The 62,421-nt window shown below is 46.2% G+C and overlaps 2 long non-coding RNA genes across 2 annotated transcripts; both read left to right on the top strand.

Moving 5' to 3' along the window:
• Nucleotides 1-39,028: 39,028 nt before the first annotated feature.
• LOC134986639 (uncharacterized) lies at nucleotides 39,029-47,676 on the top strand. Its single transcript, XR_010192495.1, has 5 exons — nucleotides 39,029-39,122; nucleotides 42,114-42,215; nucleotides 46,522-46,601; nucleotides 46,680-46,886; nucleotides 47,397-47,676. It is a non-coding gene; the product is annotated as an uncharacterized LOC134986639 (long non-coding RNA).
• A 5-nt stretch (nucleotides 47,677-47,681) lies between these two features.
• Nucleotides 47,682-51,153, top strand: LOC134986651 (uncharacterized). The gene is made up of 3 exons (XR_010192498.1): nucleotides 47,682-49,248; nucleotides 49,586-49,725; nucleotides 50,127-51,153. It is a non-coding gene; the product is annotated as an uncharacterized LOC134986651 (long non-coding RNA).
• Nucleotides 51,154-62,421: the final 11,268 nt, after the last annotated feature.

Below are 62,421 nucleotides of genomic sequence, written 5' to 3' on the forward strand. Positions count from 1 at the left end.
GGAAAAAAAAATCTGTTTTTGCAAAATATTGTGCAATTAAGTAATTTTACTATATGTTAAGACATAATGGCCCTCATTCCGAGTTGTTCGCTCGCAAGCTGCTTTTAGCAGCTTTGCACACCCTAAGCCGCCGCCTACTGGGAGTGAATCTTAGCTTCTTAAAATTGCGAACGAAAGATTCGCAATATTGCGAAAAGACTTCTCTGTGCAGTTTCTGAGTAGCTCGAGACTTACTCTGCCAGTGCGATCAGTTCAGTGCTTGTCGTTCCTGGTTTGACGTCACAAACACACCCAGCGTTCGCCCAGACACTCCTCCGTTTCTCCAGCCACTCCCGCGTTTTTCCCAGAAACGGTAGCGTTTTTTCACACACGCGCATAAAACGACCAGTTTCTGCCCAGAAACACCCACTTCCTGTCAATCACATTACGATCACCAGAACGAAGAAAAAACCTCGTAATGCCGTGAGTAATATTCCTAACTGCATAGCAAATTTACTTGGCGCAGTTGCAGTGCAAACATTGCGCATGCGCAATAAGCGGAAAATCGCTGCGATGCGAAAAAAAATACCGAGCTAACAACTCGGAATGACCACCAATGTTGTAACTATGGGGGTTATTCAGGTTTGTTAGCAAATCAAACAAGTTAACAATTGTGCAAAACCCTGTTGCACTGCAGCCAGATGGGACAGATGTAATGTGCAGAGATGTAGATTTGGGTGGGTCAGGTCTGGGTCCAATAGCCTTACATAGAATCTTGGCCCTTTACTTGTCTCCCACGGCAAGAGTATGGGTTAATGGTACTCTGTCAGATGCTTTCGCGATTAGCAATGGTACGCGACAAGGAAGCTCCCTTTTCCCCCTAATCTTTGTGTTATGTATAGAGGCGCTAGCCCTGGCTATACGATAAAATTCTCAACTTTTAGGGATTCAGATGGGGGCCTTGGACTACAAACTTGCATTGTTTGCTGATGACCTACTTGCTACAATATCCCATCCGGTGACCTCCCTACCCCATTTTATGTTGGAATTTGATAAATTTGGATTACTCTCTAACTTTAAGATTAACTTTTCTAAATCCTTTGCTTTGAATGTTTCATCTCCTCCCAAGATGATAGAAGGCCTGAAAATAGCTTTTCCATTTATCTGATCCCTCACACATAACATACCTTGGAGTTAAGATCACTAGAGCCCTTTCTCGCCTCTTTTCTGTGAACTTTTCTCCAATCCTTACTTCAACTAGAAATTATTTCTTGATGAGGAATCTGTAACAGCTCTCCTGGCTAGGAAGAATTAATACAATTAAGATTAACACTCTTCCTAATATTCTATATTTATTTCAAACCCTGCCAATTCAGATTCCTGAGGCCTGGTTCAAGTCTCTTGGATCTTTAATCTCACAATTTGTTTGAGCAAGGAAACATCCTCGAATCAAACTTTCACTTTTGACTTGTTCTCAATTGATGGGGGGCCCTCAACTTCCAGACTTTAGACTCTACTTCCATGCTATACATTTAAAAAGAGTTCTGGAATGGACCAGGGATAGAGTAAACAAGCAATGGGTGGCTTTGGAGAGTTGTTTCATGAGAACCCCTATAGAAATTCTGCCCTGGCTCCCTACTATACACAAATTTGCTCTCCCTCACCCTACGATTACCCCAACATTAGCAATTTGGAAATCTATTACATAGTAACATAGTATCTAAGGTTGAAAAAAGACAATTGTCCATCGAGTTCAACCTATTTGTGGTCTCCTATGCAGGATTATTTGGTATAAAATTTTGACTGCTGCTGATATCTGCCATTACGTTTTATCCCTCTTTTTTATAATAACTATAGTGCGTGACTATGCTGCATAACCCTGAATATCCTTATCTATTAGGAATTTATCTAATCCATTTTTAAAGGTCCACAAAGAAATATAAGCAGGCACTAGTGTACTGGCTATGAGACAATGATAATATTAATACTGACTGCAGCTTCACTTATTTGAGGTGCTGAGCCTCAAAAAACACCAAAATGATAATAAAAACCACAAAGAGAAGCGCTGTCACTAAAAGTATTAATATATTTTATTAAAATGACCTTAATCACATTATTAAGAATTATGAGAAAACCTAAACATCCTGTGACTTTAAGAAATATTTTGGAAGCAAAACATCAATCATTTAAAATTGGAACAATTCGTATTCCTCACTGAGGACCTCCTTTAGAACAATGTATCAATCTACCCTCTAAACGATATATAATTACTCTTATAGTTAAAAGGAATTCCTTAAGATAAGCTCCACACGTGGGCTAATTGGAACACTTGAGACCATATATTGGTTGAGGGTTTGAGAGTTCATCCGTGATGTATATAGAAATTATTCACATTGATGTTATCCGCTCAATTGTTTGAGAGATCCCTATTAGCCCTTAGTTCCCAGTGATGCCGTCCAGAATTGACAAGCTTTTCTTTAGGAAGCTTATAGTAGCACAATAACAGATTAAGCAGACACCGCTATTTGGAAGTCTGTTATTATGCTTAACCCAGTTTATGCAGTATGACAACAGTTACTTTATGTCCGTAGGGCGCCGGCTGCCCACTCTTGGACACTGCAATAAGATGAACTTGGCTTATAGGTGATAATAGATAAAGCGCTCACAAACTCATTCAGAGCGGCATGAACATTCAAAGGCTATAACGCTCTCTCCCCACTTTCCATACGGCTTCGTCAGGAGCGTGCTGTTGGCTGTCATGAGCTGAATCTCCGTTTGGTGCAGTCAGCCAAGTGCCGAGCAAGTGCCGGGTGAAACGCTGGGCGGCGGAGGCCGTCAGGGACGTGCTGCTGAAATCGGTCTCTGCTTGTAGTGATCAGCAGGATGCCGGGCAGAATGTCGGGCAGTATAACCGGACGGGATGCTTGACTCGTTTCTCAGCCTCAATCCTGGGGCTGTTTCCTCAGGTGTCTGCTTAATCTGTTATTGTGCTACTATAAGCTTCCTAAAGAAAAGCTTGTCAATTCTGGACGGCATCACTGGGAACTAAGGGCTAATAGGGATCTCTCAAACAATTGAGCGGATAACATCAATGTGAATAATTTCTATATACATCACGGATGAACTCTCAAACCCTCAACCAATATATGGTCTCAAGTGTTCCAATTAGCCCACGCGTGGAGCTCATCTTAAGGAATTCCTTTTAACTATAAGAGTTATTATATATCGTTTAGAGAGTAGATTGATACATTGTTCTAAAGGAGGTCCTCAGTGAGGAATACGAATTGTTACAATTTTAAATGATTGATGTTTTGCTGCCAAAATATTTCTTAAAGTCACAGGATGTTTAGGTTTTCTCATAATTCTTAATAATGTGATTAAGGTCATTTTAATAAAATATAGTAATACTTTTAGTGACAGCGCTTCATTTTTAAAGGTGTTGACTGAGTCCGCCATTACAACTCCCTCAGGCAGGGAATTCCAAACACGTATCGTCCTTACCGTAAAAAAGCCTTTACGCCGTGTTGTGCGGAATCTCCACTCCTCTAACCTGAGCGAGTGTCCACAAGTTCTCTGTGTTGATCTAACCAAAAACAGGTCCTGCGCAAGATCTGTGTATTGTCCCCTTATATATTTGTAGATGTTGATCATGTCCCCTCTTTGTATCCTCTTTTCCAGTGTAATCATGCCTAGTCTTGCAAGCCTTTCTCGTATTCCAGCGTCTCCATACCCTTAATTAGTTTGGTCGCCCGCCTCTGAACCTTTCTAGCTCCAGGATATCCTTTTTGAAGCATGGTGCACAGAATTGTACACAGTATTCAAAGTGTGGCCTCACTAGTGATTTATATAACGGGAGTATAACACTCTCGTCCTTAGCATCAATTCACCATTTTATGCATGCTAATATCTTATTAGCCTTCTTTGCTACAGTCCTACTTTGGGTACTACTGCTTAGTTTGCTATCTATGAGGACACCTAAGTCCTTTTCCAGTACAGAATCCCCTAATTTTACCCCATTTAGTATGTAGGTGTTATTTTTGTTCTTGTTACCACAGTGCATTACCTTACACTTGTCTGTATTGAAGCGCATTCTCCATTTCGCTGCCCAAGCTTCTAATTTAACTAAGCAACTCAGCATCCTCCTCCACATTTATAACTTTACATTGTCAACATGCTCTCTAGACCTTCTGTTAGGTCGTTAATGAAAATATTATGTTACTATGTTACAGCAGAATATAAGTCATACATGTGGAAGGACTAACCCTGTAATTGTGGCAATGCTACAACACATTGAAGATCTCTCCCATCTCCCCCTTCTCCATTGCCTTCTTTCACTCCTATTTTCTGTTCTGACCTTTTTCTTTTTCTCTTCCTCTTTTTTCTTTTTTGGATTGAATCTTATTCCATTCTCTGAGTTTTTAGTTGTTTCTCTTTTTTTTTTCTTCTTCCTTCTTCTGTTTGAAGAGCATTTGCTATACTGTTTATGGCATTTACACATGGGTTATATTGTTTCTGTGCAGGGTATATACTGGCTGCGTAATTTCTACACTGCAACTTAGATTTCATTTTGAATACACCTCACCCAAATGTAAATATCTCTTCACATGTTACATCTGCCCCACCTGCAGTGCAACATAGTTTTGCCAAATTGCTAACTTTTTTTGTTTGCTAACAAACCTAATAAAAGCCCTATAATAGGTATCTCTGGTGGTTTCAAAACTGGCTACCCCTATCCATATAGTTCTCTATGGGGGAAGTAATATAGGGCTATTTAACAAACTCTGAAAGTGTAGTTTTTCGGAGCTTGTGTCTCTTAGCTAACGCCCTATAGGAAAATGCCGACCAGAGAAGACTCTTCTGATCCCTCCGCCATGGACTGGGGCTCCTGCTGATCCTCTGTACATATTTTTTGCTGTGTTGGTTGCGCATGTGCAGGTGCACGGCCAGGTATCAATCCATCAGTATAGTGACAGCAATAAGACATTAAAATGAATGGGTACATTTCGCAAAACGTTAGAAATAGGCCTCTTATCCATTTATGGAAGGTACAGTTTCCCAGTGCGTATGATGCCAATCTGCTCATTACTCCAGTATTAATGTTTTAAGGAATTAAGGAGGTGATTCAACTAAGCGTGAGATCCTTACTAGCCGTATACACTGTGCTGCAGTCTAATGGTTAGCCACCGGTGCGGCATGTTTGTTTATCTCAGTCATTTTAAATAATCATTATGAACTTTATTTTTTGGTAATTAATTTATATTCTTCTTCTACTTATAGAAAGTGTCCCGGAATGAACAGTACCCATCCTTGTATTACATGATGTTACATACAATGGCACCCAAAGCATACAGTCTGCTGCTGGACATGAAGGTAATGAGTGATGGCCTTGTGGGGGATAAACTGATACAGGTTGAGTCTCCCATTGCCAAAATGTCGAAATACGGAATGATCCAAAGTACGGAACTTTTTGAGCACAATTGAGATAGTGGAATGTTTGATTTCTGATGGTTTCATATATACACAAACTTTAGCGCACAGAATCATTAAAAATATTGTATAAAATGGCCTTCAGGCTATGTGTACAAGGTGTATGTGACGCATTAATGCATTCTTTGTTTAGACTTAGATTCCATTCCTAAGATATCTCATGGAATGCAAATATTCCAATATACACAAATATCCGATATACAAATACACTGGTCCTAAGTATTTTGGATATGGTAGACATATCTGTACAGTCATTGTGCTAAGCACAGTGTTTCATTTAAGTGTCCATAAGGCTGTATATGAAATACTAACTTCAGTCATTTATTGTTGAGGGTAAGAGACAAGATCTGCGTATGTGATGCTGTAAAAGCCATGAAAGCCAAGTAACACCTAGACGTTGGCAACAAGGAAAGAAAAGGAAAATGGGGGATGCGGGTCACGGTGCTGCTCCGGCTTTCCCGCTGGGGTCACATCGCTGAGTGCCGGCTCCCGGGCCGCGGTGCCCTCCCTGCGGTTCCAGCCTGATGCTGCTGCAGTGGGCATGGTACACTGCAGGTCACTGCGGTTATCGGGGATTTTGTTTCGCCTGCCTCAGGCAGGTGAAACCATATCCCCAGAAACAGCCCAGTTTTCATGCGAAAGAGGGTCTGTTTCTACCTAAATGTTTGGGAGATATTGTATTTTTTTACAGGCAATCTAATAGGATAGCCTGTAAAAAAATATATCCGTGAAACATCGGAAACAAGTGCGTAAAATTTCAGTTTTTAGCATGCGATGTTGTTTCACCTCTAATTGGCTGCCCCCTTTATCCCTCTCCACTTTAGTGCTGTTTAAGACTTAATACATTTGGGCCATGATGCCTTGCCTGTTCCAGTGTATCTTGTCTGTTGTTGGACAGATAGGAAGGTGCTGGCAGCAGCTTTGGTTGTTGCTACACGATCACTGCCTGAGTTGCAGCAGAGATCCTATTAAACTTTCACCTCTACAATATTAACCCCTCCTGTCCTGTGTGCTCCTGAGCAAGCAGTACAGCATGGGGAAATGGAGGAAGCACAGAGCTGGGTATGCACAGAGTGCAGAGGAAGCCAGCTCTGATGACCCACAATTTCCCTTACAGCCAGACACTGGTGTGAGCAAACTTGAGCCCCCTGCAGGGGGAATGTGCCAGGGGCCACAAGATCTGCGTCAGAAATTAAGTCGGCCCATCCAGACTGGATACTCCGCAACTGAGAACCTCGATTTCAGGTGAGTGTGTGGTGATCTCTTTCATTTTATGTCCATGCATGTATGGGGCATGTGTGTCTGAGGAGCATGTTATCTGGAGGATAGCTGGGCAAGTAAGGGGCATGTCTATAGGTCTGAAGGGCATGTGGGTAAATCAGAGGGGCATATGAAGTGTACGTGAGTAAGTAGGAGCATGTGGGCTGGTATGGATTGCTTGAGGGGACATCTGGCATGGAGAAAGGGACATATGGGCAGGTCTGATGGGAGGAAATTCAATTAATCCCATTTGAACCTTCAAATTTTCACTCAATCAATTATACATGTTGTGTGTCTGTTCCTTTTCCTTATTATGTGAGCATGTGTAAGTTAAATCTTGGAAGAATGTTCCAACTACTTACTGTAGCTGTTACATGGGTGAGCTTGGCTCATGGTTTTCTTCTGCTTATATGAATTGTTGGCTGCTACAGAATTGTTTGTATTCTTCTTCTTCTACTTATAGAAAGTGTCCCGGAATGAACAGTGCCCATCCTTGTATTATATGATGTTACATACAATGGTACCCAAAGCATACAGTCTGCTGCTGGACATGAAGGTAATGAGTGATGGCCTTGTGATGCCAGCTCTGATGACCCACAATTTCCCTTACAGCCAGACACTGGTGTGAGCAAACTTGAGCCCCTTGCAGGGAGAATGGTCTAGGGACCACAAGATCTGCGCCAGAAATTACGTCAGCCCATCCAGGGGGGGACCTTCCGCAACTGAGAACCTCGCTTTCAGGTGCGTGTGTGGTGATCTCTTTCATTTTATGTCCATGCATGTGTGGGGCATGTGGGGATGTCTGAGGAGCATGTTATGTGGAGGATAGCGGGGCATAACATGCTCCGCTATCCTCCACATAACAGAGTGCAGAGGGAGCCAGCTCTGATGACCCACAATTTCCCTTACAGCCACACACTGATGTGAGCAAACTTGAGCCCCCTGCAGGGGGAATGTGCCAGGGGCCACAAGATCTGCCACAGACATTACATCAGTCCATCCAGAGGGTACCCTCCGCAACTGAGAACCTCGCTTTCAGGTGAGTGTGTGGTGATCTCTTTCATTTTATGTCCATGCATGTGTGGGGCATGTGGGGATGTCTGAGGAGCATGTTACCTGGAGGATAGCGGGGCACGTAAGGGGCGTGTCTATAGGTCTGAGGGGCATGTGGGTAAATCAGAGGGGCATATGAAGTGCACGTGAGTAAGTAGGAGCATGTGGGCTGGCATGGGTGCATGAGGGGACATCTGAAGAGCATGGAGTAAGGGACATATGGGCAGGTCTGATGGGAGGTAATTCAGTTAATCCCATTTGAACCTTCAAAGTTTCACTCAATCAATTATACATGTTGTGTGTCTGTTCCTTTTCCTTATTATGTGAGCATGTGTAAGTTAAATCTTGGAAGAATGTTCCAACTACTTACTGTAGCTGTTACACGGGTGAGCTTGGCTCATGGTTTTCTTCTGCTTATATGAATTGTTGGCTGCTACAGAATTGTTTGTAGTTGGTTTATCTACTCTAAACCAAACATAAATGTTCTATGGTAATGGTGGAATTTGTCCTAACCTGCAACAGCTATTTTATCTACACTAAGGATCCCGGAGCTTGTGTCTCTTAGCTAACGCCCTATAGGAAAATGCCGACCAGAGAAGACTCTTCTGATCCCTCCGCCATGGACTGGGGCTCCTGCTGATCCTCTGTACATATTTTTTACTGTGTTGGCTGCGCATGTGCAGGTGCACGGACAGGTATCAATCCAGCAGTATAGTGACAGCAATAAGACATTAAAATGAATGGGTACATTTCACAAAACATTAGAAATAGGCCTCTTATCCATTTATGGAAGGTACAGTTTCCCAGTGCTTATGATGCCAATCTGCTCATTACTCGAGTATTAATGTTTAAAGGAATTAAGGAGGTGATTCAACTAAGCGTGAGATCCTTACTAGCCGTATACACTGTGCTGCAGTCTAATGGTTAGCCACCGGTGCGGCATGTTTGTTTATCTCAGTCATTTTAAATAATCATTATGAACTTTATTTTTTGGTAATTCATTTATATTATTCTTCTTCTACTTATAGAAAGTGTCCCGGAATGAACAGTGCCCATCCTTGTATTACATGATGTTACATACAATGGCACCCAAAGCATACAGTCTGCTGCTGGACATGAAGGTAATGAGTGATGGCCTTTTGGGGGATAAACTGATACAGGTTGAGTCTCCCATAGCCAAAATGTCGAAATATGGAATGATCCAAAGTACGGAACTTTTGAGCACAATTGAGATAGTGGAATGTTTGATTTCTGATGGTTTCATATATACACAAACTTTAGCGCACAGAATCATTAAAAATATTGTATAAAATGGCCTTCAGGCTATGTGTACAAGGTGTATGTGACGCATAAATGCATTCTCTGTTTAGACTTAGATTCCATTCCTAAAATATCTCATGGAATGCAAATATTCCAATATACACAAAAATCTGATATACAAATACACTGGTCCTAAGTATTTTGGATATGGTAGACTTAATCTGTGCAGTCATTGTGCTAAGCACAGTGTTTCATTTAAGTGTCCATAAGGCTGTATATGAAATACTAACTTCAGTCATTTATTGTTGAGGGTAAGAGACAAGATCTGCGTATGTGATGCTGTAAAAGCCATGAAAGCCAAGTAACACCTAGACGTTGGCAACAAGGAAAGAAAAGGAAAATGGGGGATGCGGGTCACGGTGCTGCTCCGGCTTTCCCGCTGGGGTCACATCGCTGAGTGCCGGCTCCCGGGCCGCGGCGCCCTCCCTGCGGTTCCAGCCTGATGCTGCTGCAGTGGGCATGGTACACTGCAGGTCACTGCGGTTATCGGGGATTTTGTTTCGTCTGCCTCAGGCAGGTGAAACCAAATCCCCAGAAACAGGGTATGCACAGAGTGCAGAGGAAGCCAGCTCTGATGACCCACAATTTCCCTTACAGCCAGACACTGGTGTGAGCAAACTTGAGCCCCCTGCAGGGGGAATGTGCCAGGGGCCACAAGATCTGCGTCAGAAATTAAGTCGGCCCATCCAGACTGGATACTCCGCAACTGAGAACCTCGCTTTCAGGTGAGTGTGTGGGGATCTCTTTCATTTTATGTCCATGCATGTATGGGGCATGTGTGTCTGAGGAGCATGTTATCTGGAGGATAGCTGGGCAAGTAAGGGGCATGTCTATAGGTCTGAGGGGCATGTGGGTAAATCAGAGGGGCATATGAAGTGCACGTTAGTAAGTAGGAGCATGTGGGCTGGTATGGGTGCATGAGGGGACATCTGAAGAGCATGGAGTAAGGGACATATGGGCAGGTCTGATGGGAGGAAATTCAATTAATCCCATTTGAACCTTCAAATTTTCACTCAATCAATTATACATGTTGTGTGTCTGTTCCTTTTCCTTATTATGTGAGCATGTGTAAGTTAAATCTTGGAAGAATGTTCCAACTACTTACTGTAGCTGTTACACGGGTGAGCTTGGCTCATGGTTTTCTTCTGCTTATATGAATTGTTGGCTGCTACAGAATTGTTTGTATTCTTCTTCTTCTACTTATAGAAAGTGTCCCGGAATGAACAGTGCCCATCCTTGTATTATATGATGTTACATACAATGGTACCCAAAGCATACAGTCTGCTGCTGGACATGAAGGTAATGAGTGATGGCCTTGTGATGCCAGCTCTGATGACCCACAATTTCCCTTACAGCCAGACACTGGTGTGAGCAAACTTGAGCCCCCTGCAGGGGGAATGGTCTAGGGACCACAAGATCTGCGCCAGAAATTACGTTAGCCCATCCAGGGGGGGACCTTCCGCAACTGAGAACCTGTGTGGTGATCTCTTTCATTTTATGTCCATGCATATGTGGGGCATGTGGGGATGTCTGAGGAGCATGTATGTGGAGGATAGCGGGGCATAACATGCTCCGCTATCCTCCACATAGCAGAGTGCAGAGGGAGCCAGCTCTGATGACCCACAATTTCCCTTACAGCCACACACTGATGTGAGCAAACTTGAGCCCCCTGCAGGGGGAATGTGCCAGGGGCCACAAGATCTGCCACAGACATTACATCAGCCCATCCAGAGGGTACCCTCCGCAACTGAGAACCTCGCTTTCAGGTGAGTGTGTGGTGATCTCTTTCATTTTATGTCCATGCATGTGTGGGGCATGTGGGGATGTCTGAGGAGCATGTTATCTGGAGGATAGCGGGGCACGTAAGGGGCATGTCTATAGGTCTGAGGGGCATGTGGGTAAATCAGAGGGGCATATGAAGTGCACGTGAGTAAGTAGGAGCATGTGGGCTGGCATGGGTGCATGAGGGGACATCTGAAGAGCATGGAGTAAGGGACATATGGGCAGGTCTGATGGGAGGTAATTCAGTTAATCCCATTTGAACCTTAAAAGTTTCACTCAATCAATTATACATGTTGTGTGTCTGTTCCTTTTCCTTATTATGTGAGCATGTGTAAGTTAAATCTTGGAAGAAAGTTCTTACTACTTACTGTAGCTGTTACACGGGTGAGCTTGGCTCATGGTTTTCTTCTGCTTATATGAATTGTTGGCTGCTACAGAATTGTTTGTATTCTTCTTCTTCTACTTATAGAAAGTGTCCCGGAATGAACAGTGCCCATCCTTGTATTATATGATGTTACATACAATGGTACCCAAAGTATACAGTCTGCTGCTGGACATGAAGGTAATGAGTGATGGCCTTGTGATGCCAGCTCTGATGACCCACAATTTCCCTTACAGCCAGACACTGGTGTGAGCAAACTTGAGCCCCCTGCAGGGGGAATGGTTTAGGGACCACAAGATCTGCGCCAGAAATGACGTCAGCCCATCCAGGGGGGGACCTTCCGCAACTGAGAACCTCGCTTTCAGGTGAGTGTGTGGTGATCTCTTTCATTTTATGTCCATGCATATGTGGGGCATGTGGGGATGTCTGAGGAGCATGTATGTGGAGGATAGCGGGGCATAACATGCTCCGCTATCCTCCACATAACAGAGTGCAGAGGGAGCCAGCTCTGATGACCCACAATTTCCCTTACAGCCACACACTGATGTGAGCAAACTTGAGCCCCCTGCAGGGGGAATGTGCCAGGGGCCACAAGATCTGCCACAGACATTACATCAGCCTATCCAGAGGGTACCCTCCGCAACTGAGAACCTCGCTTTCAGGTGAGTGTGTGGTGATCTCTTTCATTTTATGTCCATGCATGTGTGGGGCATGTGGGGATGTCTGAGGAGCATGTTATGTGGAGGATAGCGGGGCATAACATGCTCCGCTATCCTCCACATAACAGAGTGCAGAGGGAGTGTCAGACTTGGTTTTGTCTGTGTCCCCGGAGGGGGCGCTAGTGGGTCAGTGGAGGTAGAAGGGAGAAAGCGAGGAGGCTGGATTAAGTTTCTGCGCATGGGCGCAATGATATTTATTATACAGAAAGTTCACAACGGCAGCAGAAAATAAACAATAAGAAATGCAAATGTCAATAGTGCAGCGTGGAAGCTGAAAGTCTATGGCAACAGAAATATGGCAAATGGATGATTGGTAACTGATGAATGATAACTGGTAATAATAACAACTGATGAATGTACACTGATGAATAATAACTTGGCAGGAGATAATCTGGTATGGGAACCAGAGCAGTTTAAAACGTGGAGCCAGCAGAGATGGTAATAAATGGCAAACCTGGTAGCAGAGGCAGGAGACTGACAATGTCCACAGTGCAGGTGATGAGGCACTGGCAGCAAGCAAGCTGCATCACAGGTGAGGAGATGGAACACACCTGGAGTCAGTCTCTACTGCTAGGCTGAAGCACACTGAGTTGGTGATTAGTGTGAAGCCTGTAAACAGAAGCAGGTGTTGCTGAGGCTTGTAGTTCCACGGAGCTGTGAGAGGTAACCAGGAGCACTGAGTCTCAGGTAGATAGCCAGGAACACAGAACAACAGGTAGGTATCCAGGAACACGGAGGAACAGGAACCAGATCCAGACATATGAGTCGCAGGAGTGACACAAAGTTCAGGATAATCACAGACTGAACCTGCAGCTCCAGATATACCCCCTGATGTGCAGGCATTGGTGGGATTGAGGAAAGTAGGTGCGGCCAAGCACCGGATTGGCCGCCGTGCTCTGACCGATGGAGACTGTCATGGCGGCGCCCATGCCGCGGCCCGGCGGGAACGCGGCGTGCTACACGCCAGCTGTCACAGGAGCGCTCCCAAGGCCAGGATGACATCTGAGGGCAGAGGTGCGGACGACAGCAGAACGCAGGGACCCTGGACGGAGTCCGCACCGGCGGACAGATGTGACTGTGGTGAGTCGATTCCTGACAGTACCCCCCCCTTTAAGGGTGGGCACTGAACACCCACGTGGCTTGGAAGGATAAGTGTTATGGAAGACACGGACCAACCTTGGAGCATGGACATCTGCGGAATTCACCCAACTTCTCTCCTCCGGACCATAACCGGACCAATCGATAAGATATTGTAGACGACCGTACCAGCAACGGGAATCCAGAATCTTCTCTATCTCGAACTCCACGCCCCGCTGAGTTCGAACTTTGGGGCCGACTGGAAGAGCTCTTTGGAAGCGATTCAGGACTAAAGGTCTGAGGAGAGAGACATGAAAGGCATTAGGTATTCGCAGAGAAGATGGTAACTTAAGCTTGTAGGCCACAGGGTTGATGACTCTTTCAACGGGAAAGGGACCGATGAAACGTGGTGCAAATTTCATCGACGGGACCCTAAGACGGAGGTTCCGGGTAGAAAGCCAAACCTTGTCCCCAGGTTTCAGGCTAGGAACTGCACGTCTTTTGCGGTCAGCAAAGTACTTATACCGGCTGGAGGCCTTCTTGAGAGAAGCATGAATCTTCCTCCAGGTTGAAGAAAACTGACTCAGGGCAGTAGTGGCAGCAGGAACATCAATGTGAGGGAGTTTTTGGAAATCTGGAACACGAGGATGTTGCCCATATACAGCAAAGAACGGAGTTGTGTCAGTAGCAGTGTGATAGCGGAAATTGTGGGCAAATTCGGCCCACGGGAGCAGATCCAACCAGTTGTCCTGAGAAGATGAAACATAAAGTCTTAAAAATGTCTCCAATTCCTGATTTACCCTCTCTGTCTGCCCATTCGTCTGAGGGTGGTAAGCTGACGAGAACTTCAGTTTAACTTGCATGGCAGAACAGAGAGCCCTCCAAAACCTCGCTACAAACTGAACACCTCGGTCGGATATTATTTCTGAGGGTAGACCATGTAGACGGAAAATCTCCCGTAGGAAGATTTGAGCGAGTTTTGGGGCAGAAGGGAGATCCTGGAGAGGAACAAAATGGGCCATCTTGGTAAATCTGTCCACCACAACCCAGATGGTATTATATCCTTGAGAAGGAGGAAGGTCGGAGATAAAGTCCATGGACAGGTGCGACCAGGGACGGCTGGGAACAGATAATGGTTGTAACTGACCTGCTGGAGACTGACGAGGAATCTTGTGCTGCGCACACTTAGGACAGGATGCCACGAAATCCTTGATGTCAGCTTTCATCTTTGGCCACCAGTATGTCTCAGAGAGGAACTTGAAAGTTTTCAGGACACCGGGATGTCCAGTGAACTTGGACTGATGGGCCCAAGACAGCAACTTGGGACGGAGTTCTGGGGAAACAAAAGTCTTACCAGGAGGAGAAGCCGGAGAAACTTGAGATGCAGCAAATACCACTGGACTCAGGATGGAATGCGGAACTGAGTTAGACGTTTCCTCTTCGGACTCCATAGATCGGGTTAAGGCGTCAGCTTTAATGTTCTGAGAACCTGGGCGGAAATGAAGCTTAAAATTAAAACGAGAGAAAAACATAGCCCACCGGGACTGGCGAGGATTAAGGCACTGGGCTGCCTTTAAATATAGCAGATTTTTATGATCCGTATAGATGTTGAACGGATATTTGGCCCCTTCCAGGAGATACCTCCATTCCTCGAGGGCCAGCTTAATCGCCAGTAGTTCTTGATCTCCAACGGCATAGTTAGCTTCTGCAGGGAGGAATTTACGAGAATAGAATCCACAGGGGTGGATCTTCCCATCAGTTCCCTTCTGGGAGAGAACCGCTCCAACTCCTACGGTAGAGGCATCCACCTCCAACTCGAACGGCTTGTTTACGTCTGGTTGAGACAGAACTGGAGCAGACATAAAGGCCAGCTTGATCTTTTGGAAGGCCGCTAACGCCTCTTCTGACCAGTTGGAATGATCTGCCCCTTTCCGAGTTAAGTTGGTAATAGGAGCGATGAGAGTTGAGAATCCTCGAATAAATTTCCTATAGTAATTGGCGAATCCCAGGAATCGCTGAATAGACTTGAGAGAATTTGGAATGGACCAATTGGCAATGGCTTCCAACTTTGTCGCGTCCATCTGGAGATCCGATCCGGAAATTATATACCCCAGGAAGGGTATAGAAGAAACTTCAAAGGTACACTTGGATAGTTTTCCGTAGAGCCGGTTCTCACGAAGACGTCGGAGGACTTCACGGACTTGTAGACGATGAGAGGAGAGATCTTGAGAGAAGATGAGGATATCATCCAGATAAACCACAAGGTATTTGTACAGAACGTCACGGAAGATTTCGTTCACGAAGTGCTGGAACACTGCTGGGGCATTACTCAACCCGAATGGCATTACCAGGTACTCGTAATGACCATCTCGAGTATTAAAAGCTATCTTCCATTCATCACCACTCCGGATTCTGATGAGGTTGTAGGCACCGCGGAGATCTAACTTGGTGAAGATGCGGGCTCCCTTAACTCTGTCAAACAATTCGGTGATGAGTGGTAATGGATAGCTATTTTTGATGGTAATGTCATTGAGACCCCGGTAGTCGATACATGGACGTAATCCTCCATCCTTTTTCTTAACAAAGAAGAAGCCCGCACCAGCGGGTGAAGATGAGGGACGGATGAATCCTTTCTGTAAGTTCTCCCTGATGTAGTCGCTCATCGCTTCAGTTTCAGGAACAGACAATGGATAGGTACGCCCCCTAGGTGGTTTCTTGCCAGGAATGAGGTCAATGGGGCAATCCCACTCTCTATGGGGCGGTAAAACATCAGCGGCTTTTTCACTGAAGACGTCAGAGAAATCTTGGTAAGCCGCAGGAAGACTTGACTGAGTTTTGACTTCGGTAGACTTAATAGGACAAACTTGGGCTAAACAGGACTGGTGGCAATGTGAACCCCAGGAAGTAAGTTGTAATGTAGGCCAATCAATCTGTGGATTATGTAGCTGGAGCCAGGGCATACCTAGAACGATCTCTTGGGTTGCCTGAGGAATAACTAAGAACTTTATTAATTCTGAGTGCAGGAACCCAACTCCCAACACCACTGGTACAGTTTGGTGAGAGATATTCCCCTTGGAGATTCGGCTACCATCCACAGCGGTAATGTAGACTGGGTATGAAAGTTCACAGACTGGCAAACAAAATTTATTTACCGCAGCTTGAGTGATGAAGTTTCCTGCGGCTCCAGAGTCCACTAACGCAGATGCAGATTGAAGACCAGCCGAAGTTTCTAAAGTCACGGGAAGAATAAGGTCTTGATTTGAAGGAGCTTGACTAGAAGATCCCAACTTGACTCCTCCTTTACAAGTCAGGATCTGGCGTTTCCCGAACGCACTGTACAAGAATTAATCTGGTGACCTGCAGCCGCACAATAAAGACACAGTCTCTCACGAAGTCTTCTTGACCTCTCCTCAGGAGTTAGGCGGGACCTATTTACTTGCATAGGCTCATCAGAAGGTGGAGACTGAAATTGTACAGGAGGTACCATTCTTGACCTGCGCGGCTCACTACGAGCACGTTCACTGTTGCGTTCGCGAATGCGAGAGTCCAACTTGATGCACAGGGAAATTAAATCAGACAATTGCTCAGGGAGATCGCGGGTTGCCAGTTCATCCTTAATCTGATCTGAAAGACCATGCCAGAAGGCTGCTACCAGGGCTTGATTGTTCCACTGGATCTCTGAGGCTAACGTCTGGAACTGGATGACATATTGGCCCATACTACGGGTACCGTGACGAAGTTGCATAAGATCTGCAGAGGCTGATGTTGCACGACCCGGCTCGTCAAAGATCCGTCTGAAGGTTGACACGAATTCAACGTAGTCGTTCATCAGAGGGTCAGCACGTTCCCACAGAGGAGACACCCAACTCAGGGCAGAACCTGAGAGCAGTGAGATAATGTAGGCAACCTTGGATCTTGGCGTGGGGAAATTGTGTGACAATAATTCGAACTGGATTTCGCATTGGTTAAGAAACCCGCGACATGACTTTGGGCTGCCATCATACTTGCTAGGCACAGGCAGGTGCAAGCGTGACACTGGAGTTGATGCAGCCGGTATGGAAGAACTCACAGCACTTGCAGGTGCTGGAGTAACCGGAACTGTAGTAGTAAGTACACTAGGCAGAGTTTGCTGTAGTGTATCAATCCGGGAGGACATCCCTTGCAGGAACTGAAACATCTGCTGCTGCACAGCCTCTTGACCATCTAAACGGGAGACCAGATTTTGTAAGGCCTCTGACCCCACACTCCGACCACCGTCCGAGTCCATGATCCTGAACTTACTGTCAGACTTGGTTTTGTCTGTGTCCCCGGAGGGGGCGCTAGTGGGTCAGTGGAGGTAGAAGGGAGAAAGCGAGGAGGCTGGATTAAGTTTCTGCGCATGGGCGCAATGATATTTATTATACAGAAAGTTCACAACGGCAGCAGAAAATAAACAATAAGAAATGCAAATGTCAATAGTGCAGCGTGGAAGCTGAAAGTCTACGGCAACAGAAATATGGCAAATGGATGATTGGTAACTGATGAATGATAACTGGTAATAATAACAACTGATGAATGTACACTGATGAATAATAACTTGGCAGGAGATAATCTGGTATGGGAACCAGAGCAGTTTAAAACGTGGAGCCAGCAGAGATGGTAATAAATGGCAAACCTGGTAGCAGAGGCAGGAGACTGACAATGTCCACAGTGCAGGTGATGAGGCACTGGCAGCAAGCAAGCTGCATCACAGGTGGGGAGATGGAACACACCTGGAGTCAGTCTCTACTGCTAGGCTGAAGCACACTGAGTTGGTGATTAGTGTGAAGCCTGTAAACAGAAGCAGGTGTTGCTGAGGCTTGTAGTTCCACGGAGCTGTGAGAGGTAACTAGGAGCACAGAGTCTCAGGTAGATAGCCAGGAACACGGAACAACAGGTAGGTATCCAGGAACACGGAGGAACAGGAACCAGATCCAGACACATGAGTCGCAGGAGTGACACAAAGTTCAGGATAATCACAGACTGAACCTGCAGCTCCAGATATACCCCCTGATGTGCAGGCATTGGTGGGAGTGAGGAAAGTAGGTGCGGCCAAGCACCGGATTGGCCGCCGTGCTCTGACCGATGGAGACTGTCATGGCGGCGCCCATGCCGCGGCCCGGCTGGAACGCGGCGTGCTACACGCCAGCTGTCACAGGAGCGCTCCCAAGGCCAGGATGACATCTGAGGGCAGAGGTGCGGACGACAGCAGAACGCAGGGACCCTGGACGGAGTCCGCACCGGCGGACAGATGTGACTGTGGTGAGTCGATTCCTGACAGGGAGCCAGCTCTGATGACCCACAATTTCCCTTACAGCCACACACTGATGTGAGCAAACTTGAGCCCCCTGCAGGGGGAATGTGCCAGGGGCCACAAGATCTGCCACAGACATTACATCAGCCCATCCAGAGGGTACCCTCCGCAACTGAGAACCTCGCTTTCAGGTGAGTGTGTGGTGATCTCTTTCATTTTATGTCCATGCATGTGTGGGGCATGTGGGGATGTCTGAGGAGCATGTTATCTGGAGGATAGCGGGGGCACGTAAGGGGCATGTCTATAGGTCTGAGGGGCATGTGGGTAAATCAGAGGGGCATATGAAGTGCACGTTAGTAAGTAGGAGCATGTGGGCTGGCATGGGCGCATGAGGGGACATCTGAAGAGCATGGAGTAAGGGACATATGGGCAGGTCTGATGGGAGGTAATTCAGTTAATCCCATTTGAACCTTCAAAGTTTCACTTAATCAATTATACATGTTGTGTGTCTGTTCCTTTTCCTTATTATGTGAGCATGTGTAAGTTAAATCTTGGAAGAATGTTCCAACTTCTTACTGTAGCTGTTACACGGGTGAGCTTGGCTCATGGTTTTCTTCTGCTTATATGAATTGTTGGCTGCTACAGAATTGTTTGTATTCTTCTTCTTCTACTTATAGAAAGTGTCCCGGAATGAACAGTGCCCATCCTTGTATTATATGATGTTGCATACAATGGTACCCAAAGCATACAGTCTGCTGCTGGACATGAAGGTAATGAGTGATGGCCTTGTGATGCCAGCTCTGATGACCCACAATTTCCCTTACAGCCAGACACTGGTGTGAGCAAACTTGAGCCCCCTGCAGGGGGAATGGTCTAGGGACCACAAGATCTGCGCCAGAAATTACGTCAGCCCATCCAGGGGGGGACCTTCTGCACGTCGTCATGGCAACCGGGAGACAAGTACTAGCGGAGTAACCTGAGCGTAGCTGATACTCCGGTTCGGGTCTTTTGCTGTGCAGTGGTTACAGGCTCTGTGCACGGCAGGGGATCCGGTGCTGGTTTTTGTGCTCACAGTCTGTGAGGTCTGAGTGGGGCGTGGACAACACCTGCTATATAAACCCTCTTCTCAGGTTAGGCAGATGCTGCTGAATCTTTGTTGGTTAGTCAGTTCCTGAAAGCTAGCTAGTACTGTGTAAACTTTGTATTTGTTTGTTGCTTACTGCAAATAGGCCTTGGGATTTGGTATTACACTCTGCCAATCCAGACCTAGCAGTAAGACTGGAGTCAGTCGTTTAACCTGCTGGGGTTCTTTTGCTACTCTGTGAACCTAGCAAGTTTGCGGCTGTATTCTCAGACTTGCCTGCCAAAATCCTTTCTCACTGTGCAAGGTGTTCAGGTGTCAGTTTAGTGGCAGTAAGCTGAACCAGTGCACTGCAAGTGAGGACTAGGATTGTGGAGACTCTCCTTGTGTCTATTATTCCATCTCTGACCAAGGAGTTTACTGCCACACCCGTTGGTAACCCTTTAGGGTTTTGCTGTTGCCCTTAGCAACAGCATTTCGGGTTCTCTACATATTAAATCACTACATCTCGCTTCTTTCCATCTGAGCATTCCTAATACTAGGGAGACACCCAGTTTCTTAGCCTTTGGGCTTCTCTGTTCACTTTGTGTTTATTTTGTTACCCTATCACCTTCTGTGTATGTAATGTCATATTCCCCAGTCTGTCTGTGAGTTCATTTGTTTTGCATCCCTCACCGTTCAGACACCAGTACATTCCTGCTGGCACTGGTGTGCATAACATATTCAGCAGCCTAATACTCCTGTTGAAATTTTGTGGGAATATGGAGCATACCCCTCAAAATACTTTCCAACAGGTGGTCGATCAGGTGCAGGTCCTGACCCGACAATTTAATGATTTGTCCATTAAAATGCACACCTCGCAGGCCGCTGGCGGAGCTCCCGCAGCAGCAGTACCTTCAGGGGTTAAGGAGCCGAAAGTAAATCTCCCAGATCGTTTTTCTGGAGATCGCTCGCAGTTCTTTTGTTTCAAGGAGAGCTGCAAGCTATATTTCCAGCTTAGGCCTCAGTCTTCTGGGTCGAAGATTCAGCGGGTGGGCATAGTGATTTCCTTGCTACAAGGAGACCCACAGGTCTGGGGATATGGGTTGCAGCCTGACTGTCCGTCGCTTAAAAGTGTTGATGCTTTTTTTACGGCACTGGGCATGTTGTATGATGACCCTGACAAGACGGCCTCAGCCGAGGCTCAGATTTCGATCCTTAAGCAAGGGCGAAGGCCAGTTGAGGTTTATTGTACGGAGTTTCGGAGGTTGGCCCATGATACCCAGTGGAATGACCCAGCCCTGGGACACCAGTACCGAAGAGGTCTTTCTAACCAGTTAAAAGACCAACTGGTACAATATCCCTTGCCTGATAGCTTGGATCAGCTCATGCAGTTATCCATTCGGGTGGATAGACGGCTGAGAGAGCGCAGGCTTGAAAGGGAGACCGAGGTTTCCTTCTTTCCCAAGGGAACCTCAGACTCTGAGGAATTTTCCGAGGAGCCTATGCAGATTGGGGCTACCCGCCTCTCCTCGCGTGAGAAGACGCGGAGGAGACAGCAGGGGTTATGTTTGTACTGTGGGAATAAAGGTCATGTGGTAGTATCATGCCCAGAAAAGCCGGAAAACTTCAGGGCCTGAGGGTGATGGGAAATATCCTGTCAGGTCAGAAGTCGGAATTTCCCAAGAAGACTTTTATCATTCCGGTGACCTTGAAGATCCTCGGTCAAACTGTCAAGACTGAGGCCTTTGTGGACAGTGGGGCCGACGGGGTTTTTATGGACCGCCAATTCGCCCTGAAACACTCTGTTCCCTTAGTACCCTTGGCATCGGAAATTGAGATTTGTGGGTTAAACGGGGAACCATTATCCCAGGGTAAAATTACCTCTTGCACTAGCCAGATTTCTTTGTTTATTGGAGCCACACACTCTGAAAAATTGTCCTTTTATGTGACTGTCTGTACCTTTGCCCCATTGGTGTTGGGGTTACCCTGGTTAAGGGCCCACAATCCTCAATTTGACTGGGTCTCTGGGGAGATTCTTAGTTGGGGTACTGATTGTTTCAGGAGTTGCTTGAGCCTTCCAGTCAGGCTTTCGCAGCTAAGTTTGCCAGGATTGCCAGGATGTTATGCAGATTTTGCGGACGTGTTCTCCAAAAGAGTTGCAGAGGTACTACCTCCCCATCGCCCCTATGACTGTGCCATTGATTTGTTGCCGAATGCTAAGCTTCCCAAGAGCAGGTTGTACTCCCTGTCACGCAGAGCCGGATTAAGGGGGGGTCCCGGGGGTAAGTACCCCGGGCCCCCCTTTCCAAAAGGGCCCCCTGCCACACCACAGATCGGATCTCGCTTCCGATCTGCGGTGCTGCGCTCCTGGCCCAACTACAGCGGCGGCCGGCTGAGTGTACTAGAAACACAGAGACGGGACAGCTGAGCGACGGCTCAGCTGTCCAATCTATGAATGAAGCAGCTTGCCGCTCAGTCATTGGCTGGGCGCGCAGGCTGCACGGAAGGAGGGATCCCCAGCAGTCTGGATTGTGGAGACAGCGCCCAGCGGAGCTTGTGGTTGTGTGCTGCTTTGGGAGGCTGTGTCGCCAGCAGAGTAAGGCTGGCCCTCCTCGCAGCAGCAGCTCCTCGGTAGGTGCTGTTGGGGCTGTGGGTATAGATTCTTTAGCGTACGGACAGCCTAGCAACCATCTCTTAGCACGGTGCGCGGGTGTGCTCCCAAGTCCCTTGGTCAAGCTGACAGCGTTAGTGACGGACACCTCATTACAGCATGCAATGTCGCCGCGTGGTGTATGTGCGCGGCTGCCATGTTGGGACCTGGTCTAGTTCCAGTTCTCTCTCTCTGTCTGCCGCTTGTTCTGCTGTATCCTGCACCTGCGTCCGTGTCCCCGGCGTGTCTGCTGCGCTTTCTTTTATACACTAAAGTACCAACACAGGGCTTTATTGTTACACTCCTGATTTAAGTGTCCCTGATACTTTTCATTTTAATCTGCTGTGTTTCTGCATTCAAATGTAATTGTGCTGTGACTTTCAGCAGTTTATAATAGAGCAATGCAGTATGTATTGCTTGGTGGAGGACTGTCTACTGTTCCTTAAACTGCAGTCCAATGGTTGAGGCTGGCTTTATTTGTTTAATAAGATCCTTAATCAGGCTCTGCCCTCACTATCTCTCCCCTCTGTATATATATATATGTATATATATATATATATATAATCTGCCTGCTCTTTATTAGGGGCCCCACTGTCTAATGTGCCCCGGGCCCCCCGTGGCCTTAATCCGGCTCTGCTGTCACGTCCTGAGACTCAGGCTATGGCAGAGTACATTCAGGAGAACTTGGCTAAGGGATTTATCAGACCTTCACAGTCTCCAGTTGGGTCGGGGTTCTTCTTCGTGGGTAAAAAGGACGGTTCGTTGCGACCCTGCATCGACTTCAGGGAATTGAACCGTATCACGATTAAAAACTCATACCCACTGCCTCTCATTTCGGTCTTGTTTGACCAGCTTCGTACTGCCACCATTTTTTCTAAGATTGACCTACGCGGTGCGTACAATCTAATCCGAATAAGAGAGGGGGATGAATGGAAGACTGCCTTTAATACCCACTCAGGGCATTATGAATATTTGGTGATGCCTTTTGGGCTCTGTAATGCCCCGGCAGTCTTCCAGGACTTCATGAACGATGTGCTCAGGGAATATTTGGATAGATTCTTAGTTGTATACTTAGATGACATCCTAATCTTCTCCCATTCCCTGGAGGAACATCGGAAGCATGTACGCTTAGTCCTCCAGAAACTCAGAGACCACCGGCTTGGGGCGAAGCTGGAGAAGTGCGAATTTGAAGTTCAGCAAATCGCATTTCTAGGATATATTATCTCCCCAGAAGGTTTCCAAATGGAGGGTTCCAAGGTACAGGCAGTCCTGGATTGGGTGCAGCCCACTAGTTTGAAGGCGCTTCAGCGTTTTCTGGGCTTTGCAAATTTTTATAGACGATTTATCGCTGGATTTTCGTCTATAGTGGCGCCCTTGGTGGCACTCACTAAGAAAGGGGCGGATGTTGCTCACTGGTCTTGTGAGGCCAAAGCGGCTTTTGCCCGTCTCAAAAGGGCATTTGTCTCGGCCAAGGTGCTGCGACACCCAGATCCAGAGCGTCCTTTTGTGGTGGAGGTGGATGCCTCTGAGATGGGTATTGGGGCAGTGCTTTCTCAGATGGGGGTGTCTGATAATCGCCTTCATCCCTGTGCTTACTTTTCCCGTAAATTTTCGCCTGCCGAGATGAATTATGACGTGGGTAACCGGGAATTGTTGGCTATTAAGGATGCACTCGAGGAGTGGAGACACTGGCTTGAGGGGGCTAAGTTTGTGGTCTCAATTCTCACCGACCATAAGAATTTGGCATATTTAGAGTCAGCGAAGCGCCTCAATGCCAGGCAGGCACGATGGGCTTTGTTTTTTGCTCGCTTTAATTTTTTGATAACATATCGCCCTGGGTCAAAAAACATCAAGGCTGATGCGCTCTCGCAGAGTTTTGCTCCAATCCAGGAGACCACCGAGGAGCCATTGCCCATTGTGTCCCCATCATGTATTAAAGTGGGCATTACCCAGGACCTCTTGTCATTAGTCCTTAGAGCACAGGAGCAGGCTCCTCCAGACCTTCCGGTAGGTCTTTTGTTTGTGCCTCCTAGGTTAAGACAGCGAGTGCTCCTGGAATTCCATGCCAAGAAGTCGGCAGGTCACCCGGGTATTGCCAGAACTCGGGAGTTGCTATCTAGGGCGGTGTGGTGGCCCTCGGTGGCTAGGGATGTGGATCAGTGGCTTCGGGCATGTGACATCTGTGCCCGAAATAAGACTCCTAGAGGGGTTCTTGTTGGCCCATTACATCCACTCTCTATTCCATCTAAGCCATGGACCCACATTTCAATGGATTTTGTGGTGGACTTGCCCAAATCCTCGGGGATGACAGCCATCTGGGTTGTCGTTGACAGGTTTTCGAAGATGGCGCACTTCGTTCCATTGGTTGGGCTGCCATCGGCCAGACGCCTGTCTGAATTATTTATGCTGCATGTTGTGCGCCTCCACGGGTTGCCACTTGATGTGGTCTCTGACCGCGGATCCCAGTTTGTGGCCAAATTCTGGAGGGCATTTTGTTCCGATCTCCAGATTTCTGTCAGCTTGTTGTCAGGCTACCATCCGCAGTCTAATGGGCAGACTGAAAGGATGAACCAGTCCTTGGAGCAGTTCCTCAGGTGTTATGTCTCCAAGTGTCAGACTGACTGGGTGGCTCATCTGTCCATGGCGGAGTTTGCCTATAACAACGCGGCTCACTCTGCTACAGGGATCTCTCCCTTCCTTTGTGTGTATGGGCATCATCCTAAGGCCAATTCTTTTGACCCCCTGGATTCCACGCCTGGTGGTTCCTCTGTGGTTTCGGTCCTTAGAAGTATTTGGAGGAAAGTGAAGAAAGCCCTTGTGTCTGTGTCATTAGTGACCAAAAGGGTTTTTGATAAGCGGAAAAGACCCTGCAGCTTCAAATTAGGAGACTTCGTCTGGTTGTCTACCAAGAATTTGAAGTTGAGACAGCCATCTCATAAGTTAGGCCCCCGGTTCATCGGTCCTTATAAGATCACTAGGGTTATCAATCCGGTGGCATTTCAGTTAGATCTACCCCGTTCTTTGGGTATCAATAAAACATTTCATTGTTCCCTTTTAAAACGGGCGATTAGTAATCCTTCTTCCAGTGGAAGACCTTCCCCTCTTCTGATACGTGGCCAGAGGGAGTTTGTTGTTGAAAGGATTCTTGACTCCAAGATGGTTCGGGGTCGGCTGTCATTTTTGGTGCACTGGAAGGGGTATGGCCCGGAGGAGCGGTCGTGGGTGCGCAGTTGTGATCTTCATGCCCCCAGACTGTTACGCTCTTTCTTCTCGCAGTTCCCAGATAAACCCGGTGGTAGGGGTTCTTTGACCCCTCGTCAGAGGGGGGGTACTGTTGGGGTCTCCTGCTCTGTGCTGCCACGTCGTCATGGCAACCGGGAGACAAGTGCTAGCGGAGTAACCTGAGCGTAGCTGATACTCCGGTTCGGGTCTTTTGCTGTGCAGTGGTTACAGGCTCTGTGCACGGCAGGGGATCCGGTGCTGGTTTTTGTGCTCACAGTCTGTGAGGTCTGAGTGGGGCGTGGACAGCACCTGCTATATAAACCCTCTTCTCAGGTTAGGCAGATGCTACTGAATCTTTGTTGGGTAGTCAGTCCCTGAAAGCTAGCTAGTACTGTGTAAACTTTGTATTTGTTTGTTGCTTACTGCAAATAGGCCTTGGGATTTGGTATTACACTCTGCCAATCCAGACCTAGCAGTAAGACTGGAGTCAGTTGTTTAACCTGCTGGGGTTCTTTTGCTACTCTGTGAACCTAGCAAGTTTGCGGCTGTATTCTCAGACTTGCCTGCCAAAATCCTTTCTCACTGTGCAAGGTGTTCAGGTGTCAGTTTAGTGGCAGTAAGCTGAACCAGTACACTGCAAGTGAGGACTAGGATTGTGGAGACTCTCCTTGTGTCTATTATTCCATCTCTGACCAAGGAGTTTACTGCCACACCCGTTGGTAACCCTTTAGGGTTTTGCTGTTGCCCTTAGCAACAGCATTTCGGGTTCTCTACGTATTAAATCACTACATCTCGCTTCTTTCCATCTGAGCATTCCTAATACTAGGGAGACACCCAGTTTCTTAGCCTTTGGGCTTCTCTGTTCACTTTGTGTTTATTTTGTTACCCTATCACCTTCTGTGTATGTAATGTCATATTCCCCAGTCTGTCTGTGAGTTCATTTGTTTTGCATCCCTCACCGTTCAGACACCAGTACATTCCTGCTGGCACTGGTGTGCATAACAGAACCTCGCTTTCAGGTGAGTGTGTGGTGATCTCTTTAATTTTATGTCCATGCATATGTGGGGCATGTGGGGATGTCTGAGGAGCATGTATGTGGAGGATAGTGGGGCATAACATGCTCCGCTATCCTCCACATAACAGAGTGCAGAGGGAGCCAGCTCTGATGACCCACAATTTCCCTTACAGCCACACACTGATGTGAGCAAACTTGAGCCCCCTGCAGGGGGAATGTGCCAGGGGCCACAAGATCTGCCACAGACATTACATCAGCCTATCCAGAGGGTACCCTCCGCAACTGAGAACCTCGCTTTCAGGTGAGTGTGTGGTGATCTCTTTCATTTTATGTCGATGCATGTGTGGGGCATGTGGGGATGTCTGAGGAGCATGTTATCTGGAGGATAGCGGGGCATGTAAGGGGCATGTCTATAGGTCTGAGGGGCATGTGGGTAAATCAGAGGGGCATATGAAGTGCACGTGAGTAAGTAGGAGCATGTGGGCTGGCATGGGTGCATGAGGGGACATCTGAAGAGCATGGAGTAAGGGACATATGGGCAGGTCTGATGGGAGGTAATTCAGTTAATCCCATTTGAACCTTAAAAGTTTCACTCAATCAATTATACATGTTGTGTGTCTGTTCCTTTTCCTTATTATGTGAGCATGTGTAAGTTAAATCTTGGAAGAATGTTCCAACTACTTACTGTAGCTGTTACACGGGTGAGCTTGGCTCATGGTTTTCTTCTGCTTATATGAATTGTTGGCTGCTACAGAATTGTTTGTATTCTTCTTCTTCTACTTATAGAAAGTGTCCCGGAATGAACAGTGCCCATCCTTGTATTATATGATGTTACATACAATGGTACCCAAAGCATACAGTCTGCTGCTGGACATGAAGGTAATGAGTGATGGCCTTGTGATGCCAGCTCTGATGACCCACAATTTCCCTTACAGCCAGACACTGGTGTGAGCAAACTTGAGCCCCCTGCAGGGGGAATGGTCTAGGGACCACAAGATCTGCGCCAGAAATTACGTCAGCCCATCCAGGGGGGGGACCTTCCGCAACTGAGAACCTCGCTTTCAGGTGAGTGTGTGGTGATCTCTTTCATTTTATGTCCATGCATGTGTGGGGCATGTGGGGATGTCTGAGGAGCATGTTATGTGGAGGATAGCGGGGCATAACATGCTCCGCTATCCTCCACATAACAGAGTGCAGAGGGAGCCAGCTCTGATGACCCACAATTTCCCTTACAGCCACACACTGATGTGAGCAAACTTGAGCCCCCTGCAGGGGGAATGTGCCAGGGGCCACAAGATCTGCCACAGACATTACATCAGCCCATCCAGAGGGTACCCTCCGCAACTGAGAACCTCGCTTTCAGGTGAGTGTGTGGTGATCTCTTTCATTTTATGTCCATGCATGTGTGGGGCATGTGGGGATGTCTGAGGAGCATGTTATCTGGAGGATAGCGGGGCACGTAAGGGGCATGTCTATAGGTCTGAGGGGCATGTGGGTAAATCAGAGGGGCATATGAAGTGCACGTGAGTAAGTAGGAGCATGTGGGCTGGCATGGGTGCATGAGGGGACATCTGAAGAGCATGGAGTAAGGGACATATGGGCAGGTCTGATGGAAGGTAATTCAGTTAATCCCATTTGAACCTTCAAAGTTTCACTCAATCAATTATACATGTTGTGTGTCTGTTCCTTTTCCTTATTATGTGAGCATGTGTAAGTTAAATCTTGGAAGAATGTTCCAACTACTTACTGTAGCTGTTACACGGGTGAGCTTGGCTCATGGTTTTCTTCTGCTTATATGAATTGTTGGCTGCTACAGAATTGTTTGTATTCTTCTTCTTCTACTTATAGAAAGTGTCCCGGAATGAGCAGTGCCCATCCTTGTATTATATGATGTTACATACAATGGTACCCAAAGCATACAGTCTGCTGCTGGACATGAAGGTAATGAGTGATGGCCTTGTGATGCCAGCTCTGATGACCCACAATTTCCCTTACAGCCAGACACTGGTGTGAGCAAACTTGAGCCCCCTGCAGGGGGAATGGTCTAGGGACCACAAGATCTGCGCCAGAAATTACGTCAGCCCATCCAGGGGGGGACCTTCCGCAACTGAGAACCTCGCTTTCAGGTGAGTGTGTGGTGATCTCTTTCATTTTATGTCCATGCATATGTGGGGCATGTGGGGATGTCTGAGGAGCATGTATGTGGAGGATAGCGGGGCATAACATGCTCCGCTATCCTCCACATAACAGAGTGCAGAGGGAGCCAGCTCTGATGACCCACAATTTCCCTTACAGCCACACACTGATGTGAGCAAACTTGAGCCCCCTGCAGGGGGAATGTGCCAGGGGCCACAAGATCTGCCACAGACATTACATCAGCCTATCCAGAGGGTACCCTCCGCAACTGAGAACCTCGCTTTCAGGTGAGTGTGTGGTGATCTCTTTCATTTTATGTCCATGCATGTGTGGGGCATGTGGGGATGTCTGAGGAGCATGTTATCTGGAGGATAGCGGGGCACGTAAGGGGCATGTCTATAGGTCTGAGGAGCATGTGGGTAAATCAGAGGGGCATATGAAGTGCACGTTAGTAAGTAGGAGCATGTGGGCTGGCATGGGTGCATGAGGGGACATCTGAAGAGCATGGAGTAAGGGACATATGGGCAGGTCTGATGGGAGGTAATTCAGTTAATCCCATTTGAACCTTCAAAGTTTCACTCAATCAATTATACATGTTGTGTGTCTGTTCCTTTTCCTTATTATGTGAGCATGTGTAAGTTAAATCTTGGAAGAATGTTCCAACTACTTACTGTAGCTGTTACACGGGTGAGCTTGGCTCATGGTTTTCTTCTGCTTATATGAATTGTTGGCTGCTACAGAATTGTTTGTAGTTGGTTTATCTACTCTAAACCAAACATAAATGTTCTATGGTTATGGTGGAATTTGTCCATTCCTGCAACAGCTATTTTATCTACACTAAGGATCCTACTTACTGAAGTTTGTAAATTTATAAACACTGGAAAAAAAAATCTGTTTTTGCAAAATATTGTGCAATTAAGTAATTTTACTATATGTTAAAACATAATGGCCCTCATTCCGAGTTGTTCGCTCGCAAGCTGCTTTTAGCAGCTTTGCACACCCTAAGCCGCCGCCTACTGGGAGTGAATCTTAGCTTCTTAAAATTGCGAACGAAAGATTTGCAATATTGCGAAAAGACTTCTCTGTGCAGTTTCTGAGTAGCTCGAGACTTACTCTGCCAGTGCGATCAGTTCAGTGCTTGTCGTTCCTGGTTTGACGTCACAAACACACCCAGCGTTCGCCCAGACACTCCTCCGTTTCTCCAGCCACTCCCGCGTTTTTCCCAGAAACGGTAGCGTTTTTTCACACACGCCCATAAAACGACCAGTTTCTGCCCAGAAACACCCACTTCCTGTCAATCACATTACGATCACCAGAACGAACAAAAAACCTCGTAATGCCGTGAGTAATATTTCTAACTGCATAGCAAATTTACTTGTCGCAGTGCGAACATTGCGCATGCGCAATAAGCGGAAAATCGCTGCGATGCGAAAAAAAATACCGAGCGAACAACTCGGAATGACCACCAATGTTGTAACTATGGGGGTTATTCAGGTTTGTTAGCAAATCAAACAAGTTAACAATTGTGCAAAACCCTGTTGCACTGCAGCCAGATGGGACAGATGTAATGTGCAGAGATGTAGATTTGGGTGGGTCAGGTCTGGGTCCAATAGCCTTACATAGAATCTTGGCCCTTTACTTGTCTCCCACGGCAAGAGTATGGGTTAATGGTACTCTGTCAGATGCTTTCGCGATTAGCAATGGTACGCGACAAGGAAGCTCCCTTTTCCCCCTAATCTTTGTGTTATGTATAGAGGCGCTAGCCCTGGCTATACGATAAAATTCTCAACTTTTAGGGATTCATATGGTGGCCTTGGACTACAAACTTGCATTGTTTGCTGATGACCTACTTGCTACAATATCCCATCCGGTGACCTCCCTACCCCATTTTATGTTGGAATTTGATAAATTTGGCTTACTCTCTAACTTTAAGATTAACTTTTCTAAATCCTTTGCTTTGAATGTTTCATCTCCTCCCAAGATGATAGAAGGCCTGAAAATAGCTTTTCCATTTATCTGATCCCTCACACATAACATACCTTGGAGTTAAGATCACTAGAGCCCTTTCTCGCCTCTTTTCTGTGAACTTTTCTCCAATCCTTACTTCAACTAGAAATTATTTCTTGATGAGGAATCTGTAACAGCTCTCCTGGCTAGGAAGAATTAATACAATTAAGATTAACACTCTTCCTAATATTCTATATTTATTTCAAACCCTGCCAATTCAGATTCCTGAGGCCTGGTTCAAGTCTCTTGGATCTTTAATCTCACAATTTGTTTGAGCAAGGAAACATCCTCGAATCAAACTTTCACTTTTGACTTGTTCTCAATTGATGGGGGGCCCTCAACTTCCAGACTTTAGACTCTACTTCCATGCTATACATTTAAAAAGAGTTCTGGAATGGACCAGGGATAGAGTAAACAAGCAATGGGTGGCTTTGGAGAGTTGTTTCATGAGAACCCCTATAGAAATTCTGCCCTGGCTCCCTACTATACACAAATTTGCTCTCCCTCACCCTACGATTACCCCAACATTAGCAATTTGGAAATCTATTACATAGTAACATAGTATCTAAGGTTGAAAAAAGACAATTGTCCATCGAGTTCAACCTATTTGTGGTCTCCTATGCAGGATTATTTGATATAAAATTTTGACTGCTGCTGATATCTGCCATTACGTTTTATCCCTCTTTTTTTTAATAACTATAGTGCGTGACTATGCACCATAACCCTGAATATCCTTATCTATTAGGAATTTATCTAATCCATTTTTAAAGGTCCACAAAGAAATATAAGCAGGCGCTAGTGTACTGGCTATGCGACAATGATAATATTAATACTGACTGCAGCTTCACTTATTTGAGGTGCTGAGCCTCAAAAAACACCAAAATGATAATAAAAACCACAAAGAGAAGCGCTGTCACTAAAAGTATTAATATATTTTATTAAAATGACCTTAATCACATTATTAAGAATTATGAGAAAATCTAAACATCCTGTGACTTTAAGAAATATTTTGGAAGCAAAACATCAATCATTTAAAATTGGAACAATTTGTATTCCTCACTGAGGACCTCCTTTAGAACAATGTATCAATCTACCCTCTAAACGATATATAATAACTCTTATAGTTAAAAGGAATTCCTTAAGATAAGCTCCACGCGTGGGCTAATTGTGCACTGGCTCCTCCCCCTATGACCCTCCTCCAAGCCTCAGTTAGGATACTGTGCCCGGACGAGCGTACACAATAAGGAAGGATTTTGAATCCCGGGTAAGACTCATACCAGCCACACCAATCACACCGTACAACTTGTGATCTGAACCCAGTTAACAGCATGATAACAGAGGAGCCTCTGAAAAGATGGCTCACAACAATAATAACCCGATTTTTTGTAACAATAACTATGTACAAGTATTGCAGACAATCCGCACTTGGGATGGGCGCCCAGCATCCACTACGGACTATGAGAAATAGAATTATCGGTAAGTAAATTCTTATTTTCTCTGACGTCCTAGTGGATGCTGGGGACTCCGAAAGGACCATGGGGATTATACCAAAGCTCCCAAACGGGCGGGAGAGTGCGGATGACTCTGCAGCACCGAATGAGAGAACTCCAGGTCCTCCTCAGCCAGGGTATCAAATTTGTAGAATTTAGCAAACGTGTTTGCCCCTGACCAAGTAGCTGCTCGGCAAAGTTGTAAAGCCGAGACCCCTCGGGCAGCCGCCCAAGATGAGCCCACTTTCCGTGTGGAATGGGCTTTTACAGATTTTGGCTGTGGCAGGCCTGCCACAGAATGTGCAAGCTGAATTGTACTACAAATCCAACGAGCAATAGTCTGCTTAGAAGCAGGAGCACCCAGCTTGTTGGGTGCATACAGGATAAACAGCGAGTCAGATTTTCTGACTCCAGCCGTCCTGGAAACATATATTTTCAGGGCCCTGACTACGTCCAGCAACTTGGAATCCTCCAAGTCCCTAGTAGCCGCAGGCACCACAATAGGCTGGTTTAAGTGAAAAGCTGAAACCACCTTAGGGAGAAATTGAGGACGAGTCCTCAATTCTGCCCTGTCCGTATGAAAAATTAGGTAAGGGCTTTTATAGGATAAAGCCGCCAATTCTGAGACACGCCTGGCTGAGGCCAGGGCTAACAGCATTACCACTTTCCATGTGAAATATTTTAAGTCCACAGTGGTGAGTGGTTCAAACCAATTTGATTTTAGGAACCCCAAAACTACATTGAGATCCCAAGGTGCCACTGGAGGCACAAAAGGAGGCTGTATATGCAGTACCCCCTTGACAAACGTCTGGACTTCAGGAACTGAAGCTAGTTCTTTTTGGAAGAATATTGACAGGGCCGAAATTTGAACCTTAATGGACCCCAATTTTAGGCCCATAGACAGTCCTGTTTGCAGGAAATGCAGGAAACGACCCAGTTGAAATTCCTCTGTAGGGGCCTTCCTGGCCTCACACCACGCAACATATTTACGCCAAATACGGTGATAATGTTGCACAGTTACATCCTTCCTTGCTTTGATCAGGGTAGGGATGACTTCATCCGGAATGCCTTTTTCCTTCAGGATCCGGCGTTCAACCGCCATGCCGTCAAACGCAGCCGCGGTAAGTCTTGGAACAGACATGGTCCCTGCTGGAGCAGGTCCTTTCTTAGAGGTAGAGGCCACGGGTCTTCCGTGAGAATCTCTTGAAGTTCCGGGTACCAAGTCCTTCTTGGCCAATCCGGAGCCACGAGTATAGTCCTTACTCCTCTCCTTCTTATGATTCTCAGTACCTTGGGTATGAGAGGCAGAGGAGGGAACACATACACTGACTGGTACACCCACGGTGTCACCAGAGCGTCCACAGCTATTGCCTGAGGGTCCCTTGACCTGGCGCAATATCTGTCCAGTTTTTTGTTGAGGCGGGACGCCATCATGTCCACCTTTGGTTTTTCCCAACGGTTCACAATCATGTGGAAGACTTTTGGGTGAAGTCCCCACTCCCCCGGGAGGAGATCGTGTCTGCTGAGGAAGTCTGCTTCCCAGTTGTCCACTCCCGGAATGAACACTGCTGACAGTGCTATCACATGATTTTCCGCCCAGCGAAGAATCCTTGCAACTTCCGTCATTGCCCTCCTGCTTCTTGTGCCGCCCTGTCTGTTTACGTGGGCGACTGCCGTGATGTTGTCCGAATGGATCAGCACCGGCTGACCCTGAAGCAAAGGCCTTGCCTGACTTGGGGCATTGTAAATGGCCCTTAGTTCCAGGATATTTATGTGAAGTGACGTTTCCATGCTTGACCACAAGCCCTGGAATTTTTTTCCCTGTGTGACTGCTCCCCAGCCTCTCAGGCTGGCATCCGTGGTCACCAGGACCCAGTCCTGAATGCCGAATCTGCGGCCCTCTAGAAAATGAGCACTCTGCAACCACCACAGGAGAAACACCCTTGTCCTTGGAGACAGGGTTATCCGCTGATGCATTTGAAGATGCGATCCGGACCATTTGTCCAGCAGATCCCACTGAAAAGTTCTTGCGTGGAATCTGCCGAATGGAATCGCTTCGTAAGAAGCCACCATTTTTCCCAGGACCCTTGTGTATTGATGCACTGACACTTGTCCTGGTTTTAGGAGGTTCCTGACTAGGTCGGATAACTCCCTGGCTTTCTCCTCCGGGAGAAACACCTTTTTCTGTACTGTGTCCAGAATCATCCCTAGGAACAGCAGACGTGTCGTCAGAATCAGCTGCGATTTTGGAATATTTAGAATCCATCCGTGCTGTCGTAGTACTACTTGAGATAGTGCTACTCCGACCTCTAACTGTTCTCTGGACCTTGCCCTTATCAGGAGATCGTCCAAGTAAGGGATAATTAAGACGCCTTTTCTTCGAAGAAGAATCATCATTTCGGCCATTACCTTGGTAAAGACCCGGGGTGCCGTGGACAATCCAAACGGCAGCGTCTGAAACTGATAGTGACAGTTCTGTACCACAAACCTGAGGTACCCTTGGTGAGAAGGGCAAATTGGGACATGGAGGTAAGCATCCTTGATGTCCAGAGACACCATATAGTCCCCTTCTTCCAGGTTCGCTATCACTGCTCTGAGTGATTCCATTTTGAATTTGAACCTTTGTATGTAAGTGTTCAAGGATTTCAGATTTAAAATAGGTCTCACCGAGCCGTCCGGCTTCGGTACCACAAACAGCGTGGAATAATACCCCTTTCCCTGTTGTAGGAGGGGTACCTTGATTATCACCTGCTGGGAATACAGCTTGTGAATGGCTTCCAATACCGCCTCCCTGTCGGGGGGAGACGTTGGTAAAGCAGACTTCAGGAACCGGCGAGGGGGAGACGTCTCGAATTCCAATTTGTACCCCTGAGATACTACCTGCAGGATCCAGGGGTCCACTTGCGAGTGAGCCCACTGCGCGCTGAAATTCTTGAGACGGGCCCCCACCGTGCCTGAGTCCGCTTGTAAGGCCCCAGCGTCATGCTGAGGACTTGGCAGAAGCGGGGGAGGGCTTCTGTTCCTGGGAAGAGGCTGTCTGCTGCAGTCTTTTTCCCCTTCCTCTGCCCCGGGGCAGATACGAGTGGCCTTTTGCCCGCTTGCCCTTATGGGGACGAAAGGACTGAGCCTGAAAAGACGGTGTCTTTTTCTGCTGAGAGGTGACCTGGGGTAAAAAGGTGGATTTCCCAGCCGTTGCCGTGGCCACCAGGTCCGATAGACCGACCCCAAATAACTCCTCCCCTTTATACGGCAATACTTCCATATGCCGTTTGGAATCCGCATCACCTGACCACTGTCGCGTCCATAACCCTCTTCTGGCAGAAATGGACAGCGCACTTACTCTTGATGCCAGAGTGCAAATATCCCTCTGTGCATCTCTCATATATAGAAATGCATCCTTTAAATGCTCTATAGTCAATAATATATTGTCCCTGTCCAGGGTATCAATATTTTCAGTCAGGGAATCCGACCAAGCCACCCCAGCACTGCACATCCAGGCTGAGGCGATTGCTGGCCGCAGTATAATACCAGTATGTGTGTATATACTTTTTAGGATATTTTCCAGCTTCCTATCGGCTGGTTCCTTGAGGGCGGCCGTATCAGGAGACGGTAACGCCACTTGTTTAGATAAGCGTGTGAGCGCCTTATCCACCCTAGGGGGTGTTTCCCAACGCGCCCTAACCTCTGGCGGGAAAGGGTATAATGCCAATAATTTTTTAGAAATTAGCAGTTTTTTATCGGGGGAAACCCACGCTTCATCACACACCTCATTTAATTCATCTGATTCAGGAAAAACTACGGGTAGTTTTTTCACACCCCACATAATACCCTTTTTTGTGGTACTTGTAGTATCAGAAATGTTCAAAACCTCCTTCATTGCCGTGATCATGTAACGTGTGGCCCTACTGGAAAATACGTTTGTTTCCTCACCGTCGACACTGGAGTCAGTGTCCGTGTCTGGGTCTGTGTCGACCACCTGAGGTAACGGGCGCTTTAGAGCCCCTGACGGTGTTTGAGACGCCTGTACAGGTATTAACTGATTTGCCGGCTGTCTCATGTCGTCAACAGTCTTTTGTAAAGTGCTGACACTATCACGTAATTCCTTCCATAAGACCATCCAGTCAGGTGTCGACTCCCTAGGGGGTGACATCACTAATACAGGCAATTGCTCAGCCTCCATACCATTTTCCTCCTCATACATGTCGACACAACGTACCGACACACAGCACACACACAGGGAATGCTCTGATAGAGGACAGGACCCCACTAGCCCTTTGGGGAGACAGAGGGAGAGTTTGCCAGCACACACCAGAGCGCTATATATATACAGGGATAACCTTATATAAGTGTTTTTCCCTTATATAGCTGCTGTATAGATTTATCTGCCAATTTAGTGCCCCCCCTCTCTTGTTTTACCCTGTTTCTGTAGTGCAGGACTGCAGGGGAGAGTCAGGGAGCTTCCCTCCAACGGAGCTGTGAGGAAAAATGGCGCCAGTGTGCTGAGGAGATAGGCTCCGCCCCCTTCTCGGCGGCCGTTCTCCCGCTTTTTTATGGAAAAACAGGCATGAGTTAAATGCATCCATATAGCCCAGGAGCTATATGTGATGCATTTTTTGCCCCCTAAGGTGTTTACATTGCGTCTCAGGGCGCCCCCACCCAGCGCCCTGCACCCTCAGTGACCGGAGTGTGAAGTGTGCTGAGAGCAATGGCGCACAGCTGCGGTGCTGTGCGCTACCTTATTGAAGACAGGACGTCTTCTGCCGCCGATTTTTCCGGACCTCTTCTGCTCTTCTGGCTCTGTAAGGGGGGCGGCTGCGCGGCTCTGGGACCCATCCATGGCTGGGCCTGTGATCGTCCCTCTGGAGCTAATGTCCAGTAGCCTAAGAAGCCTAATCCACTCTGCACGCAGGTGAGTTCGCTTCTTCTCCCCTTAGTCCCTCGATGCAGTGAGCCTGTTGCCAGCAGGTCTCACTGAAAATAAAAAACCTAAAACTAAACTTTTTTCCAAGCAGCTCAGGAGAGCCACCTAGACTGCACCCTTCTCGTTCGGGCACAAAAATCTAACTGAGGCTTGGAGGAGGGTCATAGGGGGAGGAGCCAGTGCACACCAGGTAGTCTTAAAGCTTTTACTTTTGTGCCCAGTCTCCTGCGGAGCCGCTATTCCCCATGGTCCTTTCGGAGTCCCCAGCATCCACTAGGACGTCAGAGAAAATGTGATGAAGGTCATTTTAATAAAATATAGTAATACTTTTAGTGACAGCGCTTCATTTTTAAAGGTGTTGACTGAGTCCGCCATTACAACTCCCTCAGGCAGGGAATTCCAAAAACGTATCGTCCTTACCGTAAAAAAGCCTTTACGCCGTGTTGTGCGGAATCTCCACTCCTCTAACCTGAGCGAGTGTCCACAAGTTCTCTGTGTTGATCTAACCAAAAACAGGTCCTGCGCAAGATCTGTGTATTGTCCCCTTATATATTTGTAGATGTTGATCATGTCCCCTCTTTGTATCCTCTTTTCCAGTGTAATCATGCCTAGTCTTGCAAGCCTTTCCTCGTATTCCAGCGTCTCCATACCCTTAATTAGTTTGGTCGCCCGCCTCTGAACCTTTCTAGCTCCAGGATATCCTTTTTGAAGCATGGTGCACAGAATTGTACACAGTATTCAAAGTGTGGCCTCGCTAGTGATTTATATAACGGGAGTATAACACTCTCGTCCTTAGCATCAATTCCCCGTTTTATGCATGCTAATATCTTATTAGCCTTCTTTGCTACAGTCCTACTTTGGGTACTACTGCTTAGTTTGCTATCTATGAGGACACCTAAGTCCTTTTCCAGTACAGAATCCCCTAATTTTACCCCATTTAGTATGTAGGTGTTATTTTTGTTCTTGTTACCACAGTGCATTACCTTACACTTGTCTGTATTGAAGCGCATTCTCCATTTCGCTGCCCAAGTTTCTAATTTAACTAAGCAACTCAGCATCCTCCTCCACATTTATAACTTTACATTGACAACATGCTCTCTGGACCTTCTGTTAGGTCGTTAATGAAAATATTATGTTACTATGTTACAGCAGAATATAAGTCATACATGTGGAAGGACTAACCCTGTAATTGTGGCAATGCTACAACACATTGAAGATCTCTCCCATCTCCCCCTTCTCCATTGCCTTCTTTCACTCCTATTTTCTGTTCTGACCTTTTTCTTTTTCTCTTCTTTTTTCTTTTTTGGATTGAATCTTATTCCATTCTCTGAGTTTTTAGTTGTTTCTCTTTTTTTTTTTCTTCTTCATTCTTCTGTTTGAAGAGCATTTGCTATACTGTTTATGGCATTTAGACATGGGTTATATTGTTTCTGTGCAGGGTATATACTGGCTGCGTAATTTCTACACTGCAATTTAGATTTAATTTTGAATACACCTCACCCAAATGTAAATATCTCTGCACATGTTACATCTGCCCCACCTGCAGTGCAACATAGTTTTGCCAAATTGCTAACTTTTTTTGTTTGCTAACAAACCTAATAAAGGCCCTATAATAGCTCTGGTGGTTTCAAAACTGGCTACCCCTATCCATATAGTTCTCTATGGGGGAAGTAATATAGGGCTATTTAACAAACTCTGAAAGTGTAGTTTTACGGAGCTTGTGTCTCTTAGCTAACGCCCTATAGGAAAATGCCGACCAGAGAAGACTCTTCTGATACCTCCGCCATGGACTGGGGCTCCTGCTGATCCTCTGTACATATTTTTTGCTGTATTGGCTGTGCATGTGCAGGTGCACGGCCAGGTATCAATCCAGCAGTATAATGACAGCAATAAGACATTAAAATGAATGGGTACATTTCACAAAACATTAGAAATAGGCCTCTTATCCATTTATGGAAGGTACAGTTTCCCAGTGCGTATGATGCCAATCTGCTCATTACTCGAGTATTAATGTTTTAAGGAATTAAGGAGGTGATTCAACTAAGCGTGAGATCCTTACTAGCCGTATACACTGTGCTGCAGTCTAATGGTTAGCCACCGGTGCGGCATGTTTGTTTATCTCAGTCATTTTGAATAATCATTATGAACTTTATTTTTTGGTAATTCATTTATATTCTTCTTCTTCTACTTATAGAAAGTGTCCCGGAATGAACAGTGCCCATCCTTGTATTACATGATGTTACATACAATGGTACCCAAAGCATACAGTCTGCTGCTGGACATGAAGGTAATGAGTGATGGCCTTGTGGGGGATAAACTGATACAGGTTGAGTCTCCCATAGCCAAAATGTCGAAATACGGAATGATCCAAAGTACGGAACTTTTTGAGCACAATTGAGATAGTGGAATGTTTGATTTCTGATGGTTTCATATATACACAAACTTTAGCGCACAGAATCATTAAAAATATTGTATAAAATGGCCTTCAGGCTATGTGTATAAACTAAAAGTGTATGTGACGCATAAATGCATTCTGTGTTTAGACTTAGATTCCATTACTAAGATATCTCATGGAATGCAAATATTCCAATATACACAAAAATCCGATATACAAATACACTGGTCCTAAGTATTTTGGATATGGTAGACTCAATCTGTACAGTCATTGTATTAAGCACAGTGTTTCATTTAAGTGTCCATAAGGCTGTATATCAAATACTAACTTCAGTCATTTATTGTTGTGGGTAAGAGACAAGATCTGCGTATGTGATGCTGTAAAAGCCATGAAAGCCAGGTAACACCTAGACGTTGGCAACAAGGAAAGAAAAGGAAAACTCTTTGTTGGGGCACGCTTGGAAGATAAAAAGTAAAGTAATACTTATCAGATACTTGTGTGATGTGCTGGTTCTGATACTGTGCACGGGACCTGGAACCTCCAACCTTGGAGACGTGTTTCGCCGGGGAATTGGCTTGTTCACCAAGTGTTGGTGAACTAGCCAATTTCCTGGCGAAACGCGTGTCCAAGGTTGGAGGTTCCAAGTATTACTTAACTTTTTACCTGTGAATTACCATATTTACTGTTTATCCATCTTACTTGTACCTCATAACTTCAAACTAAAATTCAGGGGGACTCTCACTGGCACTGTGCAGCCACACACCCCCTGCACTGGTTTTCCCAAAGCGGGGGTGACCGGTTTTAGGTCTCAAAAGCAGATCCTCCGCACTCCATTTATCTTTCACTCTACTCTAACACTGTCCTCTTGTAATCTCACCCACTCGTTCACTGTTCATTTGTAAAACACGAATGGGCAGTAGATGCAGAGACAATTGGGATTGAGTATTTGATATTTACTACCCACCTAAGGGAAAACTATACTCAAATATCAACTATACACTAAAAGAAGATATGGTATAATACTTGTATCTATAAATTACTATCAGATCACTGTTTATCAGTAATCGAGACTTTCCTGTGCAATAGATATATATTTTTGGGACACCGTATATCTAGGAATTATATAATAATTATTAAAACTACTCAGGTATCCGAAACTTAAAGATATTTTGCCTTATTTTAAAAGTTTATGTAACTTTATCCATTGCTATTATGTTTTTTTCTGCACATGACCAATAAACAGCCATAAAAAAGAGTGACTTACACTTTTATTGAGAGACACCCACAAAATTGGCTGTTACATACCATATAATTTTTGTATATCATTATATATCAAAAAAGATTGCTTGCTGTGCAACATCCATATTTTGTTTATCACAATATATGTCTTGTTTTTGTGTACCTGTATAAAGCACTAAGTGTCGTGATGTAAAGAAACCATACCTGTTTTTAATGCATACCAATAAAAGATTTTTCTGATGTTTAAACTACATAAATTCTTCATTTCTTCCAAGCGTGCCCCAACAAAGAGTTTTCCTTTTCTTTTCTTGTTGCCAGTTACAATTATAACTCTAGGGTGCACCACCAACAGAGTTGTTACACTAACCCATTTGGAGTATAACTGTATAACATTGTTTCTTACTATGGTACCTGATATTTAAATAACACTAATTTAGAAAAGTGGGTAAGTGCGGAACCTCCCCTCTCTTGCAACACCTAGACGTTACTGCTCACTGTTGCTGCTGCAGAGGATTTACCACAAGGCAACCAAGGCGGCTGCTTAGGGCCCTGTGGATCTCAGGGGGCCCTGTGGGTCCCAGGAGGGCCCGCTGATATGGCTGTATGGAGGGCATTTTCGGTGGACCAAGACCTCCGCTAACTCATGATAGATCAATATGCATTATTCTCTATTTTAAGTACTACTATGTATTGACGATGGGGGCCTACCTGCTAAAATCAGTGGGGCACTGATATATAATCAATACAGTCACACTGACTGCAGAGGGTAATAATGGGTATTATAAAATGCTGATATAACATGCAGTCAGTGAGTGGACATGGTGCACTCAGTAAAGGGGGAATGTAATATACTGTAATAGAGGTGGAAAACCAACAAATAATGTAAGAGGCACAAATCAGGAAGGAAAATATAGTGTTGTGGACTGTTTGAGGGAGGGTGGACCCAAATCTTTATCTTGCTTAGGGCCCCATGAGGTGTAAATCCACCTCTGTGTTGCTGTATGAGTCCCTTTTATTGTAGACTGTAGCTTAATGTACTGCATACTTGCCCACTCTCCCAGCCCCCGGAAGAACAGGCAAGTCTCTCGATTTCTAGGGTCCCCCCTGCCCGGACCACCCACTTAGCGAGTAAAGTGGACGGTTCTGGCAGTCGATGATGCGATTCTTGTTTAATCACGTCATCATAGCCACGCCCCCTGCTGTAGAATGCAGGTAATATTGGCATTACATAGCGGGGGGCATGGCTTAAATGACGTGATACATCAGCCATGCCCCCACCTCCACCCCGCCCCCATTCCACCTCTGCCCTGCCCCCCCTCAGCTCGTCACTACCCTGCCCCACCCCGTGCTGAGCTGACCTGGCTACTCTTTCCCAGAGAGAGCAACCATAAAGTCGGTAAGTATGATGTACTGTTGTATATAAATCATTCATTTATTTAAAAAGGGGACAAACCAGGAAACGTACTAAGATATGACTGTCCTTCTGTAATTACTGACAGCAGTTAAGTACATATCTTTGTTTTTAATATCTTCACTTCTCTCTCTCTCTCTCTCTCTCTCTCTCTATCTATATATATATATATATATATATATATATATATTTTTTTTTTACCTACCCTGACTACACATCACTGGTGTGAGTAGTGAATTCTATTCCACGTTGCCTGTTGAAGGAGACAACTTTGAAATCTGTAGCAGGGAGACAGACTGTGGCAAACCTGGTTAGCCTGCTACTACCTGCCTTTTGTAAGTGCCTCTTATTTGTTTAGTGTTAATAAAAATGTGCCCTTAGGCTACGGATTTGTTATGTGCTCTCATATGAACCTACTGTGCAGCACATGCAGCTTAGGTAGGTGTTACGGATGTAGCATGCATAGAGTGGGGATGTAGCAGTACGTGGAATATACCAGTGGGCGGCCTAGTGGGATGTATCTTCAGCAGTCTATACCTTGTCCATGTGTGAAAAAGCAAACGTACAAGAAATCTGCAAACATACTAGTATCCCAATGACACTCTTAGCTATTAAGTCTAAGGACTCTTAAACATAGGAAAACCGCTATATATAGCATAGATAAAGCCGTATTGTGTGCTTGCTGCACAGGAATGATGTTCAGTAGTGACTTCCTCTCACAGCGGGACCTGGTACATTATCTACTGACATATATAATTTAAGCATATTTAATTACCATTAAGAACATGCTGTGAATGTATGATAAAACTGACTTTCTACAGTATGTAGGGGGTAATTCAGACTGGATCGCTGCAGCGGCAGCGATTGCAGTCTGAATTACATTGTGGAGTACGCTCGCCCACCGCGGGAGCCCAGTGAGATGCTAACAGCATCTCACTGGTGCGTCCGCCTCTGCCTGATTGACAGGCAGAGGCGATCGCACCAGTGAGATGCTGATAGCATCTCACTGGGCTCCCGGGGTGCGTGAGCGCACTCCACAAAATAATTCAGATTGCGATTGCTACAGCGATCCAGTCTGAATTACCCCCTAAGTACTCTAGAAAGTCAGTTTTCTAGAGTCCGGGGCGCGGTCCGGACCGTTGGGGGGGCTGGTAGCGGCGGCTGCGGGATGTCACATGCAGCCGCTGTGACCCGGGATGTGGTGAGTAGCGGCCTGCCAGCGCGCAGGAGCTGCGCTGGCAGGGAGCGACTCGTCAGGTACAAAAGCATTGCCACCGTGCAATGCTTTTGTACCTGTGCGGGGGACATGTGGGGCAGACTACCTCTGTTCTGGGCGTCCCCCTGCATGTCTGTGAAACTGATCGTAGATGTGCTAAATTTAGCACATCTTCGATCAGGTCTGAATCACCCCCTTAGGCTGTGCCTTGGTGGAGGAGAAATATTACTACTGAAGATGCTGTGACAACATTTCCCACTGTCTTGGGTTTAGGGGGTAATTCAGAGTTGGTCGTAGATATGCTAAATTTAGCACATCTACGATCATTTACTCTGACATGCGGAGGGACGCCCAGCATAGGGCTAGTCCACCCTGCATGTCAGGCTCTGTCCCTCCACCCACACAGGTACAAAAGCATTGCACGGCGGCGATGCTTTTGTACCTGGCGAGTAGCTCCATACCTGTGAAGCTCCTACGTGCCGGCAGGGAGCTACCCGCCGCGTCCCAGGTCGCTGCCCCCCCCCCAACGGTCCGGACACACCTCCGTTGTCTGGACCGCGCCCCGCCAATGGCTTTCCATCGCTGTTGGTATACCCCCTCCCGCACCGCGACCGCCTCTGCCTGTCGATCAGGCAGAGGCGATCGCAGCCAGTGAGGTGCTCCCGGGGTGTGCACGCGTAGTGCGGCCGCTGCGCATTCCACAATGTAATTCAGAGTAATTCCGCTGTAGCGATCCAGTCTGAATTACCCCCTTAGTGTGACCGTTACTACTGAAGATGCTGATTTGTTGCACAGTTATCAGTGACATGCACTCTATACACTGCAGGTGCTCAGGAGCACTGGCTGTGATGTGTGGCTCACGTTTCGGTTTAGGTAAATGCTATACTAATGTATTTAGTAGAGTGAATGCTTTGTCAAATACTTACAGCCAGGGTCGGACTGGCCCACAGGGGTACAGGAAAAACCACCCGTGGGCCCCACTGCCTGAGGGCCCACTCTTTCCTCTAGGGATCAGGTTCCAGACTGTGCACTTGTATTATACTTGGTAGATATATTGCATTACACTGCACAAGACAACTGTGTATTTCAATACTCTGTGGAGGCAGGCCACACCCTCTTTGTAGGCTGGCCACACCCCTAAGTATGGTCACCTATCACTGCATTACCCCGGTGGGTCCTTCATGCCCCAGTCCGACACTGCTTACAGCTACTGTACTTGTATCTTAGAGAGGAATCGCAGGCATCAGGTGAACCGCAAACAGGGCCGGTTCGAGCGCTTGCAGCGCCCGGGGCAGGCAATGGGGTCGTGGCTTCATACAGGGGGCATGGTCAGTTACGCCCCCTGTACAGTATGAGCGCCGCTGAAATGATGTGCGGTGCGCGATGACGTCATTGCGCACCGCACAGTAAAGGTCCTCTCCACGAAGGGAAACTAGACGCTACGCGTCTAGTTCCCTTCACAGCGGGGGGCAGCGGGACAGACCGGGCAGCGGGGGGCACAGCAGCAGCGGATCTTGCCATGGTGCGGCGCCCTCCGGATGGCGATGGCGCCCTCCGGAAGGAGGCGCCCCGGACAAAAGTCCTGCTTGCCCGTGGCAAGATCCGCTACTGACCGCAAACATCCGGGACATTGGTCATACACTAGCCTCTAAATCGTGACTAAAATGAAATTAGTATTTTCTTTTTTTTTAATACTTTTTTTTTTTTTGCTGTAATCTGTAATTACTAATCTTTAACTTTTGGGTGAATGTGTCAGAGGTACATTGAAGGGAACTTCGTCCCCTTCCGAACAATGTAAGATGGATCTCTGATCAGCTGCAGCATAGGGAACTTATGATCAGCCCCCCTTCCCCGGCACACGTTCCGCTGCACTCCGTTTTAGAAGGTGGGGTGAGGGGTATTACCGGGGATGGGGGGATGGGGTAGAATTGCTGAAAGAGGGCGATTCTTTGCCACTGGGGAGAGGGGTTAAGCCCCAAGTTTTATTAACACTAACAGTAGACAGTTATACATGTATATACAGGTTGATTCTTCCATATCCAAAATGCTAGGGAAGAAGTATTTTGGATATCGGATTTTTCCGTATATTAGAATATTTGCATTCCGTAATGAGATATCTTGGTGATGGGACCCAAGTCTAAGCAAATAAATGCATTTATGTTTTCTATACACCTTATACACACAGCCTAAAGGTAATTATATACAATATTTTGATAATTCTGTGCATTAAACAAAGTTTGTGTACAGTGAACCATCGGGAAGCAAAGGTGTTACTATCCCAGTCTTGCTCAAAAAAATTGGAATTTTTGAATATTCCGTATTTTGGATATGGGAGACTCAACGTGTAATAGCACGTGGGGGTATTGATACGGGTGGGGGTACTGGTGGGTAGGGGTTTGTCCCGCTTGGGATCTATCATCACTGAGGAGGTAGGGTAATGGCACTGGGGATCTGTTGCTGCTGGGGAATTCATGTGGGCGACAGGTCATTTTACAATGGGGCCTATGGACACAGTGGTGGAGGGGGATGCAAAATCACCATGAAGCGTATTTTAATTTATTTTTTTTCAATTAAATATATTCTAATCTTATTATTTTTTTAATCGTAAAAAAATTCTGGGTGTTTGTGTCTTTATTTTAAATACTGATAGAAGTGCATAAGACACATAGGGGCGATTCAATTGTTTGTGCTCCTGAAGCTCCCGTATAAAGTGGCCGAGAGCTAATTGGTTAAGCCAACCAGTCCCGAGGCTGCACCTATCGTGGATTTATGCACGCACCGTCCTGAGGTGCAAGCGGAGATACACGTAATATATAGCTGTAGGGCTGGGTGCAAATGTGGGCGTACCTTAACTGTAGTGTACTCAGCACTTAGCACAGGAAAAGATGCTTAATGTGTGAGAATAGGACGTTTTGACGAGCATGGGTTATGTCAGCTGGTCATTCAATCGAATAGCTCCCGGCAGGGCAGCCATCAGGGGGGGTCTGTGGGGACTGGTGTCCCAGGCCCTTACAAAGAGGGGGGCCCATCCCTGGCCCCTACCGCCAATACCTGGAGAGCTGCACCAGGCTGTGAAACAGCAGACTGACGCCCAGAGAGGGCTTCTAAGAAACAAGCCTTCTCTGTACATCAGCTATCTGTGAACCGTTCCTGTAGGCCGCAACACTCCACCTATATGTAACGTCACAATGTATAACATTACATAGGGGTGGAGCAGTGGGGCAGAATCTGTTTTTGGATGGGCAGGGGCCCTTTCTACTTTGTCAGCTTTGGGCCCCACAATTTCTGATGCCAGCCCCGGCTCCCAGTCACTTTAGATGGGAGAGATAAACAATTGAATGCCGCCCATAGTGCATTTATGGTGTGAATAGCGACTAAAATTGGTTTATACTGTGGTGACACTATTAGTGTTTATATTTTTTTAGTTACTGAGCCATTTAAGTTCCAAGCCCAAAGAAGAAAGCCAATACTGACGTGCCCGCCCTCTTCTAAACCATCCATAATGGTAAATAAACTTGGAAAAATTGAAGTTGTCATAATCTGTTAGTGTGGACTTCTGCAACTTTGTGTGTTTCTCATACAGTCTGAACCACCTATAACCAGCGACAGCGCTGCTGAGAGAGAGTGTATAGATAAACTAAATGCAGTTACTGAGCCACCTAAGTTCTCTACCTGAAGAAGAAAGCCAAAACTGATGTGCCCGCACTTTTGTAAACCATCCATAATGGTAAATAAAACCATCCATACTTACTGGGAAGATTGAGACCTCTGTGACTTACACCTCCAGACGGTAAGTGCTTACTGTCGTTTCTTTGCATGTTGCAAGTCTTTATATTTAAGAAGTCATATTTCAAGGTTAGTTCTGCTGCTTGGAGTCCCAGGCTATGAGTTACAGCTCCTTCCATACACTAGCAATGAAGAGACTGGTTTGAGCTATTCTGAAGAGATCACTTAATGGGTCTGTACAATGCTTTACAGTAAGTCTATGTACAGCAGTACAGTGCTTAGCATTGCTGGGGACCAGGGCCCTCTCTGTGTGGAACTGTATGTTCTCCATGTGTTTGCGTGGATGTACTCCGCTTTCTTTCCAGAGTGGTATGGTAATAGGCTTCTGAGGAAAATAACCCTAGTGTTTGGTACCCACATAGATTGTAAACTCCAGTGAAACAGGCACTGATGTGAATGATAATGTTATATTTCAAGTAATATGTAGGTGCTATACAAATACTGTATATCCTATATGTATATTTCCTATATGTAATACTCTGTGCTTTACATTATTCATACATTTCCCTTACAGAACCTGAAAACACAACTGGCATACCAGGTTCCTCCTCACAGCAGGGCACCCTAGAAGTGCATTCTAGAAAAAGAAAATATCCTTTTTCAGAGGAGACTCCTGTAATTAAAAAATTAAAAACAAATGATTAAAAACAACTTTTACTCTACTAATCAAAAAACAAAACAAAACAAAACTCCAAAACAACGGATTTTCAAATAATTATAAAAAGGAAACATCTGATTTTCATTTAATGAAAAACAAAAAAAATAACTGATTTTAAATTAATTAAAAAATGATAACAACTGATTTTTCCAAATAGAAGTGTCATGTCATTATTTATTTACAAACAACCAAAATGTTAGGGGATGAAAGGTAGGAAAAAGTGTGAGGGAAGGGAAGGGCAGCTACTCAGGTGTGAGGGAATACACCTATGTTTCAACATTCTTTATCTAAACTATGTGAAGTGTTAAGATGGATACACACTGACAATATCAGAGAGTATCACTCTCGAAACGCATTGGCCCAGAGGAGACATTACATCTGCAAGGTATGACCTTCATATATTTTTATTAACATCTAGCCCTCATAGGAACCTGACCTACCCAGCTATTTGTTACAATTCGAGTCAGCACCTTGTCTCTGAGTGTCTCTGTGACCGCCACTAGCCAGTACTAAAAAAACAAGTATTTGAAAATTGTTTAAAAAAAAAAGTCTATAACATCCTATTTTTATTTTTTCTCATTATATCCTTATACTTAACTAAGAAACCTTGATGGGAGTGCTGTCATCTTACTTATCGTGAGTACCGGTACGCCTAATCTTTGAATGTACAAAAAGAAACCTTGATATATGCACCTGACACCTCTTTTATGTAAGTGAGGTATGAACCTCATCCATCCTACTGCATACTAACATCCAGAATTACCAATACTCTACTGTGTAAAAGATACCCAGATATATGTCCTTAAAAGTACTCTCATGTAAGTGAGGTATGACTTTCTACACTTGTGCACCTATAATGTTTCTGTGTAATTATTCCCACATCTCTAATTTGAAGACAATGCCCTTCATCTCATGCAAAAGAAAATGAGGCAATACTACACATTGTCCTATCAACCTTGTTTTTTCACAAGTATCCATGGGCCAACTACAATGACGATTAAGACTTTAGAATCCATTGACTAAGGAGGATCAGTATTATTACATATTATACTTTCAACTCTGAGGGGATATTCATTTATCATCGATGCGTCATGCGTTTTCAGGTGTTAAGTCTTATTGGCGTGATCGGGCGAAAATAACCAGTTTCACTTTTGTTTAATCGCTGCTATCCAATTATCGTCGAGTTGACGTCTACTTCATCCGTTAATCCACCAATCGGGCGGTCAGTGGAAAGAGGCTTATTGCTGGTATAGAAGATTGATTTGTCAAGGTGTGTCTCACCCACCACAGTCAGTAGTGTGAGTTTATGTGGTCTGTGTGGTGGGAGCTGCAGGCACGCTGTTTCCTGTGATTTACAGGTGTCCTGTCGCAGAGAAGTCTGAAGCATCATTTGAAGTTTGCTAAGTTTTTGGTAAGTAATTATGTACCCCTTACATCAAACTTTCTTCAACCCTCGCCCCATGCTGCACCCTTCCCCCTAGATACATGGGTCTCACTGGGGGTTTTCTATCCTCTACTCCTCTGCCATGTGATCACATGGCATCCTTTCTCCCATGCAGGGTTTTCTGATCTGCTCCTTCATGCCTTGTGTACACACATGCCTTATACATCTGTTCTTTACTCCAGGTCTGTGTGGTGGGAGCTGCAAGCACACTGTTTGCACTGAATTGCAGATGTTCTAATTGGTTTGCCAAGCAGTGTGTTTTCGGTGAGTAATGTACCCCATACATCATCCTTTCCTCAGCCCCCCTTCCCCATGCCGCATGTAGTCAACCTTTCCCCTAGACCATAGTAGGGGTTTTCTATCTTCACTCCTCCAAGCCATGTTGTCACATGGCATCCCTTAGACATTTTTTTCCTAGCAGACATGTTTGCCCTGTGTTTTTTTTTAAATAACCTATCTTTCCTCCATTTAAACCACTCCCGTGTTGCTTCTTCCTCCCCAAGCCATGCAGTGTGGCAATGTGAAGAGTGTAACTGCCCCGGCCACCAATGTTTTATTACCACATGCAGTTGCTTTCACATTATTCAAATTTTTTTTTTAGATATGTATCATGAAAAAAGACAAGTGCCCAGCCAATCCCCACAATCCTCTGATCCCAATCCAGACACGGATGATGAATGGCATCCAGACCCAAGGCAGAGAAAATCCACCATGGAGGCAAAAGAGACACAGAGGACAGAGGTAGGAATTTTCTCTGCAGGTGACATTGGCAAGATTTGTCTACACATTAGCAGACCCTTGACACTCATTTACACGCCAGGCTTAACCCACCCTGACACCCATTTATTCCTTCCTAGTCACGCCCCACACCATCCCTGCCTGTCTTTTATACCCCTACACCCACCCTGGCACTCTGTTAAACCCGCATGCCCACCCTGGCACTCATTTAGTCCTTCCTAGTCATGCCCCACACCATCCCTGCCTGTCTTTTATACCCCCACAATCACCCTGGCACTCTGTTATACCCGAACGCCCACCCTGGAACTCCTTTTGTCCTTCCTAGGCACTCCCCACACCATCCTATGCCTATGCTGTTCCTCATTTTGTTTGTTTGATGGATAGTATCCTTATATGTATTTCAGGAAAGTAACGCGGAACAAGATTCATCAGAAGAAGACAGGGTCGGACTGCCTCACAGGGGTACAGGGGAAACCACCGGTGGGCCCCACTGCCTGGGGGCTCCATCCCCTCCTCTAGGGATCATATTTTACACTTGAATTACTCATTATGCATATGTTACATTATACTGCACAGTGCTATGGTGTACTTTCTACGGTGTTATTAATCTGGTAAATTATCATGCATGCACTAGCGGTATTTGCTATATATATGTATCAAGGGGCCCCGAACATGCACTACTAGTTAGCCAAGTGTCGAAGTAAAAATTATTACATAGAGAGAACATACAGACTCCACACATTATGAGTCGCTATGCTTGCAAATACGCGCAGTGAGCACAGCAATATATGGTAACATATGCATTTACACAGACATGCCACAAAGATTCAACACATATTTCATACAGCACATAATTATAACATATCAAGCGCCAGACATCATAATGTTTTAAAATTATATAATGGAGTAACGTCATGTGTGTGTATTATTGGAACGAAGCAAGATGGACATGTCGTGTTTGGTATTTAAGCAACCATATTAATGTGTATATCAATTTGATGCCTGTTATTAAGTTGCAACACGTAGATATGATTAAATGTATGAAAGCTAAAATCACTCTTATTAGAACAATGGATTTCCTGGAAGACAGCATGATTGTAGCCTGGAGCCAGTGGCTATCTCCTGTAATTACACCATCAAGGCTGGACATTGCTTGCATATGAACTGACCAATGACTCATCATGAATGAGAAAGTTCCCTCCCCTAGACTAGTTACAAGAGATCTGTATACGCCCCCAAGAGACTCGGTGTATTGCTGAAGAGACACACAGAAGCGTGCTTTTTCCCCTGGGTCCTGAACAAGATGGGTTTCTGCCAATAATCTGCTCATTTGAGCATGAAGGGGGAGCGTAGTGAGCATTGAGGGAGATGGTAATTGTATCGCTGGCCAGTAACTGTATGGATTCCTGCTTCCTGTGTAAATTGTAACCATGTAACTATATATGTATACTGTACATTGTGATATATTGAATACATATCCTTTTAATAACAAATATATACATCAATGAGCTTTGGAACTCAGATAATGTGTGGGTGTCTTGTTTTCTCTTATGGGATGCAGTGTTTTGCGATGTATAGCGCACATTCATAGCACATGATAATAAGATGCGCAGGCGTCTACAGTATATATTAGAGCGGGCATTTTAAATATTTGTTAGAAAGCAATTTGGCATTTACACAAGCCTCTAACATGGGCCCCTATCGCTGCATTTCCCCAGTGGGCCCTCCATGCCCCAGTCCGACACTGGAAGAAGAGGAACCTGCACACCACAAAAGGACAAAAGCCAAGGCTATCTGTTCCATTCGTTTTAATAATGCAGAGAACGAAGCATTGGTAGAGGGCGTGAATAGGTATTATGATAAATTTCTGGGAACCAGGGCAGCTAAGACTCATCCAAAAGAAAAGGCTTGGACATGGAGAGAGATTGCCCAAAATGTATCTATAGTGTCCGGAGTGAAAAGGGAGGTGGATGTCTGCAAAAAGCAATACAGCGATTGTAGACGTTGTACAAAAAAAAAAAACGGCGAAGGAACACCAGCATCAAATGGGTATAGGTGGAGGGCCATCTATTGAAACCACTTGGACGGCTTGGGAGGAGAAGATTAAGCAGCGGATGAATCCAGCCATGGTTACAGGATTGTCTGAGACCATTGATAGCAGGCAATCAAGGACTAGTGCCAAAACTGGTAATTACGTTCCACCCAGCCCACCCACCCCCACCCCCTCCCCTGGACCTTTTTGATAAAGCAATTAACCATGGCTTAATTACTTTATATACCCTGCAGATCCCAGAGTCAATCTGCCTGGAAGCATTTTTAGTACATAGAGTACTCTTACTAACAGCGGCAGATATGCAGGAGCGGAGCTTACAGGGAGTTTACCCGGGAGGCCAGGCAGTGTGTGTGTGTGTGTGTGTGTGTGTATTTGGGAGGGGGGGAGGGGAGGCCCCGCCTACAGTCCTTACAGGTCAGCCTCTCGCTGATGGTGGCTGCATGAGACAGATGCTGGGGCTGGGCATAACACAGTCACTTTTCCTCAGGCTCCCACCAAACAGGGCCGCACCGCACAGCACCGCCAGGGTGAGGCAGGCATCGCTGGCAACCACCGCACCATCAGGGCTGCTGTGTGAGAGCGTGGTGCTGCATCTAGCGTGCAGAACCAGGCATGCCAGGAATGGGACACCAGCAACAACACCAGGTCAGTGCTCAGTACAGTGTCCCTGTCCCCCACCATTATTGACTCCCCCATCCCAGTGTCTCCCTCCCTTCCATCCTCTACCAACCCACTGCAGCGCAGCCATCTCACTACCCCCGCTTCTAGAAACCCCCAGCCAGTCCAGTCAGTGTCCCCCCTCCCTCATTCAGCTCAGTGTCTCCCTTCTCCAGCCTAGTGTGCCCCCCTCCAATCACCATCTCACTGCCCCCTCCTATCCAGCCCAGTGTTCTCCCATCACAATGCACCCTCCATTCAGCCCATTGCCCCCCTGTATATCACTTATATTCTCCATGTAGTCTTACTGTCATGGATATCACTATGTGTATTGCTGTGTCATGTGTATGTATATATGTCATTGTCCCTGTCACCTCTCCCTGGTATCACCCATTGCGTCTCCCCGTCACACTCTCCTGTCACCCATTGCCTCTTTGTCTCCCACTATCTCGCCCCAAAACTCTCTCTGTCTCCCAGACGTCACCCTCTGCCTCTCCCAAACACTGACTGTCTCTCCCTGTCACCCACTGCCTCGCCCTTTTAACCTCTCCCTACTGTTTAACACTGTCACCCACTGCTTGTCACACTCTCTACATCTCCCACTGCCTCTCTCTGTCTCTTCTCCCTGTCACCTTCTGTGTATCCCTGACATCACCTACTGTGTCTCCCCAACACCCTCGCCATGTGTCACCCACTTAAGGCCACTTCCCCAAAAATTTCCAGGGCCACTTTTAGTTACCAATCCACCCCTGCTTACTACCGTGTACCCTGCAATCGGTGACACGAATGATAAAAGTGCCAACAGGACCAGCATTCCCTTCAGGAGGGAGCATGACATTCTGTCACCTGCCGGTCCTGTCTGCGGGCGCAGATCAACCACAGAGCTTCCGCAGCTCCTTACCTCCAGTTCAGCCAGACTTGCAGATGCTTGACTGCCCTAGCTTCCGAACCTGCAAAGGTGTCCCCCTCTCCGGCCTCTGACAGCTCCCTGCAGCTGCGGGTGTCCCTCTGCTTGCACTCTTGCGCTTGTGGACAGCAGAGTGACCATGGTGCTGGGCACTCAGTGAAGCGATGAAGGGAAGGGCAAAGTGGTGGATCTGTTGGCACAGGATGTAGACATAGGGGTCATTCAGACCTAATCGCTGCTGTTTTCGCGCAGTGGGCAATCAGATCCTAACTGCGCATGCGTATGCACCACAATGCGCATGCACGTCAGACAACAACGGGCATCGCCGGTCAGCGCCAGGAAGAGGCCGTTTGTGGGTGGTAACTGACCGTTTACAGGGAGTGTCTGGAAAAACGCAGGTGTGCCCAAGCGTTTTCAGGGTGTGTGTCTGACGTCAGCTCTTGCCCCAATCAGCCTGATGTGATCGCACTGTAGGAGTACATCCTGGGTTGTGCAGAGACTGCACAAAGTGGATTTTCGCAGCTCTGTGTACACATAGGATCGCACACTTCCCCTGGAGGCGGCAACTATCCGAACGCAGGACAGCAGACTTTGCAGCCAAGCCATCAGGTCTGAATCACCCCCATAGTGTGCCGCTGCCAGGTGAGTACAGGGCCTCATGTTCTGTAGCGCTAGCTGTGCTAGTTATGGAGAGTGTGATTAGTAGCTGGGGAATTTCCACTGTGCAGTCAGTGAGGACATTTGCTCGGCAGTGACAGGTTGGGTACGGGATCCCGGTGGTCAGAATACCGACACCGGGATACTGACCAACAAAATGCTGGCAGGGGGGTGAGCGCAACACGCTGTGGGCTCGGTGACTCTATTTCCACCCCATTGGTGTCATGGATACCCACGAATTGGAATAGCTGTGGCGGCGCTGCTGGCATTCTGGCAGTCGGGATCTCGGTGTTTGTATTCTGACCACCAGGATCCTGACCTCCGGGGTCCTGACTACATCTCAGAGCGACATTTGGGGGGTAGCAATCCAGCATTATGCAGCTGCCCCTTGGGATACATTCGACAGAATGGTTCCTTTATTATTAAATATCCTGAATGGGGCGGATTGCAGGCACAGATCATGTTTATGTCTCCGTTATAGGCGTGTACTGTGGGCGTCATTCCGGGGCCTAGGGCCTCATTCAGCATCACACTCTGGTGCAATGCGATCGCATCTGGTCACTTTTTGGCCCAGTGCGCACGCTCAGGGACCGTTCTGCGCAGTCCTGGCAATGCGTTTGCGAGGGTGGCGATGCGGCATTGTAGGGGCGGGCGCATGACATCACACATGCCTGCTGTGACTTGGAAAATGGCGGTGACCTGACTGCCTTTGCAGCCATGTGGAGGCAGGGTGGCTTCACTTATTCAGAGATGCATTCACAATTGAATTGCGATCACATCGCTGCCCGCCTTTCGCATGCTGGGTGGCCTTGACCTGTGCTGGGCGGCCCCCAGTATGGCATCAATAGAAAAACTGCTATTAATGCTGAATAAGGCCCTGAGTACAGGACCTCCTGTCATAGCTACTAGGAAACATGTCACCTCTGGCTGTACCGGGAAATAACTTCCTCATCGCTGTGTATATACATGTGCTGCTGCTCAGTTTAGCCAGTGCCTCACCAGGCATTTACCTCACCGCACGTCACTGCCTCATACATCTTTACTGCAGTCGCATCAAACAGCCCCTCTTGCTGCACCAGGTCCCGTAAGACTCTGTTAGTGACAGGTCTCTTTTTTGCCAAAAATATGTCTTAGTCACATTAGATTCAACTAGGATGCACCAGGAGACTGTGCGGATTAATTTCATATGCGACACTTGTATATCTGTGCGTAACACTCAGAATAGGAAGTATCTTTAACAGTAAGTATATAGGTTCCAGTTTACTTACCAGATCTTTTAACGACTGGGATATCGATGGGAGGCAGGTTCCACTGCCAATCCACAATACAGTTCAAGATACACACCGTAATTAATTACACAGTTGTCCAACAGGATTTTTATTAAGCTGAATCGCTTCTGTAAGGCTTTTCTCACTGTAAGAACTTTGGAGTAATTCACAGAAATGACAGTACTTATAGTATACTCAATGTATATTTCAATCGCATATCTCTGCCAAACACAGGATAGAAATTAAAATATACAGAATCAATAACTAATAATCTTATTGATCTAACACGCAGTTCACCAAAGCAGTCACTAAAGATTTACTCTATAATTTGGGTACTATAGCCACTAAATAATATAGGGGGTCATTCCGAGTTGTTCGCTCGCAAGCTGCTTTTAGCAGCTTTGCACACGCTAAGCCGCCGCCTACTGGGAGTGAATCTTAGCTTATCAAAATTGCGAACGAAAGATTAGCAGAATTGCGAATAGACACTTCTTAGCAGTTTCTGAGTAGCTCCAGACTTACTCGGCATCTGCGATCAGTTCAGTGCTTGTCGTTCCTGGTTTGACGTCACAAACACACCCAGCATTCGCCCAGACACTCCTCCGTTTCTCCAGCCACTCCCGCGTTTTTCTCAGAAACGGTAGCGTTTTTTCACACACACCCATAAAACGGCCAGTTTCCGCCCAGAAACACCCACTTCCTGTCAATTACATTACGATCACCAGAACGAAGAAAAAACCTTGTAATGCCGTGAGTAAAATACCTAACTGCATAGCAAATTTACTTGGCGCAGTCGCACTGCGGACATTGCGCATGCGCATTAGCGACTAATCGCTCCGTTGCGAGAAAAAAATAACGAGCGAACAACTCGGAATGACCCCCATAGCTGGCTGCCTTTTAAATTTATAGTGCACTGTTAGTCGTTCATTAACGTTGCCCGGGAGAGATTAAGTGTTGAGGTATACCTTTCCATATCACTGTATCCACAATCCTAGTATTTTGTTAGAGATCCCTGAATGCAAAATAGTCTTCCTAGTAAAGCGATAAATGACTATGCAAAAGTTAATATGGACCGTGCTATCCTCCAGGCAACAGAAGTAACTTCATAAAGTCTTGGCTGACTCTAGCAAAATATTTTAGAGTTCTAGCCCTGTAGTACAACTTATTGATGTATCCTTGCAGAGAATTTCAGTTTTTGGGGAATGCGGCTCCCATATATGCTCTAAGGATCCTCGCTTGTGTATTATGAAAGTCACAGCCAAGACACTTTATTTTCCTATTAGACGCTGTGCGTGTGACGGCACTATGAAGAAAGAAATTCTTTTATTGAAGAAAAGTAGACATTCAACACTGTCTGTTTCCCTATTATGAATGTGACAACTGGGCACATAGGTGGTCATTCCGAGTTGATCGCAGCCAGCAACTTTTAGCTGCTGCTGCGATCAATAGTCCACGCCTATGGGGGAGTGTATTTTAGCTTAGCAGGGCTGTGATCGCTTGTTCACAGCGCCGTTTCTTGCGGCGGGCGAGCCGTGCAACCGCATGGGGCGCCCGCCACTGCACTTCTTGAACTCTTTAAAATCCCCCCTCCTCCCGAGTACCCAGCTCGGGGGGCGGAGTTTCGCGGAATGACGCAACGCGTCATTCCGCAAAACTCCGCCCCCCGAGCTGGGTACTCCGGAAGAGGGAGAAGGGGGAGCCAAGACGCCCAGCGCCGCGAAGAGGAGGGAGAGGCGGCGAAGAGCGGGAAGAACCCCTTCAACCGTAAGTCAGCCTTTCCCTCTCTCTCCCCCCCCCCCTCTGCCACCTGCCAAAATGTATAAAATGGGGACACTCGCCTGCCGTATTGTGTAAAATGGGGACACTTGAATGCCATAATGTGTAAAATGGGGATACTCGCTTGCGGTTTTGTGTAAAATGGGGACTCTTGTCTGCCGTAATGTATAAAATGGGGACTCTTGCCTGCCATACTGTGTAAAATGGGGACGCTTGCCTGCCGTACTGTGTAAAATGGGGACACGTACCTGCCGTATTGTGTAAAATGGGGATTCTTGCATGCCGTATTGTGTAAAATGGGGACACTTGCCTGTCGTATTGTGTAAAATGGGGACTCTTGCCTGCCGTATTGTGTAAAATGGGGGCTCTTGCCTGCCGTATTGTGTAAAATGGGGACACCTGCCTGCCGTATTGTGGAAAATGGGGACACTTGCCTGCCATAAAGTGGAAAATGGGGACTCTTGCCTGCCGTAATGTGGAAAATGGGGACTCTTGCCTGCCGTATTGTGGAAAATGGGGGACATTTGCCTGCCGTATTGTGGAAAATGGGGACTCTTGCCTGCCGTAATGTGGAAAATGGGGACACTTGACTGACGTAATGTGTAAAATGGGGACACTTGACTGACGTAATGTGTAAATTGGGGACTCTTGCCTGCCGTAATGTGTAAAATGGGGACTCTTACCTGCCGTAACGTGTAAAATGTGGATTTAATGTATCAAGGGCATTGCAGTGTATGGCATAATATATATTTTTTATTTTTCTCCTGTGCTCGCTGTGATCTGTCGGTGCAAGGTCAATAACTGGGGTGTAAGGTAGTCTTTTCAGACGAGGCCACGCCCATTTTACAGAGACCACGGCCATTTTATCGAGGCCACTCCCCTTTGACGGGAGCGCGCGTCAAAGGCGCGCGCATACCTTTTACTTTTTATATATGTGGGGGGGGGGGGGCAAATTTTTTTGTTATGCCAATGGGGGTGGGGGGGGGGGTGCATTTTTAAATCTCGCACTGGGAGCCAAATTGCCTAGTAACAGCCCTGCTTCTGCAGCCCTGCTAAGCTAAAAAAATTTCAAGCAGAAGTAGACTAGGGCTGGACATAGTTAGTTACCCTGTGCGATGGATCCAGCGATGATGGAGCCGGCTTTGACGTCATTCCTCCGCCCTCCGTTGTCCTGGACTCCCCGAAAACGCTCTCCAACGGTCCGGAACCGCCCATCCACCCCTCCTTCGACTCTGCGACTGCTTCCGTCGGTAGCCGCGACATAACCTGGCGACCCCTGTCACCGGGCAACATCGCGCATGCGCACAGCACCTGCCGCGCATGTCGCACCCGTTCGCACCGCAGTGAAAAACCGCTGCGTGCGAATGGGTCGCAATGACCCCCATTATCCCTCTTATGGTTTAGCAATAACAAGGGCTGCTGAGACTTCCTGAGTCAGTGTCAGTACTGTGGATAAAGAGGGACACATGCCCTACCACTATCAGCTGATGCAGAGGAGAAGCAATGGGTACTTTACATATATATTGTACTCACAGAGCAGTTCAAAGGGGATAGCTGTATCTAAATGTCAAGCTTTCTGTCAAGGTGCAGCTTTACTACTTAAATGCAGTGGCGCACCCAGGGGGGTGGTTTCCGAGTACCCAGAAACCCCCCTCCACTAAAAAAAAAAAAAAAAAAAAAATTTTTTTTTTTCAGCTGCATGAGTATTATTAATGACTGTCTAGCGTCCTCTGCAGCCTGCTGTCTTCCTGGTGGCACTTGCAAGTGCAATAAAAGTTTACTTTATTTTAATTATAGTTCATATATATCCATGTGCCTACATATATACACATGTATATACATACATACATACATATAAACACACACACACACACACACACACACACACACACACACACACACACACATATGATATATATATATACATGTGTATATATATGTGTACTGTATGTGTGTGTATATATATATATATGTATGCATGTTTAATATGCTATGTATATGTGTATATGGGTTCACTACGATCTCCCGGCGGCCGGCCTCCCGGCGACCAGCATACAGGCCGCCGGCTTACCAACAGTGTGGTGAGCGCAAATGAGCCCCTTGCGGGCTCGCTGCGCTCGCCACGCTACACGCACCACACTATTCTATTCTCCATCCAGGGGGGTCGTGGACCCCCACGAGGGAGAATAAGTGTCGGTATGCCGGCGGTCAGGCTCCCGGCGCTGGTATGCTGGTCGCCGGGAGCCCGACCGCCGGCATACTGAAGACCACCCGTGTATATGTATGTGTGTGTGTATGTATATATATATATATATATATATATGTGTGTGTGTGTATATATATATATATATATATATATATATATGTAGAAGAGTCAGAACAAACAAATGTCCAAGACAGGACATGGCACTCCTGGACTTTAGTATAAATGATTTTAATGCATCCACTTAATCAACGACCTGCATCACTCCAACAGCCAGTGGTGCAGTGTAAACTGTGGCATAATGGCACAAGCCTATATATGTGTAGATATATATATATATATATATATATATATATATATATATACTAGAAATGAGCGGGTTCGGTTCCTCGGAATCCGAACCCGCCCGAACTTCATGTTTTTTTACACGGGTCCGAGCGACTCGGATCTTCCCGCCTTGCTCGGTTAACCCGAGCGCGCCCGAACGTCATCATCCCGCTGTCGGATTCTCGCGAGGCTCGGATTCTATCGCGAGACTCGGATTCTATATAAGGAGCCGCGCGTCGCCGCCATTTTCACACGTGCATTGAGATTGATAGGGAGAGGACGTGGCTGGCGTCCTCTCCGTTTATAGAGAGTGAGACTAGAGTAGAGAGAGACACAGTAGTAATTTTGGGGAGCATTAGGAGGAGTACTTTAGGAGGAGTACTACTACTTGCTGAAGTGATAGATAGTGTGACTGTATAATGTATATCTGACTTGTGGGGGAGACACTGACAGTGGGGAGCAGTTAGAGTCTGAGAGCAGGACTCAGGAGTACATATAACGTACAGTGCACACTTTTGCTGCCAGAGTGCCACACTGCCATTGTGACCACACTGACCTCCAGTATAATATATATTGTGAATGTCTGCTTAGGAGTACTACTTGCAAGTTGCTGATAGTGTGACCAGTGACCTGACCACCAGTTTATAATAATCACCACCAGTTTAATATATATAATATATATATATAATTGTATATAATATATATATAATATTGTATACCACCTACCCGTGGTTTTTTTTTTTTCTTTCTTCTTGATACATACTACTATAGTAGCTTACTGTAGCAGTCTGCGGTGCTGCTGAGCTGACAGTGTCCAGCAGGTCCGTCATCAGTCATTACATAATAAATATATATTATATACCTGTCCGGCTGCAGTACTAGTGATATTATATATATATATATATATTTATTTCATCTCATTATCATCCAGTCTATATTAGCAGCAGACACAGTACGGTAGTCCACGGCTGTAGCTACCTCTGTGTCGGCAGTCGCTGGTCCATCCATAATTGTATACCACCTACCCGTGGTTTTTTTTTTTTCTTTCTTCTTGATACATACTACTATAGTAGCTTACTGTAGCAGTCTGCGGTGCTGCTGAGCTGACAGTGTCCAGCAGGTCCGTCATCAGTCATTAGTACATAATAAATATATATGATATACCTGTCCGGCTGCAGTACTAGTGTGATATTATATATATTGATTTCATCTCATTATCATCCAGTCTATATTAGCAGCAGACACAGTACGGTAGTCCACGGCTGTAGCTACCTCTGTGTCGGCAGTCGCTGGTCCATCCATAATTGTATACCACCTACCCGTGGTTTTTTTTTTCTTTCTTCTTGATACATACTACTATAGTAGCTTACTGTAGCAGTCTGCGGTGCTGCTGAGCTGACAGTGTCCAGCAGGTCCGTCATCAGTCATTAGTACATAATAAATATATATTATATACCTGTCCGGCTGCAGTACTAGTGTGATATTATATATATATATATTGATTTCATCTCATTATCATCCAGTCTATATTAGCAGCAGACACAGTACGGTAGTCCACGGCTGTAGCTACCTCTGTGTCGGCAGTCGCTGGTCCATCCATAATTGTATACCACCTACCCGTGGTTTTTTTTTTCTTTCTTCTTGATACATACTACTATAGTAGCTTACTGTAGCAGTCTGCGGTGCTGCTGAGCTGACAGTGTCCAGCAGGTCCATCATCAGTCATGAGTACATAATAAATATATATTATATACCTGTCCGGCTGCAGTACTAGTGTGATATTATATATATATATATTGATTTCATCTCATTATCATCCAGTCTATATTAGCAGCAGACACAGTACGGTAGTCCACGGCTGTAGCTACCTCTGTGTCGGCAGTCACTGGTCCATCCATAATTGTATACCACCTACCCGTGGTTTTTTTTTCTTTCTTCTTGATACATACTACTATAGTAGCTTACTGTAGCAGTCTGCGGTGCTGCTGAGCTGACAGTGTCCAGCAGGTCCGTCATCAGTCATTAGTACATAATAAATATATATTATATACCTGTCAGGCTGCAGTACTAGTGATATTATATATATATATATATATTGATTTCATCTCATTATCATCCAGTCTATATTAGCAGCAGACACAGTACGGTAGTCCACGGCTGTAGCTACCTCTGTGTCTTTTAGTTGTGCCTATTAAAATATGGAGAACAAAAATGTTGAGGTTCCAAAATTAGGGAAAGATCAAGATCCACTTCCACCTCGTGCTGAAGCTGCTGCCACTAGTCATGGCCGAGACGATGAAATGCCAGCAACGTCGTCTGCCAAGGCCGATGCCCAATGTCATAGTACAGAGCATGTAAAATCCAAAACACCAAATATCAGTAAAAAAAGGACTCCAAAATCTAAAATAAAATTGTCGGAGGAGAAGCGTAAACTTGCCAATATGCCATTTACCACACGGAGTGGCAAGGAACGGCTGAGGCCCTGGCCTATGTTCATGGCTAGTGGTTCAGCTTCACATGAGGATGGAAGCACTCAGCCTCTCGCTAGAAAACTGAAAAGATGGACTTCCGGTGGGCGGAGCATCGCGATGGCCGCGTTTTACCGTTAGCTCTGTCTCCTCTCGGCTACATCTAAACCCATCCTCAAATATCCAGTCATAAAGGTGACCTTTTTACACACCAATATCTAGAGGAAGATCGGCTCTATACAACTATCTAATTCTTGAGGAGATCGAGCCAGTATAACCACCGGAGTCCGGCCAGTAAAGATTGCGGCCTGTATGTCCCTCAGCGGCGTGGCCCACTGTCGCTGAAGACCTTGGCGGTATCCCTTTGCCGCATCCGCTCTACC

Source organism: Pseudophryne corroboree, chromosome 2, assembly GCF_028390025.1.
Source record: "Pseudophryne corroboree isolate aPseCor3 chromosome 2, aPseCor3.hap2, whole genome shotgun sequence".
Taxonomy (NCBI): domain Eukaryota; kingdom Metazoa; phylum Chordata; class Amphibia; order Anura; family Myobatrachidae; genus Pseudophryne; species Pseudophryne corroboree.